Source organism: Thermobia domestica, chromosome 13 (assembly GCF_964235325.1).
Source record: "Thermobia domestica chromosome 13, izTheDome1.hap1.1, whole genome shotgun sequence".
Taxonomy (NCBI): domain Eukaryota; kingdom Metazoa; phylum Arthropoda; class Insecta; order Zygentoma; family Lepismatidae; genus Thermobia; species Thermobia domestica.
The window spans coordinates 37,334,880-37,406,968 of NC_137466.1; the positions used below are offsets into that span (position 1 = coordinate 37,334,880).

At 36.5% G+C, this 72,089-nt stretch overlaps 3 protein-coding genes across 3 annotated transcripts; all 3 read right to left on the reverse strand.

Annotated features, from left to right (window-relative positions):
• Positions 1 to 24,268: 24,268 nt before the first annotated feature.
• Positions 24,269 to 24,799, reverse strand: LOC145667556 (uncharacterized). The gene has a single exon (XM_081735028.1). The coding sequence runs from the start codon at positions 24,797 to 24,799 to the stop codon at positions 24,269 to 24,271; it is 531 nt and encodes a 176-aa protein (XP_081591154.1).
• An 807-nt stretch (positions 24,800 to 25,606) lies between these two features.
• LOC145667557 (uncharacterized) lies at positions 25,607 to 27,346 on the reverse strand. The gene has a single exon (XM_081735029.1). It carries the CDS (start codon positions 27,344 to 27,346, stop codon positions 25,607 to 25,609), a length of 1,740 nt encoding a protein of 579 aa, XP_081591155.1.
• A 198-nt stretch (positions 27,347 to 27,544) lies between these two features.
• LOC145667558 (uncharacterized) lies at positions 27,545 to 28,588 on the reverse strand. Its single transcript, XM_081735030.1, has one exon. The coding sequence runs from the start codon at positions 28,586 to 28,588 to the stop codon at positions 27,545 to 27,547; it is 1,044 nt and encodes a 347-aa protein (XP_081591156.1).
• Positions 28,589 to 72,089: the final 43,501 nt, after the last annotated feature.

Here is a 72,089-nt window from a genome sequence, read left to right on the forward strand (position 1 = left end):
TCGCACTCTATCTATCTATTCGTCCTCTTGGCGAGGAATAAAGTTATAAACTCACAGCTACATCAAACCAAGGTCGATATACAACTAATAATTATTTTAAAATAAAATATGTATCACAAAATCGTTCATCCAATATGGACGAATAGCCGGTTACAAGTTAACATGTTTTTCAACTATTAATAGGTATAAGAGGGAGAAAAGTGGCGCCAAACATAGTGAAACATTTTGTAACATAGTAAAGATTGTAACAAACTAAAAATGTACTGAAGTAAAAATTGTTTAAACGGATACAATGAATAGAAAAGGAGAGCAAAGCTCCTAGATACTTAGCAGAATGGTCGCCATCTTAACTCCCCCGATATCGCACTCAACATCATCAAAATATATCAATTATTTCAATTGAATTTTTTGTTCTTTCTTTATTTTTCTCCTTGAAATACCTTATGATACAGATTAAATAATTCATTACCTACATTATTTACCATTAAATATAATCGTAAAAGTTTCAAAATTAACTGACAACATTCAACAAATAAATAATAATAATATAATAAGAACAAATTCACAAGTAATACGTTTCGAACAGATAACGAATGGCAGCGCATTGCAATACCTTGAACCTTAAATATTTCGTAATATTAGTAATCATTCTACCGTGCTGCTTTACTTTTCTTATAATCTCCTAAAAATTAGAGGTGGGTGACATGAAAATATCTTTCTTGGTCTGGGCCACCAGAAGTATTTAATGAAATATTATAATTCTTTTACGTTTTGCGTATAAATACACCTTCCGAATGTATGGCTTAAAAATTACAGTGCATAAAACACAAACCAATATGTGCTAGGTGTCCAATAAAAGACACGAATGCAATCTAACCGAGTCAGGGCAGGGCTAAACTGGTGAGCTCGCACGATAGCACAGTGGTGCGTCCAAGGCGAGCAGGCGCGTCAGTGATGGTGGATATGCACGTAAGCAAATGTAGTGAAAAGAAGTGGCTGTTGGCAATGATATGAGTTTCAATAGCACTTGTCATGGTTTCATACTAGTAATACTCCACTTACAAACATAAAATACACCTTCTGTACACAGAAATACACTGCCGGTGGGAAATAGCATCTAATGAAGTCATATTTCACATGCAATCATTTATTTTATTAACCGTAAAGCACTTGTAACGATTTTACACTAGTAAAACCCTACACTTGTAAACCTAAAATACAGCTGTATTACTTTGTATATAGGTCTGGCGTATGTAGAAAATTGTTCCTTATAAATATGTATTTTCATGCAAAGTATTCAAATTTATCTGTAAATCTTCCAAAATGTGGTGCACCAAAACTACACCAGCACCCATCCTATCTCTTCTTTTGCGTACTCTTCAGCTTCTTTCGTTTTCTTCCGTCATTTTCAACAGTTTCCTTTCATATTTTATTCACTCATCTAGTTTTCTACATTCACCTCTAGGAAAGAATTTAACGAAATGAAGGATACACTGAAAGAAGGGGCTAATCAGTATTTTATATTTTTGTCAGGAGAAGCAATTTAAAATGTTGATGACCCCTTCTACCCTTGTATGGTTGTTTTTCTTGTGTAACTTTCTCTGCAATGAGTTACTCCCCCCCCCACATTATTCGTAGTGCATTTAGAAGTAGAAACTAGCACAAACAAGTGATGTCTATGTCGGCTTTTTCGCAAAAATTGCAATGAGCCTACCCTTTTCTTCGTGAATCCTTCAAATGTTTTTTCATGAAGAGTAAGTCTTGAAATTCGATCACAGAACTTTTGGAATGAAATTAATGAAAAGACTTTTCGCCCGTCTCCTTCCCGAGATTAGAGAACCTTCTGACAATTGATAAATAGCATGCGCCACTGCATTTCGCAACAAACTATATTTATTTTTTTTTATATAAAATACAATTTATTATTAATAGTGTATCTGTTAGAATACTGAGATCACAATTATTTCATTTGACACAAATTGCAATCACGTTCATTCTCATATAAAATAGAATGCTATTCCCTGTCCCATGTTGACCTGATAAGCTTTTGTTCATAATATGTTAAAATATTATTTACTTTTGGTTTTAAAATCACCTTTGTAGTGTGTGTGTGAAAGACGTATATATACTTTTCAGTCGGATATTAAAACTTCCAATTGTGTTCATAATTTTTTATTTCACGCTATTTAATTAATTGTGTGCACAAAGTTCAAAAAGAATACGTTTAATAAAGGAAACAACAAAAGCAATGGAGAGACATTATGCGTGGTTCGTATTCATGATTTAAATTCTGTTTCAAATTAAATTTTTCAGATAATAAAAGTCTATTGTGATTACATATGCGGCGTGGAAAGGTTTGGAAAGCCATATTTTATTCCATACACACAACACACACAAAAAAACTGAAGCATGCATGTACTTGTTTAAAATTCTATTATAGGAGGACAATGTTACATGTTGGTTCCGTTCGTTTTTCAAACTGTTCGTTCATAAAAAATCTTTAGCAAAGAGATAGACTAAGAGGTAATTCAATTATACAGACTTAGGCAGCGATGTTGTTGGAAAGTACAACCTGATGTTACTCATTGCTGCAAAGAAGTGATTAATGGTATTTTACCAAAGAGGACTGCCATGACATTATTGCGCTCGAACTTCACTCTGATGAATATGCTGTGTTTGTGACTTCTAATACTGACCATTTTTGAAAAAGTGTTAAGTAAGCTCGAACCTACGGTACCATTTAAACATAGCGACGGTAGTACCTCTTTTGCCCAACTTGTCAACGCAATGGAAAATATTACCAGGGTAAGAGTCTTTAATTTACCTATTCAGCTAGATAATAACGTTATTGTGCAAATTCTGACTGAATATGGAACAGTGAAAAATATAACCAATGAGACATGGTCTCAAAATTTTCCCCTTGCAGTGTCCAATGGATACGAACTGTGAACATTGTCCTTAAAAAACCTATTCCTTCACGTTTACTCTTTAACGGCTTTCGTGGCTTCATATCATATCAAGGCCAGCCTGTAATGTGTTTTTTCTGTCAATCATTAACTCACCGACTTACGAGGAAACGGTCTTAAGTGTAAACAACCGATTTGGCTGGGGTCGGGATATGTGTTAGGGGAGAGCAAAATAGGAGACACGTATTTTGGTGTTTGGGCCCATACGCAAACATTTCCGAAATACGGGGCCCCAAAGTGGCCCTACATGCTATAACTAGGAAGCGAATGACGTAACTTGTACACAACCGATTTGGCTGGGGTCCGGATACGTGTTACGGAAGACCAAAGTAGGAGACACGTGTTTTGGCGTTTGGGCCCATACGCAGAAATTTCCGAAATAGGGACCCCAAAGTGGCACTACATGCTATAACTAGGAAGCGAATGACGTTTACTTGTACACAACCGATTTGGCTGGGGTCCGGATATGTGTTACGGAAGACCAAAGTAGGAGACACGTATTTTGGCGTTTGGGCCCATACGCAGAAATTTCCGAAATAGGGACCCCAAAGTGGCACTACATGCTATAACTAGGAAGCGAATGACGTTTACTTGTACACAACCGATTTGGCTGGGGTCCGGATATACGTCACTGAAGACCAAAGTAGGAGATACGTATTTTGGCGTTTGGGCCCATACGCAGAAATTTCCGAAATACGGGACCCCAAAGTGGCCCTACATGCCATAACTAAGAAGCGAATGACGTTACTTGTACACAACCGATTTAGCTGGGGTCCGGATATATGTTACAGGAGTCCAAAGTAGGAGACTAGTATTTTGGCGCTTGGGCCCATACGCAGGAATTTCCGAAATACGGGGTCCCAAAGTGGCCCTACATGCTATAACTAGGAAGCGAATGATGTTACTTGTACACAACCGATTTGGCTAGGGTCCGGATATGGCTATTATAAGTCCAAGTCGAAGACATGTAGTTTTTCTTCTGACCAAACCTGACAGGGCGGCAAACTTTACTTCCGCCACTGTGCCCGATTTCCTGACAACACACGCCGTACCGATTAAATATTAATGTTCACTCTCTTGCACAAAAGTGTACCGCCCGGTTTCCACACATCCTAGCCATAGAAATACAAGCGAAAAACGCAAACATTCTGGGGCCCCGTATTTCGGAAATTTCTGCGTATGGGCCCAAACGCCAAAATACGTGTCTCCGACTTTGGTCTCCCGTAACACATATCCGGACCCCAGCCAAATCGGTTGTGTACAAGTTACGTCATTCGCTTCCTGGTTATAGTATGTAGGGCCACTTTGGGGTCCCTATTTCGGAATTTTCTGCGTATGGGCCCAAACGCCAAAATACGTGTCTCCTACTTTGGTCTCCCGTAACACATATCCGGACCCCAGTCAAATCGGTTGTTTACACTTAAGACCGTTTCCTCGTTAGTGACTGTGATAAGAAAAGAAGACAAGAACTGAGTGGCCCTCATACGCCTCAAACGTCTAACATTCGATTTACCGAGTTTTCCCCCCACTCCGCCCCACATCTAGCACACCGCCACTGCCTTTACAAATGTCATTCCTCGGCACTATTCCAAAAAAAACCTTGTGAACAACATGTGCAATTACAACCAAACAGTTCAGAATCAGCAACTGACACCTCTACTACGATTGCTTCTCATACAGATGGCAACTCTGATTCCACATCTGGCCTTATCAACAATGCAGCTGAAGAAACACATACACCTAGTGTTAATGTTAATGACCTTGCAAGTGTTGATAATATTGATACTCCGTCTGGTCCCCCTGGTAAACAGCCTGTTGGTACTGAGGGCTCCCTCCAAGCTATGAAACAAAAAAACTGCTATGGAATTCATTGCACCTACTTCAAATACAGACGGTAGTGACCTTGACCTAGAAAGTGAAACAACAGACATTCCTGATGCAACAAGGGAATTACGTTCACGAAAGAAACGTGGCTCGCGTGGTTCTTATTCACAACCTGTGAATGTCATAACAACTCGAAAGAAGAAAAGGCGTGGTGCTTCCATAACTGAATGTTTACGTCACGACGATACTGCATCAGGTGTGCTCACTGACCTTCAAGATTTGTAAACACTTTTTTCGCTTTTTTGTTGTCAGTGTGACTATATTGACGTTCTCTTCTTCTGTTTATAGTAATACGTTGATACGTTCCAATCTACATTTGCTTTTTGTTTTCTTACTTATAACACTGAACATTACACGTATTGTTTCCCTCAATGTAAACCGTATGCAAAATAGTGTTAAAAAAGAATTGTTTAAAAGATTTGTTTATGATTATGACGCAGATTTTATATGTCTTCAGGAAATAATCTACGATGAACACTGTTCCATCTCTGGTTATAAGAGTCATGTTAATATTGGTGTACATAGTTTTGGAACTGCTATATTAGTGAAAGAAGGAATACAAATTGATTCCCTTAAAATGTTGATAGATGGCAGAGGGATAGCGTTGTATTGGCAAAATACTGTAATTGTCAATTATATGGGAATTCGGGACATCAAGGGAAGACGGGTAGAGCGACCTTATATTCTGAAGATTTGTTGTATTTGCTTTCTGAACCCTTTAATAACATTATGCTCATGGGCGATTTTAATTGTGTACTTCGAGCTAATGTGATTGTGTCGGGACACCATCCTATAGTCCTGCACTACAACTTTTTGTTTCTCAATATAGGCTGGTTGACACTGCTATCTACTGTAAAAAGGATCATATCTTTACTTACGTGCGGAGTAATTCGGCGTCCGGCATTGACCGTTGCATTTGTAATCCAGACTTGGTTAAATTGATTGTTAAATATGATGTCTGTTTAGCCCCGTTTTCTGATCATTTGGATCTAGTTCTTGAATTTAATATTGGTTCGCCGTACTGTGTCTGGGGAAGATCCTACTGGAAAATGTCCCCCCTTGGTCTAAATGATCCTTATTTTCTTAACCAGTTTCATCGGCACTGGTCAACTGGCTTCACCACCGCCACAGGTATACCACAAGCCTCAAATGGTGGGAGCAATATGTGAAACCCAAAATCAAATGGCTATATATATCGATCACTTTCGAGATAGGAATGCCAATAGTAACCATATGATGCAATTTTATATGAAATGTTTACAATCTGCTAGTGGTTTATCGACTACTTCCCCAATATTGTACCGAGATATGCAGTATTATAAAGGTAAATTTTACATTTGCAGCGAGAGTGTACTGAAAAATTTCTTTACTATTGTAAAGATAACACTGTGGTAGAAAACGAGCGTATGACGTTATACCATCTAATTCATACAAAGAAACGTAAAAATGGAACTTTAATTTGAAAATTAACCTCTAATGCTCAGCAAGTACTAACTAATCCGAGTGAAATTAGGGCTCATATTCATAATACATACCAAGAGTTGTATAATGCATCACAGAACAAGACTCCTGTTTGGCAATTTACGCCTCTGCCAGGTTATACAGTGGCATCTGATTATAACGACATGTTAATGCAACCATATACCAAAAATGAGATCCATGATGTAATACTCAGTTTTCAGCGTTATAAAACTCCTGGCATTGATGGATTAGTAGCAGAATTATATCAAAAGGTGTTTCCTATTATAGCAGATGAGTTTACTACTATTGTCAATGAAATATTGCATCATAGTGTAATTAGTGAATCCTTTGCTACAGGTGTCCTACTTGTCTTAAGCATTATAGAGCGTTAACTATGTTAAATGTTGACTATAAAATAGTAGCAAAATGCTTTTTCAATAGGTTAAAAACAGTGCTCTCAAGCATTCTACACCCGATGCAAGCAGGATTTCTAGAAGGTAATAAACTTCTTGATGTATTGATGGATCTTCGCGATGCAGTGGCATATTTTCATTACAACAAATGCAAAGGTGGCCTTCTATCTCTAGATTTAAGGACAGCATTTGATTTGGTTAACCATGGGTATTTATATCAAGTAATGGAAAAATTTGGATTTCATCCTGCTGTAATTAATCAAGTGAAAATTTTGTATATGTTTGCGAGATCTAAAATTCAGGTGAATGGTTATTTAACACCGTTTGTAACAATCAATAGATCTATTAGACAAGGGTGTCCGCTTTCTATGTCTCTTTTTAATATTTACATTTCACCATTGATTTGTGAATTACATGCTATGCAAATAGGTATTTCCTTTTCTGATCTCCACCTTACAGTACGTTCCTATGCTGATGATCTTTCTGTTTTAGTACGAGATGAAGCTCAACTTAATCAAGTTATTCATGTCATACAAAATATTGGACAATCTAGTGAAGCATGCATAAATTTTCAGAAAACAAAATTACTTGCATTTTGAAAGAAAACGTAAAAAAATAAAAAATATATAGTAAACAAAGAGATAAATAAATGCAAAGTAATGGAGAGGAGTCGCTAAAAGTAATTCTCTTTAACGAGGACGATTACGAAAGATCACCTACTGATTGAAATCCAGATTATTTTCCAATAGAGTAAATTCCAATAAACTTTCTTGTTATGGTTAATTATTCCATATCGGACTCCCGAAGAAAACTCATCTCAACAACTTATTGACCGTGCCAATAGCGACTACTCTCAATCATGACTCCGTTTTCTTTCATTTAGAAATAGAAAAGAAAGAGAAGAAAGTAGAAGGGTAAAAGGAGGTAGGGAAAGAAGAAAGAAAAGAAATAGGGTATTTTAATAAGAAACAGATTACTGGATAATTCCGGAAATATAGTAAAAGGTCGGGAGAGTCGTTGAAAGACGAATCATTCTAAATGTTATTAACGACTAATCAATTTTGGAATGCTTCGGAATAGACACATGTTCCCTCATACCACCCAGACCTAGCTCCAGGCACCACGATCGTGGGGTTGCCCAGACCTAGACCTGGAAACGAGAAAAGTGAAATCATTCTTTGTACTGTTATTCCAACCGGTGATTGATAACCATCCAGCATCTGAACTCTGTTCTCTAGGATCGACCACACATATGAATTAGCCAAGAGGAAAAAAAAACCAAACTTATTAACTCAATATAAATTTATGTATCGTATCAATAAGAATTTCAACTTCCTGGAAGAAAGATGTATTTAGGATTATCCTAATATTTTTGTTTCACTCCTAGAGCCGATTTAAACCATTAGTAGCGGTCCTTCATGACCTATGTTATTTACCTTAACACATCTATTAAAACATGACACATATATTACAGATATTAGTATGACAAATGATATCACTAAAATTACTTAAATTAAATCTATCATGCATTCACGCGCTCACTCACTCAGAACAGTGTATATATGTTTAAAGGAAAATCAACTAGCTACAAGGGTACAAATAGTTTATTACATTCATAGTGAAAAGAAAAGAGAAAACAAATAATTATGAAGAAAATATTAAAAGTACAAGTTCTTGGTTATATATTAATAGAGTACATAGTGTTATATTTTAGTAAATTTTTATATATTCAATCATATTGGCAAATGGAAAGGAAAGAAAAAAAATAATAATTACATGTATCATATTTTAGGCATGCTAAAGCAAAATTATGATTTGCGACATACGCAAAGAAGACACTTATTTCACTTAAAAAAAATTGGACAAAGAGGAAAGAAAGAAAAAAAAACTTTTAGGTGTACTAGAACTTATGAGTCTCTACCTCACGTCGAGACATTAAAATATTAATAATTTTGAGCGTTCCAATCACAAATCACGCACTAGTCGTAGTGTCCAAAACATTTCGCTCCATTTAACTTAGTTTGTGTTTATGTATATATATATATATCTCTATATATATATAACTAGTGGTTTACAAAAACCATTCATCGACTATATTTGGTTTGTAACTCTTAACAGTTTATATCTGCAATCGCACACTGCTACGTCTATACCCATCTAGGGATTTCGAAAAAATCACTTTCGCCAGAGGATGTTTCTCCTCTTAGACAGTCCATTTCCAAACTTATTAATTGGATAGTTTTAAGTTATTTATTCAACACTGGGACACGTCATGAGACCTTTCCTTTAGATCACTTTCATATATATGTATACATGGTTCGGATTTAAAAAAAAAACGATCTTCCACAGGTGTACGGAGTATGATGGTTCAAATTGAGGATAGAAAAAAAAAACTGGTCAAGTCATAGGATACATATGCAGGTGAGAAGGATTCAAGGTGCACTTTCCACAATGGTTTTAGGTTAGTAGATCAGGGATAATATTCGTTATGATGTGGGTTACGTTTAGACCTGCCGTTACTTTTCAATACATGCCATTACATAATTACAGAGGTTATCGTTTACATTTATTCAAAAGAAAAGGAAAATTACTTGAGTGCACGGCGGTATTCTTGACAAAATCTACATTCTTATATGCGTCGGAAAACTTACTGGTAAACTATAGCAACCAATACACGTTTAGGGGGACAGACACGAGCGCTCTTACATACATTCATATTATACATTTAATATCATACTTTTACTTTAAAATCATATTCACATACTAAATACATACACATATCGACGTATTCATTTCTCTCTCTCTCTCTCTATATATATATTTATAATAAATGCGCACACATTTGAATTAATCACCCCAACAATAATTTTTGAAAAGGTTGCAACATTGTCCAAGAAAACAAATGACTTCCAACATTACATTTGGAAAAGAATTGAATTTTTATCTGATACCGCGCGTCTATAAATTTTTAACTTTTATATAATCAATTCGTGCTTAAATAATGAAAAAAAAACTTTGTGAGGCAGGCACGTGACACAGAGCATTTCTAAAGATATAACTAGATAAACCAAAATACAATTTCTGGGCCCAGATCAACTACAAGGTAATCGAAAACCAAAACAGAAAGGAAAGTGACCAACGGATTAAAAAAACTTAAGAGGGACGACGGTGAAAGAACGTAATCGAAGTGTCGTCAACTACGAAGTCTTTGTTCATTTCGGCGATAGGTCAAAATGTGATGGAGGACCCAATCACTATCTACTTTATCCATGAATCGTGTCTTGCAACGTCTCAGCTGGTAATTTCAGATCAGAGTTGTACGTTAAATAAATCGTAAGCAACAAGTTCAAAATCGGGGGGGGGAAGGTTGAGAATTTGAAAAAAAAATCTCGAAGTAATGAAGACAGAGAGAGAGATAGAGAAGAAGGAAGACGAAGAATAGGGGCGCCAAAGACTTAAGTGAGAAATAACTAACGCTACAAAGATAGAAGTCGAATTTCGCTCTCAACAAAATCCATAGCCAAAATATTCTTAACATGCCAAAAGGGTGGTCTACTCAAATACGTAGACTCAAGGGGCGCCCTGCTGCCAAGGATGCAAGTTCTGTGTCCATCAGATCCCAATCCCACAAGAGTTTGGTTGTAAGATTGAAATCCGAGCCCCGTATCCGGCCCAAACCAGCAGGATAAAAGGAGAGGGGGAAGGGACCAGGTAACTGCGTCCCCAATTTTGAAATCTCTAAGTAAGAAAAAAATATTCGACCCTATAGAAGAACTAAGAAGGTTCTAGGACAGTAATGAAACTAGAGTAAAAGTAATAGCTAAGATATCCCTAATTAATGATTTGCCAAAATAAAAAAAAATTAAATAAACTGGATTTTGGATCGGTGATTTCTATTGCCAAACTTCACCGATAGCTCCCCTTCGCAGAATGCGCTAAATTCTGAGGCATCGATTAATTTCCATCACTATCTAGTTTGGAAACTAAGAAAAGAAAACGAAAATATTCGAGGGGGAAGAGGTCGATGCCCGGGTACGGTATATATATATATATATATATATATATATATATATATATATATATATATATATATATATATACAATTGTTTTGATTCTGTCACCCTGTCAGAGCTGTCGCCTCCATGAACATTGTAAGCTAGCTCGAGTAGGTAACGTGAAGAAAAGAAAAAAAATCTCACAGAGCAGGATATTCTATTTTTAAAACCGACCAGAAAATATAATTCACTACAGCCCTGTTGTATAACTACTACTGTCTTTTCATAATTTATTATTCAATATGTATAGTCAGCGATTATATAATGCTACCCATTCTATCAGATGGTATTACTATGGTTGATTATTACTATAACCCATTAAACTACAAAGTATTACCATAGTCCGACTATATATTGCCCTCCAGTCCGCGTGATATTATGGTGCAGGGGTCAGAACCCGAGATGTTTGTAGCTACACGTATCTATTCAATATATATATATCAACACGCGGCGAAGTATTCACTGGGCTACTATATATATTTAACTATATGGGTGTCCTATCTTCTATATTCATTTACTACAATATTCATATACTTTATATTCATATTCACATTAATATTCATATAATATTCATATCATCATTCTTTTCATTCACTACGACGCTATATTTTACAAACACCCTGTCTCCTCTATCTACGCCCAGCCCATATACACATTTCATCATAACACTTTAAAATCTATAATCACTACAAACATTTCCCATTCCGATCACCGCACGACAACCTCACTCGAACTCAAGACTCTTTCACCACACACACAATACTATGTAATACCTGGTAGCTTTATTAAGAACGAAGAAAAAAAATCCTACGTATGTTCACTGAAAATAGAATTATCTGCGATAATATTTAATGTTTATGAAATTCTGCAGCAACAATGAAATTCTGCAGCCACAAAGAAAGAAATGAACATTTAATATAATTTCAAAGCGAAGAACTAGCATCATATCGCCCGACTTCTGTTAAAAAATTACGTATTGTTTATTTACTTAAATATTTCGATTTCTAGACTAAGCAGAATGTTGAAATTTTCAGGATATATTAATTTTGGGTCACTTGACCTAACTGTACATCCATATGGGCTGTGAATTATACCTTCTAGGTTTTATTTCGAAAAGAAAGGTCAATTTCACGGAAACTAAATCACTAAGAACATTGACATGCGAATGGCAGTTAGTACTGACTTTTGACACTAGGGGCTAGCGACGATATAATCAACCCTTGAACAACTGAATGTGACCTTGTACACGGAATTATTGTACTATATTACGTTCACTTTTAAATATTATGTATGAGTTCACTTAATGACGGAATAATAAAAATTTATCGCATAGTAAATACTACACTGTCCATATTTAATTATCTCACACACTCTTTCATCACTTAACTACCACTACCACTGATACTACATTACAAATATACACATACTACTTAAACTACAAGACATATCATGCCAATACACACCAATCATCACTATCATTAATACATGTTATACTAATAAATATATACAGAAAACATTCATATTTTACCATTTTAAATCGGCTCGAAAGGAAAGGGGAAGAAAGGAACAGGGCCATCTGGCCCTTGTATTTACTAAATCACATTCTTGAGTGTTTAATCAATGCCCCCGAGGGGACATATCAAAGTGTTAGCTAACAATAGGACCCCTGCCCTGAAGGGGCAGGAACCCGGAACAAACTACATGTTCAACTCATCCCGCTGGAAGCCGTACTCCCAATTTGGGAGTCAGATAGGAGCCCTTACTGTAAATTTACACGTGCATTGTGATTACTATTCTAACTATAACGAAATTAAATACCGCCATGTATGTTAAAAAAAATCACTCGCTACCTACATAAACAAATCTATATATGGACAGGTCTTGTAACCCTCAATTAGCTGGAAAATTGGGAGGTGAAAATATGATGGGAAACACTGATGTTCAGAACCGGTTTTAGAAAAGAAAACAGAAATCACACTACTTCTGAATCCTGTCCATAGCGATCGGTGGATGAAAACATGGCGTCACTATATTGCACTTACTATTTCAGCTTTTTTAGTCCAGTTTTACTATGAAATTTAATAGTTCATGGCTCCTCGAGACTTCCAGTGATTGTACATGTTAATAAAATCCCAAATATTACCTTGTTTGCAGCTTTTCTAGCTCCTTTTCGACTTTTTGAGCTAGACGATCAGAATCTAGTGTCTTCAGTAACACTTCCCGGCATGGAATGGAATAATTGCGCCCTAATATCATAGCGTGGGTTTATCATCCAATCAGAACAAAGCATTTTTGGCGGTGGGGCTTTAAAACGAATAAAATTTGGTAAAATCTGGATTAAACTAGTTTTTAGAGGGACCTGGGTATCTAAAAGAGAGGTGAAGGGTGGTCCTGAAAATTCTGTCGAATTTTAGATTGGTTATTTGATCTAGAAAGTTCCGTCCAATAGTGGATCTATATTTTCGGATAGCACTGACACCGTAAGAATTGTAATAATCCATTTACACATCCATATACAAGACTTATAACTAATTTAAAATATAAATAAAGATATTGATTCCCAAAACTATAATTCCCAATGAATTTTTTACAGTTTTTCCATGTTAATTTGAAATAGAATAATGAACAATATTACGAATTATATGAACAGCCAGAATTTTTTTTTGTTAAACGTCAGGTACAGTCGGTGCATAAAATTTCGGGCACCCTCCTATTAAAAACATAATCTCATTAGACTGTAATGGCATATTACAATTTGGTACTTGGGATTTTCAGATGAATACTTTTCCTGTTCTCCATGTTGATAGAACAAAGATTTTAGGTGTATATTTTTATTGGACGATACAACAAATGATTTTAGAAAATTGGGCTCTAGCCCTCCAGAAGGTGAAAGGTTTATGTCTATCGTGGAAATTTCGTGGCTACTGTTTTGAACAAAGAATTTGGATTGTTAATACATATATTACATCTCACCTTTGGTATTTAAGTCCTGTTTTACCGTTGCCAAGTCGAATTGCCCGCTCTATGCAAGCTGCAGTTTATTGGTTTGTTTGGAGAGGTAACATTTTAAAACACCCATGTATGTTCATACTCAATCTAAAAATGCTGGAGGTCTCAACATGGTGGATATATATTGCAAAAGCACTGTTTTATTTTTAATTAATTGGATGTACAAGTTACAATTAAGTACACCCATTTTTGCTAAAATCTGGGGTCTCTATTGGGTACAGGGCACGGCGGTCACCCCTCCTGTTAATATGCCGATTCATTCAAACACTGTAAAATATTTATACGATGTACTCTTGAATTCTAGTTACATGGTTCTAGACTTAGATACTCCCAAACGTAAGAATATTAAAATCTTGTACAGTTCGTATCAGTGTAAACAAAATGTTACTATTAAACGAAAAGACAACTTTCCTAACTATAATTGGGATATGATCTGGAAAAATATCAATAACACAGTCCTAAATGTCAATCAGTGCTCTGTGTGGTACCGAATTGTACATGACGTCATACCAACTAATATAAAGTTACAAAAAATTAAGCTGATGTCTATCGGAACATGTTCGCATTGTAGTAGAAACGATACTTTACAACATCGGCTTTCAATTTGTGATTTGGTGCTCGACTTATGGTTGAGGTTCGCACGTATCATGTGTATTCTAGTTCGTTGTGGGATCCAGGGTATTTCCCCGCTAATGATTTTATTTCCTGCTTTTTCATATTATCCTCATTACAAACAAAATAGTGTAATCTGGTTGTGTGGTGTAACTCTGGAATATTTGATTCAAAGTCAAACGTCAACCCTTGCAGACTACTACTTTCACCTGTTGAAAGAACGATGGAAGATAACTGAAAATATCAAACGAAACAGTTCTCGAATTATTTAGCTGTTGTTGATGAAAAATTAACAATGATGTATTCATAGTTTTTGCATTACTAATGTTTTTTTTTAATGTTTCTGCTGTTTGTGATTTGATTCCTTGTTATTTGTTCATAATACAGTATATGTTATCCTTTTTGGAAAAAAAATGTTATGTATTCCAATGTACAATACTTGACTGCATGTAAATAAAAAATGTGAAAAAAGTGGTAGAGCGTTCACCTCCGGTACTTGGGGTTCCTGGTTCGATCCCAGCTTGCGCCGTGTGGACTTTGTGGTGGACAAACACCGTGCTCGTGGGTTTTCTCGGGGTTCTCCCGTTTCCTCCCACTTTCTTCATTCCATCATTTCATTCATTTCTCATAATCACCGTCTCCTTTAGCCTAGGCGGCATAACCATGGGACGTAAAACTCCAAGATTTCATTTCATTTTTTTTTTTTTTTTTACATTTTCGGAGGTTTACAGGCGAGAGGGAATTTTTTTTAAACAAATGTTGTTTTAATAAGATGGTAAACACATTATTGCATAGCAGACAAGTCAATGGCAAAGTCAACTTTAATAACACTCAAATAACACCAAGTGGGGCGTTCAGAATTATGTTCATAATCCAAGGAAACAAATATTCTATATTTGGAGTTCCGTTCCTTTGGTTCTCATATGATGATACAGCAGTGGATGTAGTACTCCTCTCAGCAAAAATTTCTGGATGCGCGTCTGAAGCTATATATTCTGAAGCGAACATCCGTGAATCAACAACTGAAATTAAAATATAAAATAACTAATTATTTTATTTATATCACTTTACGTTACCGAAAGTGATTTACCCAATAGAGTGAAGAGTATGTTGTAAAAGTCGAAAATACATCGAATTGTGTAATCATGAAAATAATTGTTCCAATTACTTCGATTTAGTACCCGGCTTTTTGGTAGCGTATTTATTGCTCATGGGTACGCTTGGAATACGCTGACCATGTATTTAAATGTAGATGGCTAATCACAAACGCGAAAACAATAAAAACGCGGAGAAAACGTCAGCTCGAGCATATTTGGTGCGTTTCGAAACAATAGACCGCCTGCTGCTTAAAAGCTGTCTAAAGGAAGGACATATTGCCAGGCAAGGGGATTTTAGAAAGGAACAGCTGCTTGGAAGATGCTTTGTGCAAAGTATTGGAACTCTGCTAGTATAGACCTGTACCTGGCAAAAAGATCCGGAAACCCTGACTGGCTCAGAGTATGATTTATAACTCTGGCAAAAGTAAAATTACCGAGTAGCCACTTTGAACGCGTTCCCTGCGGGGGGTAAAGCATTCTCAAATAGCCATACGCTTAAAGATGTAAGTGCCATCTGCACAGACCATGAGTTGGTGGCCGGAGGCTACTGACGAGATCTGATGTTCTGAACTAAGCAGTGGAACTTATAGCCAAGGTTAGCAGAAGGAACAGGAAGACCATGCATCTGATACCTTTATCGTTTGTAACTTCTATTGGGTCTACTTCAGATGACTTTGAGTGATTCTACTCAAATTGTTCCTCAACTCCAGTAATATGTTAGGGTTTTCCCATGAAATAGCTGTTAACGTTTTCGTCTTCCATGTGTGTGACCTAGGTTCATTAACCATTATCTCATATTAAAAGATAAGCGAGAGGCCTATTCCTCATTTAGTTTTGTTCGTTAAGTTCCAATTAACTTGTAAGTAATTAAGGTAACCATGTCATTTTGTTAAAATAATTACTCCAAGAGCAACACGAAGAACAATGTGCTGGAGAATAATAGTAAATTACACATATATATCGCAGGTCTCGCATGATTCCCAAGGAAAGGAAAATCATGGCTTGAATGAGCTAAAAATCTTACCTTAGTTCATATATTATAAATTCGTTATTTGAAAAAATCTGTTTCGAGTAATCATGAAAAGAATGGAGAGTGAAAAGACACCCAGTAGCCTACTTTCTGATGGAGGCACAGTGGCTCAGTGATAGAGCGTTCACCTCTGGTCCATGAGGTCCCTGGTTTGATCCCAGCTTGCGTGAATTGAGCTTTGTGGTGGACAAACACCGTGTTGTTGAGTTTTCCCGGGGGTCTCCCACTTCCTTCCATTTTATTTATCCCACTCATCATCACAATCTCCTTTAGCCTATACGGCATAACTGTCGAACGTAAAAGATTTCATTTTATTTTTCAATTCCGTACAAACATTGCCACGGCATTTCATAGTGATAAACGTTTTTCTTTTTACGAAAATTTATCTCAATTAAGTGCTCGTTGCGCTTGGAAGCTCAACGAAATTATGAACCACCCTTGAACCTAAATAAATACGATTTCACACATTTACGTCTATATAGGAATATAGTTGCCCGCAGCGTGGAGCAAAAGGAGACAATTGCTCTCCCCTGGATTTACGAAAGAGGTTCGCTCCTTCGAAACTGTTAAAACACATTAGACTTCAGTATTCACCTATTACAATATTCAACATGTTTACCGTAGTTAACAAAGTTGTGAACTGTCACTGACAATTTCTTTTCATGAAGTACTAGCAGAATACCCGTTCTCCGAAAGGGGACAATACATTTCAGTTTGCACATAAAGGACAGTGGACGCTGAGTTTGAATTTAAACGGCATCAGAAGCATCAATGTTTGTCTCAGCAACCCCGAAAACTATGGATTCTACACTAATATTAGTCATTTTTGATTATTTTTATATATCTCCCACCCGAATTGCCGGGCAGAATTTTGATTTAATCAGCATTCAAAGTGCCATGCTCTTGTCAGCGATCTCGGAAACTATAGATTCGACACTGATATCGGTTGTTTTCGATCATTTTTAAATATCTTTTCCTCCCCCTCCCCTAAGTTGCACCGTCAAAGTGATATGACAAAAATCATTCCCGGTCCGAACCTCATCTATGTTGAAAATTTGATCAAGATCAGTTGAGTGGTTCAAGAGTTATTAAGTTTTATTTATTCCTTTGTACCTCCCTCTCCTCCCCCTCCCCTAAGTTCCACCGTCAAAATGAATAGATGAAAACACTCCCATGCCCGAACTTCATCTACGTTGAAACTTTAATCGAGATTGGTCAGGTGGTTCAAGAGATTAAGAGTCACAAATATAGTGACTTTCAATTTTATAATATAGATCACTGTATATACATTAAGGTGTGATGTTTCCTTTGTGTATCTCCCCCCTCCCCCTGTAATAAATAATATGGTCGTTTCTACACAGAAACTAGCAATAACAGTGTTTCATGTAATTGAAATGTCATAGTAAAATAAGATGAAATAAGTCGTCGTATATGCATATAGAACAATCCTATAGATTTCGCATGAAGAACAACATACCTTTACTTGTTTCTGTTCACTTAACCTGAGGTGAAAATATATGACGTAGCTAGGTTTAATTAAACAAAGAGAAGATTTAGTTCTTAAAAAAGACTGAACTAGTGCAGGAAAAAATCGCTTATTTAGTTAATTTTCTCTTATTGCAATTTTCCACAAGCACTGTTTTGTAACTTCAAGATGTTAAACAAACAAGTTCCCTCTCTGTCTATTCATCCACAATGCTCTGGTTAACCTCCGAGTGAGGATTACTGGAAAAAGCAATGGCGATTAACGCTTGAAATAAAAACTGTACTATTTCTCTGTGTGGTCGACTAGTATTTGATGGAAATCTGCTAGCGAAGCGGATCACGCAGTAGCTAGAAATACTAAAGCTAATGAATCCTTTCTTTAAATTTTATACACATAAAATTTGGTTACGTGTTTTTCGTTGTGAGTTCTTGTACTGTACATGCTAGGAGAGAAAAGATCTGGTTTCACAATACAAGAGCATGGGATATTTCTCAACATTGAACGGGAAAAATAAAAATTTTATCTCCGAAACATTTTATCAAAAGAGAATCCTTAGAACACATTTTATTTCCTTTATTGACTAATTATTTTTACTACTAAAATGGCTAATCTCATACCTAATCCTCAATCTAGTGGAAGGAGCCGTTTGTTCGCAGTATTCCAACTGATAAAGACACTCTGAACACTCCTGGAACTAAGCGATTGCTATAATGTCCGCCAATTTTGATTTTTTTTAAAGTTTAATTTTATTAAACAACAATTTAATTGATTGTTTTTAACTTAATTACAAAGTTTATAGAAAAATTAAGAATATTTCAGCAAATTTCAAAACCACCTGTGAAGAATTTGGGATAAAAATATTTATTAACCCTCGAAACGCTAGTGGGGGACCTTAGACAATTAGTATTTAGAGGATTTATGGTAAGGTTAAAATGACGAAATAACATTTTACGTTAGTGGAGCATCTTCCACCCTTCACATATAGGCTACCGAAATTTTCATTTGTAATATGAAAACCGCTGATATACCTGAGTCATTTATAATATTACATCATTGTATAGTGTCCTCACCTTCTGTGATATTCCGGTAAAGAAATTCTGTCATTTGTAAGAAAACTTCGTTAGAATGTTGTTTTGTTTCGATGCATTTGTTTCGTGCGACGATTTCGGGTCACAGTACATACATTTGTCGTTGGCTTACCTAGATTCCAACTGCTGTGGACGGCAGACTCCTTCTTTGCGTGCTGCTCGTTAATTGGGACAATTGACGAAGTGGTCACCAGGCGGCAGCACGGAGGACCAGTGCGGTTTTCTCGCAGTGCAGCAACGACTCTCTCTTATTCTTATGATTCCAGTGCTGAAAAATAGGCAGATCTCTAGTAACCGGCGTCAGCCAGAGGATCATATGGACACGAAGTGAGTTCAAGGATAACCAAGACAGGCGGAAACCAAGATGGCCTACCACCAAGAATTTTGGACACGAGTATTATATATCCTTTCTTTTTTTATTTAACCTCTAATCTGAGCCCTCAGCTCATTATATTTGTAACCTTTATTTCAAAAGTTTTTGTTCATATAAACTTTGTCTTACCAAAATACTTGTTTCTTTTGCCCTAATGATTTTTGCGAGTGTGTCTGACAATACCTATTGGCGCAATTACCTATGCTTACTGCTGAGGCAAGTGCATCCCTGTATTTATTAGAATACGACGGTCACATTGCATCAAACCGGTTTAGACAGGAACTAATAGGAAGCTTATGCAAGCAGCTTTCCAATGTTGTCATAATATGGTAATATTTTTTAAAATAATTGGCTGTTTTTGTAAAAGCTCGATTGCTTCATAGGTGCATCTTGAGTAACAATAGATATAATTATGATAAAGTAACGGAATGTGTCCTTAGTATTGCGACAGAAGGCAAACCAAGATGGCAAGAAATATAATTAAAACAAATGATGATTTATATCAAAGAGGAGAGCTTTATGTGGAAACGACGCGACTAATGGAGGGTCGTGCTCAGTGGCGTATTATGGGGGCTATCAGGCTCAAGCCCCCGAACCGGAATAAATTTGTTAGTTTTTAGCATTCCACGTTCAACAATAATCTTTCTAAGAATTTCATTTACTTTCCATTTTCTTATGCTCTTAGTTCAGAAATAATACTGTATTTGTCAAATTTCATTCCATGTAAGAACTGCGTTCTTTCTTTCTTTTTTCGTCCATTCTACTCTTCTGTTTCTTTTTCTTCTTCTTCTTCTTCTTCTTGTTTTTTAGTTTCCACTTTCTTTCGTTTCTCCTATCAAACTTTCGACCTTTGTTAGTTGTGATTCAAGTCGGTCGTCGTCAGTAACACCAAAACTAAGAGGAGCTGATATGCGAAACTGGTGTTCCTCACCAACTTGCATGGGTATCAACATAACGGGACTTTATTTATTATAGCAAAGGAATATTTACATTGTTTAGTTATAAAGAAAGGTAAATGTTTGAATTAAATAAAATCAAAAAGGGGGAACAAGTAGCCCGGGAAATTAGATAGGCCAAGAGGATGCTTTCTTTTTCTTCTATAAAAAGAATAAAAGGTTAAATTCACTGCTAAATTTTTGTGTGTGCCATATTACATAAGATTCATCAGTCTTCAATTCTTGTCATTAAAACAGTATATTTCAGCTTCAACTTGTCTCAACATTTTCTTTCAGGTAAAAACGTACACGGATAAAACTGAATATTTCCATCTTCTTTCTAAAATGAAATCAGTTAAGTTGAAAAGAAATTACAAATATTCAACGTGTGTTTGCAAGAGCGTCATTTCAGATTTTCCTGGGAGGATAAGGGCCTCCACCGACATACAAATTTCAAGTTTTTTCCTAGTATATTAGTAGACAATGAATTAAAATATATTTAATTCTCAAGCTCAGGTAGGCAAATTGACCCCCTGTTTTCCCGTGTTGTGCATAGCCCCCCCGAAGCAAAATTATAAATACATCACTAACCATGCTATAGAAATCCTCATAATTTGCATCAATTGACATGAATCATCATCACTGTACTTATAACGATGATGATGATTACATTTGGCTTTTGTGCACAATAGAATTCCTAGAGATTCATCTATTATCTTTTCTTTAGTAAATCTACAAGAAGATTTTATAAATTTAATTTGTTCAATGGTGAAATGCTTAGTACTTCGTTTTCTTTCACACATAGCACAATAGCACAAGAACTATGCATTCTTGCACCCTCGTAGTCTCTGAGTCAAATCGACCTTCCATTTTTGTCTTAGTTACAAAAAGTGCATTCGTACAGATTTTAGCCCTTACTACCTCAAGGCGACTATAAGGCTGGAGTCACTCTAAGGGCTGGAAGAACCACGCAATATTAACGAAGATGACGCCCGGCCCGAAAAGTTACTGATCTTATATTCTTATTACTGTTCACTTAACGTTTAAGAAATAGCCTGTAAACGGATTTAGAAAATAATCTTTCTTTAGAAGTATGAATAATTTCAGTTTACTGTGAATAACTTTTCATTTATTGTTGGATAAAAACAATTTGTAACAATTTTAAATAAATATTTGAGGGGGCCAAGCCAAGATTTGGGTATCCCGGTGCCCCCCTTAGCTACGTCTCTGATTACTTCCACTCTGTCGATGACACACTTTGAGTTGGAACTTTTGTCGAAATATTGGCATAATTTCTTGCCCATTTGTACATTCAGTTCCTTTGAATAAGTATAAGGAGGCGAATCTTTCACTGGTAGTAATTGTCGGATATCACCAAAGAGAAACCACAGAGCCCTCCATAGCTGATGTTTTCGTTACATTTGCCTTGGAGGCAACTTAAATACGTAACATGTAGTAGTTTACATCCTGCTATTGAAAATACGTCTAGTATCAAGAACTTTTTCGGTAACAAATATTCCTGGAAACTTTTCAAACTCGACCCTGAAGAGATTTGAACATGTTTAGAGGTGAAAGTCGGAACACTGGATGTATAGTACTGCCGCCAATGTTTACAGCAACACATCCAGTTGGAGCTGCGAGAATATATGTATTTTCAGCAAAGGCTGCACTAATTTATGAAACAATCTCAGAAATTAGTGTACTTTTTCCTGATCCTGCTCTACCTTGGACACGAAACATTTCGAATTGATGATGTTCCACATTTGCTGAGCATGTCTATCTGTTGCTTCAAATTATCCAGTACCGCATTTTGTTCTTTGCTTAATTGAAAAGAACTTTTGCCTGGTGAACTTTGTTTAGAAACAGTGGTATTTTCTCCTCAAACGTTTTTGATGAAGTCCATTAATTGCTTGTCTGTGAATTCGTGATATGAATCCCAGTAAACGCTCCAGTCAAATACCAGATCTTCAAATCTTTTTCCTAACATCAAGACATCTGTTTGAGGAACTGTTGGAATTGATGATGCAACAACGAAAGGATCTTTATATTCGTCTTCTTTAGATACGTCTGGTTGGAAGTCATCGGGTATGTCGATAGTGTCTGGAATGATACGTTTTTCCTTTTCATGCAACGTGTTCTTGTGGTAAGACAACTCACAATATTTCTCACCATCCAAAGCATGTCAGCACCTTTCAAGGAATATACAACAGGCACCGTTGCATTTCATTTTCTCTTGATCTGAGCTGGGCGATAATTATGGAATAACTAACAAGTCTATAAGTATAGTAGAGTTATCTTCTTTCCTTACTGAAACCTTAGAAACTGTTATTTTCATTTCGCTGCACCAACGAAATAAGATCATGTCCTCATATCACTTCCTATCCGCATACTTGTGGACGACTGCGTTCCCTAATAGTTTCCTCGAATTGGCCGACCTTTATCTGGTACCAAAATCCAATCTAAGTCCGATATTGGTAACATTATATCAATGAAAGCTCTTGATTTGATGTCTAGCGGTAATACCATCAACAGATGACAAACTTCTTGAGCACTGTAGTCACGCTTATTCTCTTTGATCAAGATTTTCTGTATACCTTTTCTTTGTTGACTCATCTTCCCTCCTCTGTTTTCTTTTTTCAGAATGTATGCCATCATCGACTTCAGTGGTAATGATCGCCACTCACTTTGAGCTGTATATGTCCCTATGTATTGCTTATCCAGACTTAAGGTCCGTTACATAGTCAAGCGGAGCTCCGCGCACCACCGTCCGCCCTCCGCGCTACGCATGTGTGCTTACACAGTCATCCGTAGCTACGCGCTACGCGTCACGTGATTATATACAGGATTCTTCTCAGTCAGTGTTGCGAGTCAACATGAAAAGATCGAAACGACAATAGTGGCATCTTAATATTGTGAGAAGTGAAAACGAAGAACACAGAAAAATGAATGTCTCAAGATTTCTCTCTTAGTTTCTCAAAGAAGACTGAAGGAAGCTTTTGTGTCTGTGTATATAGATTTGCGAGAAGACGAGAAGAAGTACTTCAATAATTTCCGTACGTCAATTCAGTCGTTCGATTGACCTAATTGAAAAAAAATCCATCAAAATTATAAAAATGTAGTTTAAATAGGATCCATATGCACGCTCTTAAAATACAGCACTTTTCTTTGAAAAATGTCATGATACTGTTTTTTAACAAATGAAAATAACGAATGTTTGTACATTTAGCTAGAACTTCACATCCAATCACTTTTCATCCAATCAACTATTTAATAATAGAGATAAATTATTTCCCTCAATTTATCTTTTTTTATTGTCCATACCTTCATTTTTACAAAAAAAATCTTTTACATATCTTGTTCCATGCCTGTTCACGAATGTTACGCTTTTTGTATTCCTCACAAGAGGGATTCCATTAACATGGTGTTAATTTAACCTCCGTGATAATTGAAACTGTATTTAATGATTACAACTTCAGTTTGCACACAAAAATAATACACGAGAATAAACATATTCACAAGGTCTTTAGTTGTAAATGATTGTGATACGATGGCTTATTGTTTGTGCTATATTGTATGATCTTCGACCATGATATATGGTCCACCAAAACTGCATGTTCTTGCTGCCTCCACAGTCGCACACTGTTCACACAACAATAGAAAAGCGTTAAGCAACTTGAACACTGTTGCCAGCTAAAGGCACACACACACTGTTAAATACACAAATAATCCCAAACATACTCCCCCCTGTTGGTCAGCTAAGGTCTGACCAAATAAAACAAAATGATACATATAAAAAACGAAACAAACACAAAACTTGAAGCAATGTTACAACTGTACTTAATTTTAGATTACCAAAATCTCAATTCCAATCGTTGTTATATGGTAATGCAACTAGTTTCTTGATGGAACGTTTATATGTTCTAGTTGTAGTACGAACCGTCACTACACGAACTAAGAAATCCTTTCCTGGGAATACCTTTTCAATGATGCCCAATTTCCACTGCAATGCAGGAACGTTGTCTTCAATCAGCAAACCTACATCTCCGACCTTGAGATTGTGTTGCGGTGAAGTTGTCTTAGAGCGTTGTTGAAGACCATGTAAATAATCTCGGGACCATCTCTTCCAAATGTGTTGTTTTAGTTGTTGTATCTTCTGCCAACGAGATAAGCGGTTGTGTGGTAGATCGGTGAGGTTAGGCTCTGGTAAAGCTGTAAGTGCTTCTCCAATTAAAAAATGTCCAGGGGTGAGAACATTGATGTCGTTAGGCTCACTTGATAGCACTGTAAGTGGTCGAGAGTTGAGACAGGCCTCAATCTGTGTGAGTAATGTTGCAAACTCTCCATATGTTAACACTGCACCTTTTGTAATACGAATTAGATGGTATTTCATTGATTTTATACCGGCTTCCCATAGTCCTCCAAAATGCGGTGAATTTGGTGGTATGAAGTGCTACTGAATTCCTTCGGTCGATGTAAAATCATGAACTTGAGAACTAAAAGGATCTGATGAAAACAGCTGATACAATTCTTTCAATTTGTTGTTGGCTCCAACGAAATTTGTGCCATTGTCGCTGTATATATTGAGACATCTTCCTCGTCTGGCTATGAATCTGCGTAAAGCTGCTATGAATGACTGCGCACTAAGATCTGTTACCAATTCCAGATGTATTGCCTTGGTGGATAAACAAACAAATAACGCAACGTATGCCTTACGTACAGATCTATTTCTAACTGCTCCTGATTTTATGTAAATCGCTCCAGCGTAGTCCACACCTACGTTTAGGAATGGTCTGGCTTGCTGCACACGAGCTGCTGGCAACTGTCCCATAAGTTGTTTTGAACCACTGGCCTTTAACTTGAAACACGTGAAGCAATGATGGATCACTTGTTTTACTACCTGTTTTCACCTGATAATCCAATATTTCTGGCGTAGTGATGATATTAATAATTGGGGTCCAGCATGAAGTAATCTTAAGTGTTCTGCTTCAACTATAAGTTTTGTTAAGTGTTGATTTGAAGGCACAACTATTTGATGTTTGGCGTCAAACGGAAGTTGACTATTCTCCAATCTTCCTCCAACTTGGATCATGCCTTCACTATCTAAAAATGGATGTAAATTGTTCAATTTACTTCTTGGCGGAACAATGTTTCCATCACGAAGATGCTGTAATTCGCTGTGAAATCCAATTTCTTGTGTTCATTTGATGCAAACATGGAGCGCTGTGTGGAGTTCTTGTACTGAAAGACCTTCTGTTAATTTGTTTTGCTTGTGTCTGATGTTATGAACAAAACGTCTACAATATGCTATTGTCTTAACTAACCTTGACAATTTTAAGAATCTTGTTATGGTTTCATTGTACCAATTGTCTAAAATGACTGTCAATGTTATGGTTCCCTTACTCTCTGGAACTTGATCTGGTTGCAATGAATCCTTACTTGTCACTGACCAATTAGATTCTAAACTAGAAAGCCATTGTGGATCGTGCCACCATAATGAATTGTCCTTTATAGAAACTGCATTTATTCCTCTTGAAATCAAATCTCCAGGGTTGTCTGAAGAAGATACATGTTTCCAACAGTTAACGTCAGTTAAGTCTTGAATTTGAGCTACTCTGTTGGCCACGAAAGGTTTCCATTTGTTGCACGGAGAAGCTAGCCATGCCAACACGATTTGGGAGTCGGTCCATAAATGGACGCTATTTATGTTCAATTTCAAAATTGGTAAAATCTTGTGAACTAATTTTGCCAAAACAACGGCTTCGCATAACTCCAGACGTGGGAGAGTAATTTTCTTGACTGAGGCCACACGTGATTTAGCACATAATAACTTAACTGATATTTCTCCTTGTTGATTGATCAATCGCATATAAGTACAAGCTCCATATGCTCTTTGAGAAGCATCTGAAAAACCATGGATCTGAATCTCCGCTATGTTTCCTTGAACGAGTACATATCTGTCGAATTTAATCTGATTGATTAATGGAAGCTGCTTGTATAATTGAGTCCATTTCTTTGCTAATTCCATTGGTATATTGTCGTCCCATTGAACCTTTTGCCGCCACAATTCTTGCAAAAATATTTTGTATGAATTGACAACTGGTGAAATTACTCCTAATGGATCGAATATAGTGGCAATGATTGAAGCAATCTGGCGTTTAGTAATGCACTCTCGAACCTTCATTGTTGACGTCTTGCTTTCAACGAGAAATATATCCTTGTCTTGATGCCAGGACAATCCTAATGCCTTGACGCCTTGGCCTTCGTGGAACTGGATTGGACGCTGCACTTCTCGAAGCTCTGGCGAGATGGATTCCAATAACCTTGGATCATTAGAACTCCATTTCCAAAGTGTAAAACCTCCCTTTCTCAGTAACTCTATCAATTGCTTCTGGACCTCTAGAGCATGCTGTATGTTGCTCATGCCACTACAAACATCGGCAATATAGAAATCTCGACGTAATATTTCTGCTGCTACAGGGAAATTATGCTCTTCTTCGTCTGCTAATTGCTGTAGGCATCTTGTGGCCACGAATGAAGCACATACCGTACCATACGTTAGTGTTTTCAACTCAAAAAACTGAATCGGTTCATTTCTAGATCTTCTCCACAATATACGTTGTAATGGCGTGTCTTCTGGATGAACATTGACCATGCGATACATCTTAGCGATATCTGCAGTGAATACTACCGAATGAGTTCTAAAGCGCAAAATGATAGAAAACAAATCTTGCTGTATTGTAGGACCAACTAAGAGAATGTCGTTAAGGCTTTTTCCGCTGTCAGATTTTGCTGAAGCATCAAACACCACACGGAGCTTCGTTGTAGAACTTGTGGGCTTAAAAACTGCATGATGTGGCAAATAGTATGCAACGCTGACGTCCTCCTTTTTACGCTCATCTATCCTTACCATGTGACCAAGATCTTCATATTCTTGCATGAATTCCGTATATTTAGCTTTAAAGTCCGAGTGTTGATCGAATCTTCTTTCCAATTGCTTTAATCTAACCAATGCCTGCTGATAAGAATCGCCTAAAACTGTACGGTCTTCAAGCAAAGGCAATCGTACAATGAAACGCCCTGTATGATCTCTTGTTGTATTCTGAACGAAATGTCGCTCACATGCAAGCTCTTCGCTTCAATTAGGTGTAACAGTAATTTCTTCTAGTTCCCAGAATTTTTGTAGTTGTTGCTGTAGATTTATGTTTGTCTTCACAAAACATGTTGTTAATGGAATATGGGGGTCACGTTCTTGAGGAATGCGTCCTGTCACGACCCATCCCAATTCTGTCTCCTGAAGCACTGGAAAATCACCTGGCCGTGTTTTGTGTCCTGACTTCATAATTATGTAGAATACTTCCGCACCTAAAAGAATATCTATGTCTCTAGGCGTATTAAAAGTAGGATCTGCTAGAACAGTGTCCTTTGGAATGTTCCAATCGTCATAATTAATTTTTTCTTCCGGTAGTTTACTTGTAATGTGAGGGAGAACTGAACATCTTATATTCAATAAAAATGTGTTAACACATGAATGGACACAAATATCTACAGAGTACTTTGTATTAGATATTGCTTGATTTATACCTTGAATTGGAGTATATTGTCTATACCGTTTGATGTTCAATTGTTGCACCAAATTCTCTGTTACGAAATTGGTCTGACTAGCACTGTCTAGAAGCGCGGGACAAGGAACCAAATTTCCCTTGTTATCCGTTACTTTTACTATTGCAGTAGATAACAACACTCTTGCGTTAGGTCTAGCCCTTAGTGCACAATATGACACTTGCCCTAAATTTTCACTGGAATCTGAGTTGTTACTACGCTCTTGCACCGCACCACTGCTTACACTTGGAAACCGCACTGATTTGTCCTTTGTTACGTCTACATGCAATAATGTATTGTGCTTTTTGGAACACTTTTTACAACCTCTCGATTTACAACTCTTCAAAAGATGATTACTTTTCAAACAATTTATGCATAATTTATTTTTAAGAATGCACTCTAATTTTTGGCTGTGTGCCGCATTCACAAAAGACGAACAAGAATATAAGGGATGCTGACTATTACAAAATTCGCAAGCATTTGAAAATGTTGGTAAATAAGTCTTTGATGACTGAATACTTTTTGTTTGCTTGTTTCGTACGCTACTACCCTGCTTCACACCATCAATACTAGTTCTCATGTTCTCAAGCACCTGACAACGTTTCTCGAGAAACGAAAAGAATTCTGATAAAGCAGGAAAATTAGAATTCGTATTTTTAACCTCCCATGACTTTCTAATAGTTGCATCTAATTTTGATACAAAGTGTTGGGTCAAAATTAGGTCTGTGAGGTTTACGTTTGTCTCAAGTGCTTGTAGCGCATTTATATTGCTAGTAGCTGTATTTATAAAAGCGCGAAGTTCACTTACATTTTCTTTATACACTGGCTTGATTTGTAGTATTTCATGAATGTAACAAGAAGCAATTAGCTTTTTATTTGAATACCTGTCAACGAGTAATTGCCACGCTACTGAATATTTTTTTCGGTAATTGGTAAATTTTCAATTAGGTTTAACGCTTCGCCCTTAAGAGAAGTTCGGAGGTACTGAAACTTCTGTACTGTGGAAATGTCTTTATTCTCGTGAATAAGAGATATAAAAGTGTTCTTATATGATAACCAATGCTTACAGTTCCCGTCAAATGCAGGCAACTCTATGACCGGTAATTTAACTTGTGCGCTACTGCTAGTGTTATTATTAACAGCTGTTTCTTTATTTCCATATTTTAAAACAAGTGCTTGCATTTGAGCCTCTAAAGAAAAATACATATTTTCAATTTCTGCACGAATGTTTTCTGCTTCCGCTTCGGGTTCGATTTGATCAATTTCAATAGTATCTTGCACCTCCTGCAACTTTGACCAGACGTTATTTAGATGTTTTAAGCGTGCACGTATTTCTTCTATATTGCCTTCATTTGGATCAAAGGCCTGAACAAAAGTGTTTATTTTGGCTAACTGGCCTCTGTATGCAGATTTTTGCCTTAAAACACGCTGGTGTGATTCACTCATGATTAAATGCTACGCAGAAATATGAAGAATAAAAAACTACTGACCTGATAATGATGTTTTTTTCTTTTTTTTACCTATGAAATATACTCCCAAAGCCTGGTCCTGGTACAACAGCTGTCCGCCTACACAAAAAACGTGATTATTGTTCAACGTACGTGATAGCACCACATATAGGCCGACACAAACACACTTCTCTTCACAACAGCACAGAACAATTCTCAGAAATCTTTGCACTCATCCGGCCCGGAGGACCAAATGTACAATGTGAATGTATATATTTTGTTTTTATGCTAAAGTACGACGACAATGCTAAAAACAATGTTCAGTGGACTGTAAGGCTTGATTCGTACACCACATGAATGCAACCAAAATATAAATTCACTGTATTTAATGATTACAACTTCAGTTTGCACACAAAAATAATACACGAGAATAAACATATTCACAAGGTCTTTAGTTGTAAATGATTGTGATACGATGGCTTATTGTTTGTGCTATATTGTATGATCTTCGACCATGATATATATGGTCCACCAAAACTGCATGTTCTTGCTGCCTCCACACTCACACACTGTTCACACAACAATAGAAAAGCGTTAAGCAACTTGAACACTGTTGCCAGCTAAAGGCACACACACACTGTTAAATACACAAATAATCCCAAACAGAAACTGAAACTGAAATTTGTTGAAAGACGAAAAATTACAATAATTACGTACTGTTAACAATCGTACATTAGAGGCACCACATGTACAGTTCTAATTAAGCAAAGGCATTAATTGGAAGTTCCAATTAAACAAAGACATTATAGCTAAATTAAAAATAACACTAAAAATATGAAAATAGTATTATAGAACTGTATAAAATATTATTTAGCAACTCACTATCAAAAATAAGAAAAGAAATCTGGATTAATTTTCATTTTGCTTTTGCTGCCATGCACGTTTCTTTTTAAATTTTAAAGAGAAGTGACTGCTAACCGCGCGGAGTTCCGCTTGACTATGTAAGCACCCATTTGCTCAATGGTCCTATCCGCCTCGCGGAGGCCTTCGCGTGATTATGTATGCACCCATAAGAACCAATAGAACAATTTTGCCACGCGGGACTCCGCGCTACGCGTGTGTGCTTACACAGTCATCCGTAGCTACGCGCTACGCGTCACGTGATTTTATACAGGATTCTTCTCAGTCAGTGTAGCGAGTCAACATGAAAAGATCAAAACGGCAATAGTGGCATCTTAATATTTCTGTAAGAAGAGAAAACGAAGAACACATAAAAATAAATGTCTCAAGACTTCTCTCTTAGTTTCTCAAAGAAGTCTGAAGGGAGCTTTATGTCTGTGTATATAGATTTGCAAGAAGACGAGAAGAAGTATTACAATAATTTCCGTACGTCAATTCAGTCGTTCGATGACCTAATTGAAAAAAATCCATCAAAATTATAAAAATGTAGTTTAAATAGGATCCATATGCACGCTCTTAAAATACAGCACTTTCCTTTAAAAAATGTCATGATACTGTTTTCTAACAAATGAAAATAACGAATGTTTGTACATTTAGTTAGAACTTCACATCCAATCAACCATTTAATAATAGAGATAAATTATTTGCCTCAATTTAACTTTTTTCATTGTCCATACCTTCATTTAAAAAAATATCTTTTACATATCTCGTTCCATGCCTGTTCACGAATGTTACGTTTTTTGTATTCCTCACTCAAGCTGAAATCCTTGTTTGGTGTTTCTTTAATGGATGGTTCAGGGTCGTCGTCATTTCAGATTTGGTTGGGGTGGGGGGCAGGGGCAAGACCCGTACCGACATAAGAGTTTCACGTTTTTTAATAATATATCAGTAGACAAGCGATTAAAGATGTGTAACGCTCCTTTCTATGATGTTACTTCTTGTAAGATACTCTGGGTCGCCACTACATATATAAACGTGAAAATTTCTTATCAGAAGGTTCCAAATTCGGTGAGGAGGCGACAATGGTAACGATTAAGATCTTTAATCACATCGCACGGGGCCGAACAAACGTGACTCACTCAATATAAAATGTATTATGTGGAACGAGTAATTAATTTCTTAAATTATACAAATGACTAATAAGACAGATTTTACTGTAACCGCTTTTATGGAACTTGAGTATTCAAATCCGAGTACATAGAAATCAATTGTCGGAATTAACAAAGTTCTACATAATACACGATTCATAATGTTAATAAGTAAAGTTAATATAGCTGGAATTCACTCAGTGTTCATTTCTTACTGTAATCCGTATAGTAAGTTTCTTCCATATACTGTACTTTTACTTGATTATGATAGTTACTCATGACTTTATTTAGTGTTTGACGCACTTAGTCTTCAGAATATTTCTTGGCCCCAGTCGTTCAGCAAAATTTATTTGAGAAAGTAGTAAACACCAGTATATCATATATATAGAAATTATTTCCACTTATGTTACATTATGCTGGATTAGGTATATGCTCTGCTACAGCAAACATCAACGGATTAACTTCTTTTGGCGAAGGCCATTATATTTCCTTACGAAATTATTTCATCATAACATAATTATTATTTCATTTAATCATCAATATATTATTATCATTATTATTATATTGACTAAAATAAACCTGTCAACAATATTTCATCCTTTTCTGTTGCAAATAAGCAATACATAGTACCATAATTGCGCAATGAAATCAAGCTTATTTATTAGAACATACACAACTTAAACAACTTATGTAGAATGTTGTTCGGATTGAGTATAGCCCGCTCCCCCAGTGATTTTTAACGAATCATAGTGATTCTAACGATTCATACTAGTTCATAATGAATCGGAATCGTATGTTATAAAGATTTAAGATGTAAATCTTGTGGTAAGGAAGTTTTAGTTGCTATAAGTAGTAGTAGTAGTAGTAGTAGCGGTAGTAGTAGTAGCAGTAGCAGAAGTAGTTAGTAGCAATAGTAGTAGTAGTAGTAGGAACGGGTTAGAAGCCCCGCAGGGGTTGGTTGGGTTCTGTTCTCGATATAAGCAGTAGTAGTAACTCTTCCAGTTCCGGTGACAAAGAACTGGGGGGAGCGGGCTATACACAAGCCTGTTGTTCTAATTGGGGTATGTTTAGTGCAAGGGGTCCAGAAGCACGTAAAAAACACAAAATTTACAGGAGAAATGAGTGATGGAAGTACTTAGACGTAACATAACGTAATGAAATCTAACCTAACATACCATAAACTAACCTAAGCTAACCTGAACTAATCTAAACTAACATAATATTAATAGAAATAAGCGAAATTCTATCATTTTTTGGAAAATTATGCGGGACTCCTACACTAATATAACATAAACTAAACTAACCTAACGTAACCTAAACTAGCCTAACCTAACTTAAACTAAGCGTCCCTACCCTAAACTAACCAAATGTAAACAGAAATTACCAAAATTGTAACATTTTTTTAGAGAAAAGAGCTGGACCCCTTCTGCTAAACATAGGCCTTCTAATTAATATTATTACTAATAAAGTTTACTTCACATACTGTGCCAATGAAGTATCATAGATCTTGATGACTACGACTAGTAAGCAGGTACAGTATAATGGAAGATTGGTATAATTCCAATTAGGTTAAGTTTCTGCCAAACTGGTTATGGAATACAGGAATTTTGAAATATTTTAATCATTAATTCATGAAATTAGATATATTTTCTCTTATTTCGCGGCATAATGATGTCGAAGAAGGGCCTAAGCCCCAGAAAGAACTTTCTAGCTAAACATCGAGGTTATGTTTGTGCCTTCCATTACAAAGTTTGATTTTCAATGAGTTATGACAATTTAATAAAATAACAGCTGTGTGCATTTGCTAATTACTACCAGATTGTAGTCAATTGAATTTAATTACCTTTATCATATGTTTTAAATCCAAGATTTGCTTTTAACTAACTTTTTTCGAATAAACTCAACTTGTTTTCAAAATTCTGAGTTTTTAAAATCCATATCAAATCGCTTTCACTTTTCTTTTACTAATTTAAATGTTCTTCTTCTTCTTGTAATAAAGAAAGTCATTTCGCTCTTTGATACTTAGCAATGAATATTCAGATTTTCCGGTACAGATATAGAACAAAGTAACATTTAACAATTAAATATAAAGCTCAAGCTTTACCGAAATTAAACTAAATGTTATTACATTGTTTTTTTTTGTTTTTGTTTGTTTTTTTTAGCAAGAATAAGCAAATCTCTATTTTCGCAAACAATAAGTAATGAAGAAATAAACAAAATACCAATAATACTGTTATGACCAGTTGTGGGGCATAACAGATGTGTTCCTAAAAATCAGGGGACAAGTACCCTAAACCCCCTATATGACGCCCCTGGCATGGTTGCCTATTTGTGACCTGCTCTCAAACGAGGCGCCTTTGTTGCACGAAAAAGGTGTCTCTCTTTTTTAGCGATGGCTCTCGACCAAACCTAAGAGCAAATTAAAGCCACGCTCAAAAGTGACGGGGGAATTATTGGACTGAGGGAAAGTCCGGAAACATTACGGAGATTTCTTTTACCATTCTCAGAATTATGTCAATATATTGAACACATGGAATTCACTTTTAAGTGCATGATACCAAACATCATGAAACATCTAAAACATTTACTGAAATTTTCAGAAACGTGTTCATTCCTTAATAATGGCTTTCGAGTATGCTGCCAATCCTTTTCTGGATACAACAGGACAGCTTTACCGGATCAATAACAAAATAATACCACAATCTGAAGCAGCTGGCACTATCGAAATGATGGAAAAAGGACAATCGCAACTCACAAGATTTGTTGAAGAGAGGCTGAAGAACAAAAGAAAGTTACTGATCCGTTGAAATGCAAGAGGTTTTCCATATTCAAGAACCAAGAGAAGAGACGTACACGTCTTGCTGAAAAGTGTACCAGCCTTACAAATGACTGCGTGTTGTTTAGTCGTCTCTACATTGCATGCCAATATAGATCAGGCGATCAGGGAAGAATTCTTTCAAGAACCTGAAGTAGATGTGAAGATGTTTGATGGAGCAGCTATTATTTATATGATTCCTCGAGAAGCAGCCAAATCTTTCGAAGAATATATCGTAAACACCTTGCAACAGTGAAACGAATCGATGTGGTATGGGACGAATATTTTCTCAACTCTATAACAGAAATGACATGAGAACCAAGGGGAACTGGTTGGAAATATCGCGTCTCACCTAATGCTCCAATTCCCAAGAACTTTGTTTAGTTCCTGCCATCAAATGACAATAAGCGACATCATTTTCGTTTAATCATCGTAAAGTTGATGAAGATCGGACAAACGAACAAAGAAGTTTATACCACTAAAAGGGAGTTTGCACTGACTACGGCTACCAGATCGAACATTAATGCTTTAAGCCCCTACAACCACGAGGAAGCGGACACACGGGTGGTGCTTCATTTTGGCGACGATTTTTACAAATTTTGTGTCGTCGGAGATACATTCGAATGTCAAATACAAAATCAAACGCTGGAAATATTGATCTATTCCTATAGATAGGCAACCATGCCTGGCAAAGCCACCCGCCAAGAATTTCAGCTTGGATCCCCTTCTGAAATTGTTGACTAGAGCCCAAAGAATATCTTTGTGAAGTGTGACCTTTTAGTCATAAAATGCAGAGTTGAACCCCTTAACCGCCGGACTATAAGGGGGTAAGTACGCAGAACTAATAGCCCATAAGCAGCCACAGTACAGACCAAACTCTGGATAGCCTATAATAAGTAAAACTACTAGGACTTATTGTTGACGTGATATCCATATTTGCTCAAAACGGTTGGATTGAATTGTCGGTTGTGTTGATTAAGCAAAGTCTCGTTCCTTCTAGAAAGAAATTTGATTATTGTTCTCTTACACTGTGTTTCTTTCACAAATTTTGGTTCACATGAAAGTTCTTTAGGGAAACCAAATCTACATTTCTTTATGTGGCTCGAAATACATTGTCTGTCGCATTTTGTTGCCTTTGGAAACGATTCAGAATGTCGACATATTCTCTGTCTTCGTTCACAACTTCTGTTTTCGGAATTCGACTCTGCTGTTCAGGGTTATAAGGCGTGAATGTGAGGACTTCCTCTAAATTGCCGCTCGAAGTGGAGCCAATAAATCCATCACTTTGAGATAAGGGATCAATATTGTTTCTAGAAATGCTTAGAATCGCTTGACAAAATACAAGTTTACATCTGCTCGGTTATCGCACAAAAGTTTTATCCGTTGTTGATCTGTTAATGGTTTAGAAACTTTTTACCTTACAAGATGAAATCGAACAAGTCATTCCATTGATATTTTATAAAATAAAATATAATAAATAAATAAATAAATAAATAAAATTGATTGTGTATAGTGTGATGATGTTCATTTTCCTTAAAACTATGGACTGTGAAAATGCATTACTGATTGGTGGCCGCGACACCTATTGGGCTCCATGGAGGTATGCTACCAACAATCACTAATCCATTCACCAGACCAGTCTCCCCGGAAATTGGAACTCAAATTCAGCCCAAAGAAGATGGTTCCAGAGTATCTTCCATCACAACTCGAAACTCGGCATCCAGGCCTGCAGTCTGCTATCCCCAACCCGTCGTGAGAAAGGTTGCGAACCACAAACCATCGACACAGGATGCCAACCTCCCAGTTGAGCTCGTAATGATGACTAGTGAAACTGAAATTTGTGTCTGTAATGGTCCTACCAAAAAAAAAAAAAAAAATCATCTTGTAACAAATTTTGCGCAACGGAAAATGAAGTAAAAAAACAAAAACCCAAATTAAAAAAAAAAATCCTTTACAGTATTCGGTCGTATGTTACCTCGGTCGCACCAAGGAAAATCTTTTCATACTTGAAACTTGTGTAACCTCACTTTCCACTGAAAGTTAAAATACCTCTGATACTGCTCATGTATTTTGTACTTTGACTATTTCTTTAGGTTTTACTATACGTGTGTGTATATATATTTTTATGACCAAATACACTTTTTATTTCCAATTCTACTTAAAAGGAAAATTGTCAGATTACGACTTCTACATTTTTTTGAAGAAACCTTTTATGAGTTTATACAAATATGACAACCAAATACTGAACAATATTGATTTAAAGCAAATAATAATAATAATAATAATAATAATAATAATAATAAAAGATTTTTTCATATTGATGTGTCTACAAGTTATAATATTTGATTTCAGCTTTAACAGAATATCTGGTAACATGTATTTAATGTTTCCATTCCTCTAATACAACCAAACTCTTTAACTTGAATGACGTCCACAAGCTATCGAAAAGAAATTTTGTTGCCAGAAGATACCATGGTGCACCCACAAAGTTTACCTGCACCCAATTTTGAAAGTAAATATAGATCATAATTGGGAATCTTAAATATTTTTATTCGGATTTTCTGTTGACAAGTCAAAACATGTTTAACTTTTATGTACGTTAGGAGCAGGATCTTTGTTACATCAGAATAAACTGTCGTTTCTGGTGAAGTATTTTTCTATTGAATTACATTGTCGAAGTGTTAGTAAATAATATTGGGCATAGGTTATATTCCGACAATCAAAATTAAATTGTTTTAAAACCCCTTCCCTCGACTCATTCGCGTAAGACCCGTCGTTCACATGATATATTGATGTGATCGCAGATTCTAGGGAAACAGAAGTTACGTTTTAGAGTTGCATGATAATATCAGACACGATCACTAAACACATATTTGCTATCACTTGATCTTGTAACATCACACAGAGGTTGTACATAGGAGGAGATGCAGCGCCGTAGCAGCTAAGTCCGTTATGGCCCTGGAATTGCTAAAAAAAAAAAAAAAAAAAAATAGATAAATCTCTTCTAAAGTCATTGCTTAATGTACATTTGAAACTCATTGCGTCCAGTAAAAATTTTTGAAGAAAATAGATGTTGCGTGCGCTGAAGACGAGTCTTCGAGAGAATAGTTGAACTTAGGTAACTGGGGGGGAGATGGGAAATGTCAAATGGATTTCGGACAGATCTCTGGTGATGAGAGTGATGCATAACAGGACATATATAGATCATGAAGATGTAGCGCCCCAGAGGGCCCAATCCCTGGCAGGCTAAAGCTAAGTTTGATTGCTCAGTACCGGATCACTGAGATGATAAGTATATGGTAGGGGTCGCCACCTGTGATCAACTTATAACACAGGAGAAAAGCAAAGCAAGCAGTGAGAAGTCTGCCCCCAGAATCCCCATCATAGGGCCCCAGGAGCAAACTTCAAACTTTCAAATGGCAACAGAGACCGAGTGGTACCTCTTTCTATAGATCATGGAATGTGCAACCACACCTACAGGAAACATTTGCTATATGAAGCATGGTTTTCAAAATGGCCGCTACAAATATATGTTGTGTCTTAACATGGCATCGAACATTGTGATCTCAAATTGCTGCGAAGCGAAAAGAGATGTTGCAAATCCAATTGCACAGAAATGCACTCATGTAGAGGGCCAAGAAAACTTTGTAAGAAGCAAGTCCCCCAGGGTCCCCATCATAAGGCTCGAGGGGTCAACCGCAACATTTCAAATGGGAACAGGGGGCGGATGATATTTCTCTGGATAGATGCAAGACCGCCTATAAGAAATATTTGCTATATGAAGCACGGGTTTGAAAATGGCCGCCAAAAATGCACGTTGTTCTTGTCACCGAGCAGATATTTTTGGCGGCCATTTTGAAATACCTTGTAGTAAATATTTCTGATATGCGTTGTTGCATATTCCAAGATTTATCGAAAGAAATATAACTCGACTGATGGTGCTATTTGAAATTTTGAAGTTGGCACCTGGGACCCTATGATGGGGGACTTGGGGGTACTTGCGTCTCACAGAGGTTTGTCGCTCGCTGACATGGGTACATTCCTGCACAACTGGATGTGTCACAATTTTTTCGCTTTGAAACTATTTCAGTCACAGAGTTAGGTGGGACACTCTGGATATATCATATAGGCGGTGATAGTACTGCAGACAGCAGCACACAGCAGATCAAGCCATTGATTATGTTTGCTTTCTATAGGTGTGGATATGAGATAGAAAGACCACCAAAGGTTCCGGCACTTCTAGAGTACTGTTTCGAGACATTCACAGGCGATCATTTACCATGTGTGACGGATTGGCAGTATTCCGCTGTGCTCACTGCAAATGTATCTTCTGTTTGGACCATTGTCTCATCGAACAATTGCACGTACAATATTGACGAGCATGTACAAATGATGCGAAGGCATCTGGAAGGCCTGTAGCTGGAATTTTCTTTTTGTGAAGCGGGTGGCCTAACTATATTAGAATTGTGTGGATTTTCATGGCCAGTTGCCAACTTTGGAACTCGTTTTTCTTTTCGACTCTAGGTAGGTCGGTTTCCTGCATAGTTGGTGCTTTCTTGTTTTGTTCATTCTAATATGCACAGCTCGTGATCAAATGTGGCGTATTAAGGCCAACTTCGTCTTTTCCGTATTTTTTGAACTTTTGTTTTTTCTATTTTCTTTTGTTAGATTGTACCACTGATTATACACGTCATATCTTATGTTCTACATTACAGGTTGACACTGAATATTGCACTCTTTGCAAAACATTGCAGTTGACAACACTGCTAACCCCACTGGTGGCCTTCATTTATTCCCTATTGTGGCAAGTCTCTTTCTATTCATCACTTGTCAGCATTGTATTTTGCCGTGCCCTCCTTTTTTTTTTCGGAATTTGCACTTTTCCCCCCTTGTCCAACTTTGCTGTTTCCCGAACTTCCACCCCTTATATTTCTTGAACCTATTGCTATGGGCAGCTAATTTTTTGGGAATGAACATCTCTGTTACAGCTCTTTCAATTGGCATAGGCCACATCTTTCCCTGCAACTATCATTTTCGGAAGGTTCCCTTGTGAGTGAACCAGGTACCATTAGTTCTGTTAGATAACATAGCTTCTGGTCGCTGACTACAATCTTGGCGGGCTCCAGGCGACCAATCAGGAGTCTGCCCTGTTAATTTAAAGCTGAATTACATTGAGCATAAGGCTCGGAGACAGTTTGTGAAGTTACACCCCTACTTTCATGATTATTTATAAAGTTAGGACAATGACTACAATTACAACAAGAGGAAATAGGTTCAGACTGTTCACAAGAATTCCCTGATTGATTATTAGTGTTTCTGGTAAAGCCATTATTAATACTACGATTTCTGACGTTGACCCTTCTGACATTGCGATTATTTTGTCTAGCTTGAAAACCATTATTACCTTGTCTATTACTGAAATTATTACTACTATTGTTACTATTACGATTACCAAAACCAAATCTTCTACGGTTATTACGCCTAAAATTGACATTATTGTTACTGCTGTTATTATTGTTACTACCAGGAGGATTATTGCCTAAGTAATCCTTTACATTGGCGTATCCCACTTGAGCCCATTTCTCTTTAGTAGGTACTTTATTTTCAGAACTAGAACTAGCACCAGAACTACCTTGTTCATTATTGTTTTCATTAATCATAGTAGTAGCAAGGTTAACATCAAAATGCACATTGCGTTTCTTACTCTTACTAGGAGTGTCATTATCATTACCTGCTTTACGCTTAAAAGTAAATGATTCTAAAGACATTAGAGGACTGTTTAGCAACTTAGTCTTATCAGGTACTTCTAGTCTCATTAGGCGCTCAGCGAGTTCAGAGACAGAAGTGATTTCTACTTGACTTCAAGTAAATTGGTATTCTGGAGGTAATGTATCAATTAGATAATCCACTAACTCTATTTGTGACATATTATTCTTAAGCATTCTTAGACCTTTAGAAAGTTTCCAAACAAACTCCGAAGCTTTTCCATGAATGTTGGGGTTATACTTGGTGGACAGCAAATATCTCCACTGAGCCCTACAGACCTTTGGATTTAGATACTGCGACAAGAAAAGACGTTTAAAGTCATGATATGAATGAATTTGATCCGAGACCTGCGAAATCCAACAGGCAGCAGAATCTTTCATAGCTCTCATAGCAACCAACACTTGATATTCGGGATCAAGATTCAACAACTTGAAGTTCTGTTCTAATTGTTGTAAGAAATCAAGTGGGGAAATCTCCAACACATTACCGGTAAACTCAGGAAAATGACTTAAGTCTGACAAACGTAAAGATTTTAAACCATGACCATTGTTATTATTGCCATTAATACTAGACAGTGGACAACCATTGGACAGGAAAGAGGGAACATATGGCTCCACGTTGGAAGTTCTTGGGTAGACAGAGTCACCTCGACCGACACTGACTGACGAAACACAAGGCAAATCATTCCTATCTTTAGCATGCTGCGAAAGAAAAGGGTTGAATAAATTATTTCGCCCATGACTAGGAAAACCATCAGTTTTCCGACCATCCAAACCTTCATCATGACCAGGTTGGGAATGAGTACAATGACTATGCGGCATACCATGAAAAGAAGCAGTGGAAACACAACTAGCGTTGTTAAAGAAATGCTGTACTTGGGACAGATTGACTTTGGCAGGATGAAGACAAGAGGTAGTGGTTACTGAAGTAGTTCCAATCAACGGACTAGAAACAACCACTGGAATTTCAGACTGACTACTGCCCTCACAAGTACTAGGATTAACAAGACCTAAGAATCTTTCAAAATCTGTGAAGTGTCTACGCTCCACATTAACAACATCAGAATTGAGCTGGTTACTTTGCTCTTCCACTTCTTCGTCATAATCTTGATCAAAAAGGCTGTCAACCTTCTCCTTCAAGGCTTCAAGTTCGTCCCGTAGTCCTAGACAGGAGTTGCTGGTCTGATGAATTTCTTTCACTTGGGTAGACAACGCTTCCAATTGACGCTTGCACATACTATTGTCTCTCAAGCAATTAAACAGGGTTTCTTCCTGAGAGGCTAAATTCTCATTTACCACTTCCAACTGATGATTCAATTCCGCCGTATTGTTTTCCAATTGGTTACTCAAGGCTGCTATACGAGCATCCTGCTCTTTAATGTGACGATCCACAGTGTCCTTCAATCCTGACATCTCCTTTCCCAACTGCGAAGTCTCTTTGGCTACATCCAACCTCAACTGCGCGGTTTCTTCTGTGACTTTTGACTTCAGCTGCACGGCTTCTTCAGTCACAACTACCTTAATGGAATCTATTTGGGCGGTGAGCTGCGCTAGGAGCTCCGAAAAATTAGAAGCAACACCAACTTCACTACTACTACTTCCACTTTGACTCTTCTCTATCAAAGATCCAGTGTTTACATCATCTATTTCAATAGTATTATCTGCTACTCCTGGGAATTGTACCAAACATGAATTACAATCCCACGAAACATTGGGCTTGCCTTTCTCGGCAAAAGCTTCCTCACTTAAACCTGAACACTGTTTACAGTACCAAGTGTTACAAGAAGTACACTCTAATAAAGTGCCTGAATGGCCACACTGACGAGCTTTCCTCTTAGACTTGTTCATTCTGGCACTAACAGTTTAACACATGCACTAAAACTAAAGAATACACTGAAAGAATAGTTTATCTGACGTTAAACGCTCAATTGACTTTTACTTCACTGACATGTGATGCGGGTCCCCAACCCAATTCGACATTGTCAACAAAGAGCGCTGCACCTCACCTACGATAAAAGTTGATTTAAAACAGTAAGGCTTTTTTTTTTTTATGAAGGATTCAGAGATGACGGTATCCATCTTCGGAAGCTAAGAAATATACAAAATGTACAAGATACTGATAAACAAGATTGCAATACGATACCGGCAAGATCCTATATAGAGAAATAAAAATAGAAATCACTAAAACACAAGAAAAATCAAAAGGTACCAGCTGATATCCTGGCGATCAGGTCGCCAAAAACAAACAAACCACTGTAGCGCCCCAGAGGGCCCAATCCCTGGCAGGCTACAGCTAAGTTTGATTGCTCAGTACCGGAGCACTGAGATGATAAGTATATGGTAGGGGTCGCCACCTGTGATCAACTTATAACACAGGAGAAAAGCAAAGCAAGATGCTAACACAGGAATAAACTGCGCTAAAGTAATACGATAATAACAAAACAGGGAAAAGAAAAAAAAACTTTAGTACAACGGCAAACGAATCCAACATGTGCGAGACTGCCCCCTGCACACTCTACGAGTGCACAGAAAACAGCCCTTCCCTTGTGCTGTGATTTCCTTACCTATGCGTATCTCATGAGAATGCAGAAGCTGAAAGAAGAGACAGTAGTGTTGATCTCACAAATATAACACTTATGATAGGGTGTTGCAACATTTATTTAACTGAAAGAATTTTCACAATTTAAGAGTAGTCGATCTTGCTATATATAACAACAAAATTATACTGAGATTACGATTGCGACTAATTTCTGAGAACCCTCTGCAATGTTATACTTAGTAACTCATTCAGGTACATAACTGAATAAACTTACACCCACAATATAACTACACCTTAGTTGAAAATAATGATACGTGATTAAACACACACATCAAAATATTGGAAAAAAAAATATATATATATATATAATAAAATGGCATAATGAGTAATTTATTATGACCTTAACAGATAATAGGATAAATGGCTCGAGCAAAATATAGACTTACTTACCACGACTAGTCGGGTTTACACCAATTATGTAATACTTAAAAATGTAACATGACATACTTATGAGTAACTACCATAGCAATAATGAACCCCAAAGAAACATCATGCTAGATAGAGTTTCATTACTTCGCATATAAACATAAAACAAATGACTTGTCCTAACTGAATGAGGACATAAAAGTGGGCTAAGGATGGACAAATTAGACAAATGTAGTTGTGAAACATTATAAATAGACCGGACAACGAGTTGCTAAAAGCCAAGCCTCGATCAAGATGCTAGGTACAAATGAACGTCATAATTATGTAGACATAATGATCTGATTAACAAAAACCCATGTAATCGTCATGTAGTGGCACACTCGGGCAGAAATTAAAAGGGAAAGACCATAAAGTGATCAATATGAACTGACAAAAGTTAATGCCATGGTGACCTTAACGTAGCAAACCAAAAGGACAACATTCCTGATCAACCTGTGCTAGATGGCCAGGTGCCTCTTAAATACAGAAAACGTATTCATGTTTCAGACAGTGATAAACTCAATGAATAGCGGTTAACCAAACATTCATGTAGCTAGTGGTATTCCTATGACGTACTTCAGCATTGATAAGTGCTAATAGACATTTGTAGAAAATACATTCTTAAGACGTGCATCAGCAAATCCACATAAGGGTGCTATGTAAACACGATTCCATGAATCAGCAATAGTAAAGATAATTCTGTACAAAGCAGAATTATGGTTAGCCTGCTACGAAGGCGGGCACTCATAACACAGGGTACTTACCCCTTTGACAGGTATTAAACAAGCAGAAATTATTATACCTTTCACAAATGCACTTTCACTATTAACGGAACACATTCCCATAGGAAAATAAATGATATACACACTAACTGCTGCTCAAAGCACACACGATGCACAGAAACTTGGACAAAATAAATGATCACTGTTGTGGAGAGGTTCCTTTAAGTTATATGGCCTAGAAGATTAGACACAAGAAGATCTCTTCATTTTTACACAACCCGGTCTGGGCAGGTGGGAGCTGGTGTGCACCCAATCCATGACGTTCACTGGACAGTTTGAAAAACGATGATAATATGCTTATTTATGATTATAAACTGAAGGCTAACTGATAGGTAGTAATATTATAACATCATAACGATAATATAGGAACTGAACACTTTGTGGAGATCACAGATAGTGGATTAATGAGAACATATATGTATAGATATCAACTCTTATTGATTAACACTTCATGTGTGAGCCTATGCACAAAGTTCCACTCTAACCACTTGGAGCGATGCTAGGTTCTTAACTTCTTGAATAGCCACCCAAAAATAATGGATCACATAGATTACAAGGTTACGTGCGATCAAGTGGCTAAACAGCACGAGCAAGATTAGTATGAACAAATGATAACCCTGTAGCCATACTTGCCACTCAAATAACTCACAATGATAACAATGTTCTGGATTCCACTCCCAGAGTGTTATATTATTACAGGCGAAGTTACTATAAACTCTTGATGCTTCCATATTACATAAAGGCACGGATATCACTGAATAGTACAGATGAAGAGAGTGCTTACTTTCGCTTCGCTTCACGGACATTGCGAATGAGTTGGGGACCCCGCTGCTAAGAATTTAGTTGGACATTAAGTACATTAGTTCAAGCTGCAAATTAAAAATACAGGTCACTAAAAACATGCTGACCAAGCCGCTTTGAGAATGGTTCACACTAGATATCAGAATATGATGATATAACAGGATGCAGTCCAACCTAAAAACGTGCACCTACACAACGATGGCTCACGTGGTAGCTAGGGCTAATGAGAATTACCCAACTCCATTCAGAATTTTATACTATGCAAATTAGTGGCACTTATGAAAAACATGTGAAGCAGTTCACTAGAGTATGAAGTAGAGCAAACACACTTTTAAATATGACGATGGCCAATGTAAATAGAGATTTGACATAGTTTTTGCTAACACACAAAAGTTAATGTTACCATTGCGTCTTCTTGTTCAGCTTCGAGTACTCAGAATCCCTTGCGCGAACCCGCGAACATGATGTTTCGGCAGGGTTGCCAAATACAAAAGGATTACAAGAGGTAAGTAGTAACTTGTACTGATGATACAATTGTAGAATCGTTTATATAGGGGCATTAGAAAGATTGTCGGGCAATATCATGAGTGTTTTCACTAAGGATTGAATCAGTTTATTATTATTATTATTATTATTATTATTATTATTATTATTATTATTATTATTATTATTATTATTATTATTATTATTCATTGGTGGGCTTGCCTTTTGTATTTTGATAAGCTTAAGAAGTCAAATTGAGAAGAAAAAAATCACAGGCGAAGTCGATATGTCAATATCCAGAAGCACTCTCGTTAGATACATCATCAAATGCCTTGAAGTTATTCTTGTCTTTTTTTTAAAAGGTATCCACATAGAAATGAAGAGTATATATGCATGGGGTTTGGTAGCTTTAGAGAGGGATACCATTTATCTGTGAAAATTCAGTCAATAATTGGATGAGAGTCCAAGAGATCATATCTAAAATTTGTGCGACAGAAAAAGATCCATAACCAAGTGCTCTGTGGAGTTTATCATATAAGATCTGCCTTTAGTAAATTGTTCGAAAACAAAAACTAAATGATCCAATATCACGCTGACACCAACATAAAGGTATAGTCGATTTATGTGTTTGATATAATTTATAAGGCGTTAAGGCGGTGTTAAAGAGAAGGCGGTATAATAGAATTACTCTGTATCGAGATCAATTATGTATCAAGCCATGGTTTGGGTTGAGAGATAGACATGATTTGCCAATAGTGTCGCCCTGGTCCGAGCCTATTTTCGGATTTCCAAGCATGTAACATCTGGACTTGATTTTGTTTGATGATAGGAACAAAGTTTAGGTGACTAACTTTTAAAAAAGCTGGTTGACCATCAGCACATGATCGCATGACCATTGACCATCAGCACATGACAGAGAAAATATGAATGGAATTCACATCGGTTTAACAGATGTTTTACCTTTGGACACTGTTGTTCAGTTCATACCAAGGAAGAAGCCGAAAGAGAATACAATGTTGAAAACTGAAAAACTTCTTCTTCGATAATTTGCTTAGATTGAATAAGATTCTGGCGGTACATCAAACAAAATTGTAGAAGCTGAGTTAATCAGAGAAATAGAGAGAAATACTCAAGAAACCGAGTCATCAGAAGAAGATATTCCTTCAGTGGTAATTCAGAGGAAAAGATCATCAGTTGAAACGATCAACACTGGAAAGGTCAAAGAAAGTACTCAAGTTGTTTATACAGTTCGTCGTAAATCTCAGTCAATACCGAAAGATTACACTGAAACTCCAGGTATAACTGTACGAAAATCGATCGAGACACAAAGTAAACGGGTTAAGAAAGTTACAGAAGAAAGTGAAAGAAGAGTAACTTACTTTTTCTTCTCTGAACCACAAAGTGAAAAAGTAAAAGAATGTATGATGCAATCACCAACACAGTCACTGACAATGACTCTTGAAGAAAATAGTTCCTTCAAGTTCACAGGGAATCAAAGTTTGAATAGTATATTTCAATGAAGCTGAAAAAGTATGACGTAACTTCTCCTCCTTTTTAGATAATTAGAGGAAATTTCTGAAAAGGAAATTGATTTTAGTTGAATTAAGTTCAGAAGTAAGACAACAGGCAAGAAAAAGGAAGTACTTTTTTTCTTCCAGAGATACAGAGTACAGTTGTAGAAACATACAATTGGGAGGAAAAGATCGCGGAAGATTCTGTTTTGTTCTCTGACACAAAAGAACTTGATATCTTGGGGATGATTATATTCCATATTCACGGAAAAGTTATTTTAATGTCCAGAGAAATAGTTATATCAAGAAGGAGTTATTTGGTTTTGGAAAGAACAGGAGATCCATATGATAGAGTGGAAGATAAATTATCTGATAGATCACGAAGGCAGAGGCGATGGAGGCGAATGACCTTCAACCGACGCCGGGAGGTAGTTTTTTCTTCTCTTTTCTCTTCGAGGATCAGTTTGGAAACACGTTCGAGAGAAGTTAATTGAACTCAGGAAGTGAAAATGAGGACAATGGAAGTGAAACAATACGAATTTAAATGATGTGACTATCTTTTATTGTTACGTGTTTCATTTTTGAAAATGTGTTTTTTTTAACACTACGCTCATACCTCTTGCTATGTTTTTAATGAGGTTTGAATCTATCATACGGACCTCGCCACCCTCGTTCAACGAGCGCCTAATACAGCTTAATATTGTGATCTCAATATGGTCCCTCATCCCAAAGCTTGTGATTGCTTTCACAGGACAGTTTTGGGGAGAGGGAGAGTTGTGTGAAACACAATGTTTTGGCATTCGGGATATGAGTGGTATGTGGTTCGGATCTTGGAACCTTAGGTGAACGGATAGTTTAGTATAATGCTCGCAATACTCAGTTTGATGTTTTATAACTGTTTGTATTAGGCATTCTTATTATGTAAGCGTCTATTTGTCATCTCGTTGATTTGAAGGGACGCATCTAACTCTCTCTTTCTCTGTCTGTATCGTTTTCGTCTCAAAGGATGATGATCGGCAAAAGTGTATAGAAATTTCTGACATGATGGTCTCTGCAATAGGCATATTTCTGAAGAATTTTGCCTATTCTTAAGACTCACATTCGCCATCTGATACATACCCCTGATTAGATATACTGATTAGCTTTCTCGTTTTCATTGTTTCACTTCTCTAATAAATATCACTGGAATTTTTACCTCGTTTTCACTTAACGTATTACATGGGTAATATACTCTCTTTTATCACCTCTCATGTGCTGTATGCATTATTACCAAAAATAAAAATTATTCCCTGGAGTGGATTCGAACTGACGTCCTTTGGATTTGTAATCTAGGGTCTTAACCACTACCCCGGCAAGCATTTAGTTGTTGGTATATTTATTCGCATTTGTATTTTATGTTCCCACTTCGACAACTTTTAGTCTTTTTTCTCCGTTTACCTGCTGTTTCTGGATTTCTCTTTCGGTGTTGTCCTTTATTTATACGATGTACTATTCGTATTCACAATTTATGCTCTTTCCAATGTCTTATGAGATTAAGCGATTATGAAACAATACGAATCAATGGCTGCTCTAATTCGAATTTGTTTGTTGAATTCCTGGATTCAAAATGACATGGCATTTTATGAGCATCTAGCAAATATTTTTCCACGTTAATTGATGTTTTCGGGCAGAAAATCATATTTTAGCGTGTGAATCAAAGCAGATGCGTTCGTTATTCTTCTCAGCGTTGTCAAGACTATTAAACCTGGGATTTTTGTCGTACGATTATTTTGAGAAACTCGAACTAAAGATAGAGTTACAAATCTAAGACACCACAATAACGTTCTCATAAATGAAATTTCAAATTTGAAAGCAGAATTTCAAACTAGTTAAACACAATTTTAGTAATGCAATCGGCTCTTCATGAATTAAAGGAAGAAATGTTTGAACAATTGTAATCAGTTTTCCTCAGATGCATGGTTATTAACCAAAGATGTGAAGCATTCAAAAAAGAAACACTACGTACATGTAGAGACGTCCTATCTAACAAATTACCTTTTCCAATTCTAAATTCCATTCATGTCAAAGAACTTATTTCAAAATAGTCAAGTGCAGTGTGTTTAAAAAAGATTTAGGCTTATTATGCGTTTACACAAAACAGTTATTTTAGACTCATTTTAGCGTACAATCTCAACATTCTTATTTGTTCCTATTTGTTTTATTAGATATTCCTCTAATTATCCCATAAAACATAGATTGTCTATGTCAAGGGATATATATTCACAAAATAGGCTAGTATTGTTTCTTTCAAGCTTCCATAAAACGTATATTTACATTTCTCTTCATTTCATGGTGTTCTACTCCCTTCTGTTTCCCATTTAGACGAAGGCCGAAGGATCTAGATTACAAGGATGTTATAAAATAGAGGATCTGCCCATACGTATCTTCATCCTATGAACTCAGTGAAGCCAAGAAACAATCGAGCATCGTCTGAACCGGTACGTCTGATTGGTTACTCTCATTTCCGCCATGATTGTTGGCTCGAAACATTGCGATCTTAGTGGCGCGGAGCGGGCAGAGTAGGCGTGGCGAAACTGTGACGTATGGCTTCACGATTTTGTGGTATGGGCAGATCCTGTATTTTATAATATCCTTGCTAGATTACAGGTTCGTAACTAAGACAGTGTGCCCTCGGAAGAAAGTGCCTAATTGGATGTAGCTAATAAATTTGATGAATATCGTGGACATAGTTACACGTGAATGAATCCCACATCCAATGTATCTTCGTACAGCTAAAGTTACCTGTAGGATTCCGGAGAACGTTGGTTTATACATATTTTTTTCTTTTAAACTTCCTGGCAACACATACCTTTCACAAAATATAGAAAGTAGAAGTATAAATAATTGTAGTTTATATCTTTAGGTGGTTATTTTGTGGTTTAAAAATACACAAAATTATTTTTTAAAAATTATTTAGTAGTTTTTGTTTTAAGACAATACACTATGTATTACACACTTTCTTCTTTTTCAAACTTAATTACACAAATGTGCATGCTAAAATTTCTTTATCAGTATACTGCATTCTGATTATATGTAATTATTTATATTTTAAACTTATTCTATTTTTCACACAAAGAAATTAATTATTACGAATATTAAACTATTAATATTGCAAATGGTGTCGAAAAGTGCATAAACGTTGATGGCTGTAATTGCTTCTTTCAATCGGTGATTGCCGTTTATAAGTATGGGCAGCTGAAATGAATATTTTATTTTTAGTTATAATATAGAATTTTAAAATGAAACTGTAAATTATGACAATAGTTTATTGGTTTCTTTGTTTGCAAATTATAAAATTAGGCTTCTATATACATACATAATATTATTTTGCAATTCACATAACGTAAATATATAGAAAAGTTTAATGTTTGAGATGCTTACGTGAACATTCCGTGGTATTTATAAAAGCTACATGATATTCAAAAAGAGAATAATGACAATAACACTATTAAACTACTTTTAAAATCAGTTAAACTGTTGATAGCAACTCCGCTTTCCTCGGAACGTCCTTTGCCTTCAAGGTCTCCAAAACCATGCTACTTTCCTCTAGGACATTGCATTTGACCTGCTGTGCTCTCTGCTGAGAATTTAAAAACAGAATTGGTTCTCTTCAAGTTCAATTAAATTCTTTAACGCTTTGACTCCCAGGGGATTTGTGGCGCAAATGTATTCTAGATCTCCAACTTTCTTTCCAAAATTTAATGCTGTTAGTGTACTAGACGCCGCACGGTGGGACAGAACCGTGCGTACCGTCTCAAAAATAAATTTTGGGAATATTCGATATTGAATATTTTGCTAATGCACATATCTAACTGAATGTCTAATACATATTATAGAGAATGTAAAATAGATTATTGCACATTTTTTGCTAACAAAACTGGACTTGCAAATTGACGCTCAAAATAATGTCGATTATGTAGAACAGAATTCCACCAGTTTACATGGCCATATTTTCATTATGTCAATGCAAATCTGTAAGTGTGATATATAGTTAGAATGGTCATTAAGTACTTGATGTAAAAGGTATTTAACTGGAAAATTATGTAAAAACTGGAGAGGTACACAATTTTGTTGTACATTATCCAATATCCTATCCATATTAGAAACTTTAAATAGACTTTTGACAGTTAGCGATGTCTGCCTATGTCGTAACATTGATAGCATCACATAAAGCAGCTCACATGAAAGTTATCGCAAAAAAATTTTGTGCCCGAATCTGCCTCCCTTAAAATGATACCAAAAATGCCTGATGGGGGAAAATGAAAAATTTATCAAAATTTATTTTAAGATTTGATTCATGAGATTTTTGGAAAATACATGATTTTTGACATTTTATTGTTAAATAATATTGTCTATTATATTAGTAACTAAACTAAAGTTTAGGTAACGTGGAAATACTGGTTAATGTACAGTCTTACTTTTATTTCTTACAGGCTTCACCATCCTCGGTAAAATCAATATTTGCGACGTATCTAAACAACAAAATGAGTGAATTTGTTGTGCCTCGACGATTATTATGCGCATTCTTCATTGACCATGGGACAAAATCAAACGATATTCAAAAATATTTAGAAGATCATCACCATTTGACGTCTGCAAAAAGTGAATTAGTTGTGAAACGTATTCAAAAATCGCTTATATCAGCTTTTAATGATCGCTGGACCAAATCGAACCGAGCCAAAGTACGTTTCTTTAATAAAAATTCAACGTGGTTGGACGGTGAATTTAAGGTACAATTCGAGGAAGTACCAATGGATATCACACCTACAACATCTGGAGAACGTGGAAGACCACCAAAGTGTTATAAAGATCTATCAGAGAAATCGAAAAAGGGAAGAATATGCAGTTCATACAAGAATATGGACTCGAGTATATACATAACGCATACGTCCAAGGATTGCGGTCTGAAGGAGAATTCAACGAAGCTTCTGTTGTTGCAATGATGCGGAATTGTGATAGAAATAAATAATAAAAAAAAAAGATCATAAAGGAAAAATTGTTGCATGAAACTCACAATGCAACATGTTTGTCGGCGGATGAAGCTTTAAGTCTTTTTGCTGATTTAGATCTTTCGAAATCACAATACGGATTACTTCGAGCAAGTCTGATTAATAAAAACCTCTTTATATTGCCATCATATAATATACTGACAAACGCAAAAAAAAAAAAAAAAAAAAAAAAAAAAAAAAGAATGTGTTATCCTCCATCCTCCAGCATTGAAATAACCGATACAGGCACTAAAGTAAATCTACAAGATTTGCTGGATCACACGAGTGCCCGTATCTTAAACATTGAAAATGTTTACAACCCAATAAGAAGAAATCTTAAATTGTTTACCAAATGGGGATGTGATGGTTCATCGGGACAAAGAGAATACAAACAAGTTTTAACAGATGAAAGCGACTTAGTCTCAGATGCGAACTTTTTTGTAGCATCTTTGGTACCAATAAAGCTGACTGATACTGAAAAAACGAGGTTCTTTGGCAAAATCTGGCTTGCTCTTCTATTCGATATTGCCGACCAATTCTGATGGAATTTGTAAAAGAAACGCCCGAGAAAACCCGTTCGGTGGTTGGTGATATTCGTGGTCAAATTAATAATTTGGAAACGTCTAAGATACACAAGGAGGACCAGATAATTGAAATAAGTCACGAGCTGTTCTTAACTATGGTGGATGGCAAAGTTACACAAGTTCTGGAGCTGTGTGTACGGTATGTAGGGCTAAACCAAGCGAGATGAATAATTTGGAGAAGATTGAATCAAAGCCAGATCATATGAATACTTACGAGTACGGTTTGTCTACGTTGCATGCGTGGATTAGGTGCATGGAGTTAATTTTACATATTTCATATAATCTTTCGTTTCAAAAATGAGCTGCGAGAACTCCGGAAGATAAAACAAGTAAAGCAGACAAGAAGAAACTTTTTCAAGCCTCTTTCGAAGCCGAATGGGCTTGCACGTTGATAAACCCCGGCAAGGAGGTGGAAACAGCAATTACGGCAATAGAGCTCGACGTTTTTTGAGAACTACTATTGTTCTTCAGAAATTACAGGAGTGGATGCGGATCTTATTAAAAGGTTCTATGTTATTCTTCAGACTTTGGCATCCGGTATTGCTGTGAATCCAAAAAAATCTGGTGACTATACTCGCGTACTGCACAATTGTACGTAAAGAAATATATGTTGTATAACATGCCTTCTTTAGTACATAAGATCTTAATACATGGGGAAAGTATAATCAGACATTTTGCTGTTCTGCCTATTGGTATTCTATCTGAGGATACCCAAGAATCGCGTAATAAAGATTACAAAAATATCAGATTATATCACGCTAGAAAGTGCACTAGGTCCGCAACGAATGAAGACGTATTTCATGGTCTTCTATTTACATCAGATCCATACATATCCAGTCTCAGAAAACCATCAGTCACTCTTGCCAAGGAACTGTTAGATGAAGCCAAGAACCTCTTAGATATTTAAATTGAAGTATGTACATACTCGTACATTTATTTTTGTCTCTTTTATGTCGTGGATTAATAGATGTTTGTCATTTATTATAGGTTATTGTCATATGTTATATTAACAACAATACGAAATAATAGTATAATATCATAAAACTGTATACTTATCATTCAATACATTTAGTAAACTATGTTCTTGTATGCAAAAGTGTCATTTTTATTTTTGAGTTATTTGTTTTATATATTATAAATAACAAAGTAACAACGAATAAACCATTATTTGCTAGTATATACATTAGAGATACTACATGCCAAATTGCAGCTATTTACTTCAATCAACAACAAAGTTACAGATTTTTGCGACGGTACGCACGGTTTTGTCCCATTGTGCGCCGTCAGAAATTATAAAAGAAAAATTTCTTCTAGTTCTCTACCAGTGGGTAACGTACCCATAATAGCGGCTACGTTCCCTCGTTGAATGGCCATGCTAATGCGTTGAATTAGAAAAGATTTGGCTTGAGTGTCTCCTGATTTAATGGATATACGTTTGCCGATTTCGTTAATAAATTTAGCACCCTCTTGATCCCAGGAACCACTAGACTTAATTGCTATTGCAACAAACCAATACTTGTCTAGGAGATTAATATATTTATTTCTCTTTTCTTTTGCTCTTCGTGCAGTGACAAGTCCTGATTTTGTTGATGAAAATTGAATATTCGAGGGAGCATAAGTGTCTGAGCAAGTGAAATCCCAAATCAACGCCTTTCCTTGCTTCCATGGCACTAATGTCATACCATCCAGCCTTTTTCCGTCTGAACGGTTGCAACCAATTGATTCTCTCACAGCTGGCATCCCTGCGGATGTTAAGGCTCTCAAAATTGTCATTCACATTCCAATGGCGTGAATGTCTGCCGGCACTACTTTTGCATGAAAGACCGTGTAAACCTCTTTTATCCACGAGAGCGCTGCAACTTGGACAATGGTGTGGCTCGCATATATTTGCTCCTAGACGAAGAGCGACGGATACTCGGAAGCTTTCGTTCTCTAGGTGTAGTCCGAGAGAAGGTTATGGTAGAGCTTGAAGCCATGCACCGTTTTCAGCAAGAAGCCTGGCCTTATCTTCGATGTTATTAGAAGTCTGCAATAATTAAGCTAAATGGTAATTCACGATGGGCTCATCCCAGACGGACTGTTTATTTCGACTTTCAGGAGCCGGGGGTCTGACCAGGGACTGGTAACCATAGGGCCCAGCCTGCTAAACTGAAATGAGGGCCCACTGTATAAAAATGTAAAAAATGTACTTGGCATTCTTCATATGTATTACATATAAAAGTCCATCTTCAAACCCATAAATAGTATCCCATATATTCATACAAAAGCAAAACATTAATTACAAAAAATCTGAAGTAGGAACATTTTAATAGTAACTCATACAGTGTGTAATTGGCATTATCATTTTTTATTGTAAACACACACAATACCGGAATTGGTGCTTTCAGTTATTTATATACTGCTATTGTTTTTTTATGTAATGAATTTTAACCATTTATTTAAACAAATGAGTGTCATGTTTTAGAAACCCCAAAATATATACATATGCAATAAGTAAAAACTAATCTCAAGTCAACTTTGAAACACTAAATAATTAGAGCACTGACAGAAATAATGTAAGTTTCTTTCCTCATAAATCAGTTCTTATATCAAATTGGTTGAAATTTTCTACTGAATTGCATACTGTAACCTAATATAATATAATATTGATATGAATGCCAGAAATGTATCCTAATATTAATATCTTCATTATGCCCCAGTCAGGGGCGGATCCAGCGGGGGGCGATCGGGGCAATCGCCCCCCCCCCCCAAGTAGAGTAAACTTTCTTATTTTATATATATAAATAAAACCCATCCCAAAGTTTGGAGCCCTTAAAAGTAACAGTATGACAACCCACCGCCTCTGCCCCAGAAGTCGGTCCTGGATCCGCCCCTGGCCCTAGTTACACTCACAATTTCAAATATCTACCTAATTCTTTGGAGCTAGATACAAGATTGTCAATCACTTTGTCGTAATCAAACGTATATGATCTTTCTATGTATAAAAGAATAAAGTCTTCCAACAAATCTTGTCCAAGCGATGAACGCAACCGATTTTTGATCACTTTCATAATCGAGAAAATTCTTTTACATGATACTTGAGTACACGACAGAGTTAGAAAATACTTATACGCTTTATACAACGATGGATATAATGGACCATAAAGATTTTAATTCGTGCAACCACACTACTTAACGAAGATCCGTATTTTGTCATAGCTGATCTGGGGCTCCCCTCCCCCTTAATACGTAAAAAATAACACCTACTTCAGTCGGGAGTCTGCTCGCGAATGTGCCGCAATCTCTCTCTGTACCTGTCTTTTTGGCGAGAAGAAAATGTAACCCACATACACAAACTCGTCTAAATATTGCTGTATAATCTCGAGGAAGTACGCCCCGCTCTTAGCAGACAATTCTCCCCCCCCCCCAAAGCGTGTCAGGTGAGACAACAGACATGGCGTCAGTGTTGGAAACTTGAAAAAGCTGTAACTTTGTGGCCTCAATGCAACACAAAGAATGCGATTGGAGGTAAATTTGCGATAGATTTCGAAACGCAAGATATTCCTTGACATAAGTAAGTCATAATATCATATCTTCATGTCGCAGAAAGATTAGATATCCTCTATCGTCTAGTGTAGTCCGCCCATTCCTCGGCTGGCCCCAACTTCTCTTTTCATATGAATACCTACTTTGCACATCACAAATAATTTTTACATTTTACTACACTTTTGTTTTAAATTAACTTTAAATAACTAAAGGGAAGTTAACACACACATACACACTGATTTGACTGACAGCATAAGTGTTCACCACTTTTAGAAGTTACACCAACGCTTACTGAGCCCAGTGCCGGCAACTAGTGCTCTCAAACGGGTCAAGTCAGGCTTCATCGGGTCAGGGCTCGAGTCGAACCTCCTTGGGTAACAGGTCGGGTCAGGGCAACTCTAGCCACGGGTCGGCTCGGGTCAACTTTCTTATGCGTCGTTTCGGCTAAAACCTATTCGGGTCATGAGTCGGGTCGGGTCGACGTTCAACTCGACCCGACCCTCTCGACACGAGAAGGATTTAACCGAAACGGCGCATAAGAAAGTTGACCCGAGCCGACCCGTGGCTACAGCAGCCCTGACCCTAGCGCAGGTGACCTGATCCGACCGTGTCTCAAGCAGGCTTGACTCGACCCCTGACCCATGAAAGCCTGATCTGACCCGTTTGAAAGCACTACGCGGCAGCAAACAGTTCAGTTAATTTTGTGTTTGCCTGTTAAAGTTGTGTAATTTCAAGTAAAAATAGCCATAAAAGATAAGCTACAATTGACTGAAATCATCCAAAGACGTGGTGTATACATTATAATTTATAAACACCTTAGACAGAAAAACAAAAAAATACTTGGCAACTGTCCTGCAGTACTCGAATGAGTCACATCACGCTCATTTGTTTCTTGGGGCTTCACAGATTCAAATAGTCTACGTTGTTTTGGGTCAGATGCAGCTTTTTGTAAATCACATCTTCGTTTGTGTTCTCGCTTTTTAGCACCACTTTTATATTTTTCTTTACAGTAATCTTACAATCACTCCTACCATCCATACTGACACAACCCCATCTGTCTTCCACGACAAACGACACGTAACTGGTGTTCCAATAATGGAATTGCTGCTATCGGATTTGCTCTTCGATGTAATATACAAATAAAACACGAGTCGAGGGGAGCTTCATACTAATTGTTTGAGGTTTGTATAAAACAATCGTTGATAGTGGCGACTAATTTCTTTTCGCTTTACCGTACTTAAAAAAAAAAGCCTGATCCGATTTTTTTCTTCGAAGCTTGGTCTGAGGACAATGCAGTTCAAAAGCGTTCCTGCTCCACCTTCACTTTCCACAATAACAATATCTACGAAACTATTGTTTCTTTAAAACATCGCCACTCACCGGCTTGTAAAAGGACAGGAGTAGGCAATGGTATCCAAATCCAATAACAGCCTGAAATCTACTGTTTCTTATATTTAAAAAATTAGTAGTTAACATGCTCGTTTTTAACAACTGCTGTATCACAAACCCCGCAATGTTTTAGGGCCTGATTGTCTCATAGACGGAACCTTTTCAAGTCGATAAACGTGAAGAAGAATAAGGTCTGTTCATGAAAGTTTAACTTTACGTCTTTTTTATGCAAAACACAAGTTTGCGGGAGTTACCCTGCCATATTTTTGATGCTGGTAGGTTTAATTGAGCACATCTTTTTAAAATTGGTGGAGGGGGCCCACCTCTTTGCAGGGTAGCAGGGTGGGCCAGTCCGCCCCTGGGTCTGACCCAACTAAATTTGACCATTTAGCTATACAGTCCAGTACATCGGGGTTGGTGACTTCTTCATCCTCTCTCTGAAGGAGGGTTCCGATCAGTCTTCTTGAACTATAGAAAGAGGCTAGAAAAGACGGGATAGCCAAGTCTGTGGCGCGACGGATTCCTAGACCTCCGTTTTTGACTGGTAATGATGCTTGTAGAAATGCTTTGTCACTAAGAGTATAATTTAGAACATTCTCCAATCCTGTTTTAAGAAAGTTGTCGAATTTCTCCACTAGATTATCGTCTCTCCAGGATGGGGAACACCGTAGAAAATACAACAATCTTGGGATCGGGAAAGATGCTCTAACGAGATAAAATACTGAATGTGCAGAAAGTTTGGAAAGGCGCAAAAGTATATGATCTAAAGATGAAATCTTTTCCAGTAATATCTTGCTCCTTATGTCTGGTGTAAGAGCACGCTCCAAGCAGTTCGGCGTTAGAAGATGTTAATAACTTAATTCCAGGCGCCACCTCGTTGAATCTCTCATAAGGATTTTGAGTTTGCATTTGTTACTCCTAGAAAGCCGATTTCGCATTTCGAGTAACTGAAAGACAATCCGATCGATGTTGCTCTTCTATATTATGGTGATAGCTATAAAAGAAATTATTGTTGTAATGTCTGAAATAGAACGACTTATGAATAAACAATAACTGGTTTTAAACATTTTACAAAACAGGTGACAATATTATTAAAAGCAAATGATAACTCCTCTTAAAACTTCACGAAACTAATCTTTTTTTTTTTAAAGAAAGTCACGTGATCAAAGCGTGCTTGCGTAGTAAACAACAGTTTCTAAACATGATTATGTGTGTGAACCATCATCTCGTTGTACGTATGCTGTATATCAAAATTCCTCCATTCTTCGTCTGGCATGATCATTTTCTGCTTTTTCTTCCTCTCTAAGGGTATCATCAAATTTGATATCGTTATAGAATTTCAAGGAAGGAATATCATGCTAATCCATTCAAAAACGTAGTTGAAACAATCGTCTAATACCACCTGTTCTTATTTGGTTACGATGTAAGATACTGTCCTTAGAATGTACTGTGTTATGAGAAAACAATACATTTTTAACTTACATGAATCTAGCTGTAACTTGAGGACGAGAGTCACTTTGAAATTGGTTTTATTTACATACTACAGATGTCTAAATAACAAGAAGCCGTTTGTGTTTATAAATATAAAGATTTTCCTCCACCATTTTGGTTTGTTGGACTGGACAAGAGCCAGTTTGTAACTGTATGGCAACATTTGAACTTAATTTGCACCGCTTATCAGACTTTTTGGAACAATAAATCATATATAATCTGAAAGCTATCAATACCATTGATCCGATCCAATGGTGCCAATAGCTCAAAATCGAATTTCTTGGACAGATTCCGTTTGGAAATGGATGACTCATATTATATCATACACAAAATAAAAAAGACAACCATATTAATTTTATATATGAAACATAAGAAATAAATGACATTACTGTCGGATAAAAAGAAAAATTGGTCAGATTACTTTCTTCTCAATTAATCAGTGATGCCAACCTGTGGGAAAAATCCCATATCGTGGGAGTTTTTGACCTTATTTTCTTGGAAAGGGATAATAAGCAGCATATATGGGATTTTTCGAGAAGATAGAAATTTACAGCTTATTCATTTAGATATTGTAAAAAGTGACTAACACAAAGAAATTTAATTTTTAATATTATAGCGTACTTTTAATTAGTATAACGTATGAAATTCATACGTAAAATGGGATTTTTTGCCTCTCGACATGGGATTTCATACTGTTTCAGGTTGGCATCACTGTAATTAAGTAAAGATAGATGAGAAAGATACCTAGATAATAGATGTTTCTTTTGCTTTCACTCAAATGATGTATTAGATAAACATGAACTAAATTGTTTCGAATAAGTCAGTGAAGATAGAAATGCCTGAAGAAGATACATCTGTAAAATTTAAGAATTATCAATATACGATGAAATTGCCCAGTGGCGTATTTAGGGGGGTGGCTTCCGGGCTTAAGACCCCTCCGAAATCTTACTTAGTATAGTAAAGTAAATGAAATATCTTGGAGAATTTTCACATTTCCAGGCGAACCCCCCCCCCCCGAAAGTTAGCAAAGCTCTCCCGAAACAAAATCCTAAATACGCCACTGAAAATGCCATTTGTGATTTCTGTTGATTTTGAGTGTTTGTTACATAAAGGTATGGGTTGTGAAGAATGTTATCCACAGAACGAGTCATATACAAAGAAATATCAACAACGTAAACCGTCTGGATTTTCTCATTATATTGTAAAAAGCGATGGAACTAAAACAAATCTTGTTATATACAGAAATAAAGCTAAGAAGTTTACCAGCAAACTAAAGAAAGAATCCAAGCATAGATACACTGGTGCTATTCAGCCAGTTCGCTAGAACCGGTTGTTAAAATATTTTCGGTTCGCAAAACCATTTGATATACCGAAACATAACAATAAATTTTACCCAGTTATACCAAGGAACAGTAAATTTTAGTAATTAACTATCTTTGATTTTAGTAATTCTTACAGCAACAGGTTAAACATATGATCTCTCAGAACAACGTATAAGCGTTTATTTCTGAATTTCATATACTCAGATATCAAGAATGAGAACTGGGATCACATGAATGTAGTGCTGAGGCTTATTTATATTTGAAATGAGCACATAGCATTATCAACAATTACACTAGTTAACAAAGGTTTTGTTATATAAAAGGAAATACCTGTTCTTAAAGGAACTTTTTGCGCTGAATTCGAATATGCACTCGGTTTTTCTCCATCACGTACGATTTTCCCGTAACAGAGGGATTTTCGGGAAAATCCCTCAAAAATTTCCCTTTTCGTTTATTTTACACCCCAAGATCTTGTCCCCTTGCAATACTAACATAGAAATTATACCTAAGTATATTTTGGTTCATATTTAACAAACCCTCCAAGTTTCGTAATAATCGCTTTATTCTTTCTAGAGAAATAAATATGTTTGTATGTATACTGTGTGTACTGTTTATTGCACCTTATAGTAATGCTTTCAGATCTCTTAAGTTGAGGTAAAACGTTTTGCTTTATTACCACAAACACATATATAAAATATAATACAATATAATTTACAAGTATGACAATTTACAATAAACAATAATACAAATGTACCAAAAGGTCATGAAAAGACAATCAAAACTATCACAATATATGAAACTTCCATTGGGTTACAAAAACGTACACTACTTCCTTCTTTTGTAAGAAATGTTGCATTCTCTAACAAGACTCCAACAATAGTCCCCCATCATTGAAGGATCCTATCGTCCCTGGTACCTTTTCTCCATTGCCATTATATCTTGGTGGAATCTTTCCCCCTGTTCGTCGCTGAGAGCACCTAGGTTAGCAGGAAAGAAGCTGAGGTGGGAGTGCAAAAAGTGGATTTTTAAAGACATCCTACAACCCAACTCTTTGTATTTCTGTATCATGTCCTGTACGATTTCTGTGTAACTCTCAGCTTTGTTATTGCCCAGAAAGTTGCGCACAACACACTTAAATGCTGTCCAGGCAGCTAGCTCAGCACCGTTTAACTTGCTGTCAAAGTTATCATCAAACATTAATTTCCTAATTTGGGGACCAATAAACACTCCCGCTGAAATCTCAGCATCACTCAGGTTAGGGAACTTATTTCGCAAATACTTGAAACCTTCACCAGATGTGTCCATGGCTTTGACAAAGTTTTTCATAAGTCCTAACTTAATATGAAGTGGCGGTAGTAATATCTTATTAGGATCTACCAAAGGAGCGTATTTGACGTTGCATTCTCCAGGTACGTAATTCACTCTAGGTTCCCATTCCTTCACTTCATAATGTTTGTCATCAGCTCGGCTATCCCATAAACATAAAAAAACATTGGTACTTCGTGTAACCGCACTGCAGTCCTAATAAAATACCAACTACCTTGAGATCACAACATATTTGTCAACAATGGTCCTTGTAATTTATAAGATTTAGCAAAGTTGACATGGTGTCATAGGATTCCTTAATCTTCACTGAGTGCGCAAGTGGTATAGAAGGTTTTTTATTTCCATTATGTAAAAGGACAGCTTTAAGGCTGACCTTTGACGCGTCGATAAATAACCTCCATTCTTCTGGAATGTAAGGAATTCCTAGCTCCGCCATCAACCCATTTATATCCGTACATACGCACACATTATCTTGCATTGAGAAATAGCTTGAAAATTAAACATGCCTTTTCCTGTACACTGATATGTTGTTGACTACAGCAATACAAGTGTGTTGTTGACTATTGTAAATATTCATTTTTATGTCTGTGTTTGTAGTAATAAAGCAAATCGTTTTTACCCCAACTCATGAGATCTGAAAGCATTACTATCAGGTGCAATAAACAGTGCACACAGCATACATACAAATATATTTATTTCTCTAGAAAGAACAAAGCGATTTTTACGAAACTTTTAGGGTTTATTAAATATAAATCAAGGTATACTTAGGTATAATTTCTATGTTACTATATGTAAGGGGACACGAGCTAGGGGAATAAAATATCTGAAAAAGGGAAATTTTTGAGGGATTTTCCCGAAAATCCCTCTGTTACGGGAAAACTGTACGTGATGGAGAGAAACCGAGTGCATATTCGAATTCAGCGCAAAAAGTTCCTTTAAGATCAAGTGATTTTTCTCATGTAACAAACAAAAAGTTTAAATTTGTTAACTAGTGTTATCGATCCATTGCTGGATTAAAGTCTTTCCAATACTTCTTAACAACCATCTATCTTGGACAATTCGTTTCCAAGATATTCTTAGTACTACCTAATTTTGAAATATCACTACCTAATTTTGAAATACCATCATGATCATATAACAGGGGAATTTGTAGCTCTTCTGTATAATAATTGTAATATAAGAGTTAAAGTACCTAAGTTTGTACTGATCATTAAACATAATTTAACGGAATATAACTCACAATCGTTTATAAAAGATTTTGAATGTACCAAAGAAGAAAAAACAGATCTGACAGCTAATAACGAAAAACGATATATATCATTCAATGAACAAATGTTGGAACTATCGAATTAAAATTTCTAGATTCATTTAGATGTATGGCTTCTAGTTTAGGGAAATTGTCGTGAAATCTAACAACTTCTATCCTTATCAAGAACAATTTGAGCTCGTAATAAGAAGAATACAACATATGATATACAAGTTGAGAAAAGATAATTAAAACCTAAAGAAGTATTCTTCAACAAGCGTAATAACACAGGTACTGGTGAAAAACACTTTGTACCTAGCAAAACAGTTTGGAACAAATTAAATGATAAAAACCTTCAAGAAGATCGTGACTTGTGTTTAAAAACGGATAATTGTTATTAGCAGATGTGTTAGAGAAACATGTATAAAAGATTATGGGATTAATCCCGCTTGCTACACTGTGTTGTATATTTAATTATGTATGTTAAAAATGTTCTATTTTGATTTTGAAAAAATATCAGTCAGTGCCGGACTGGCCACGTTGGCTGCTTGGAAAATCGCCAAGGATCCGAGAGGCTGCAGGAATCCCGAGGCGAAAGACCTGTAGGTTTTGGTCGAATTTTCGCGATCGTAAATGCTTTCTTGAGTCTTTCTACCAAAAAGTTTGCGGAAGTCTATCCCCGTCTTTCCGAAAGAAGTCTCCTCGGGCCCCCCTTGCTCATATAAGTACGGCTCCGTGAGCCAGTAAAACTTCGTACTTAGCAAAGGCTCCCTCTAGTCCGTAATGTTAAGTTTATATATATATATATATATATATATATATATATATATATATATATATATATATATATATATATATATATATATATATATATATATATATATACTTTAAGGACCCGCGCCAAGGGCCCTCAACTTGGCCAGTCCGACACTGGTATCAGTTAAAAATTCAACTCATTTCCTAGTTAAGACATAGAAAGGAGTGAAAGTAATAAAAATATAGGAATTGAAATTAGGAAGAGACGAAAGTGAAAATGAAAATAAGAATATATAAACAACCTACTAATAAGTAAGCAATCATTCTTCGTAATACAAGCTCTGTTGGGCTTGTCACCAGTATCACTGTTAGAAGACTGACGGCTTGGAAGTGAGATGGTTACTCGAAGTCATGGTATTCTTACTTATTTGCTATGCTTATTGGCATGCTTTCTTACCTTTGTTGACTTGTTATGAGACCAATATAGACAAAAGTTCACAAATGTAAACACCTCCTGCAGACAGCCTTCACACCTTCATTTAGATTCATTTGTAATTAATTCATGTTACGTCTGACATCATTAAGTTTTGTTCCCTTTAATATTGACTTTAAGTGCTCTTGAAATATGAAAACTTCTACTACAAAATATTCTGTATGAGAAGCAACTCTCATCTTTTATTTATTTAACAATCACCAGATACAGCTCAGAGGCCATTTTATGCTTGATATCTAACAACAACAATAACAATGGAAAGGATTTGGGAAGGTATCGGCCAGGGCCTGTTTAGTAGATACCATCCCGTGATTTTCCTGGTAGGACTGAGGAAAACCCACTCAGGATAGTCCGCAGCGAGAATCGAACCTACTACCTCCCGAATGTGAAGCCAACGCTCTACCACTTGAGCTAGTTCACTCGGTCGCTTTATCATTTCACTATGAATTAAATATAGTCTTCAGTTACCAAACAGTCGCCGAACCATTATTTTAAGCTACAAAACAATACAATAGCACGTGGTTAGCTTGGATTGGATTTGAGTTTCACCTCGTTCAGTAGCGAGGCTATATGAGACGTACATCTACAGCTTAACGTAGGGACCGAATGATATCTGATAGCACATGAGCTACTACCAGGAAATGAACTCGGGTCTCCCACGCTAAAGCGTGTTCGCTAACCACTTAACCACGTGGGAACTCAGGAATTTAGCTTAGAATTTAGTATAGAATAAGAACTCTTAAGTGATTACAATATGGCTTTGATGATAAAGAAAGACATAAGAGGCGAAATTAGCCGATATTCAAACAGATATGTAAAGGCAAATAATGAACATACGGAAGATGATAAACAAAATACTTAAGATTCTTATTTTGTGTATTTAGATGCAATTCATATGGATGGGCAATGAGTTAATATCTGCCGTATAATGGATTTATATGGCAAGATGAGGAAGAAATAGAAACAATAGGCTTCACAAATATTCTTCTTAATTATGATAGCATCACAATTAAGAAGAATATTTGTGAAGCCAGTACTGGTTATAGATCTTGAATGTCCAAAAGAATTACATGACCATCATAAAAACTATCCATTAGCTCAATACATGTGTCCACCTGGCTCAAAACAATCTAAGCTATTAACAATTGTAGACTGACTATAAAATCCGTGCCAAAACGAAAATATTGAGTAAACAGCCGAGATGTTACTTCCAAACTGATGAAACATATAAGCGCGCACATTCTTCTGGGGATTATTTGAACTACTTCCACAGTGAATACTAAATGGCTAGTTTTCATTGAGTAGTGTTAGGCATAGAGGCCAATTTCATATTTGGCGCTTAGCACGGATTCTATATTCAATCTACAATTCTATATTATAAATAAAAATATATGATTCACTATCGAAACTTAGAACAACGTTTATCGCTTAGATTAAAGAAAATATATCAAGTAATAGAATTTAATGTCAAATCGGTTAAAGAATCATATCGACCTAAACACACAGATGAGAACAAAAGCAACAAATAACTTTGAGAAAGATTATAAGTTGATAAACAACTCAGTGTTTGGAAAGACAATGGAAAATATTAGCAAAAGACTTAACATTAAACTTTGGGTGATGAAAAGAAATATGAGAAGATTGTAACGAAACCAAACTATAAAAGCACAACACTGTATACGGAGAACTTAGTAACTGTACATATAAACAGAATTAAAGGATTAAAGTATGTGTTGTCGATATATTTCTATCTGTCAACATACCCTTCTTCGAAGTAATTAACTCTATGGCCTATGGAACCCGGAGGTTCAATGTCGCATTCACAAAAGCTCTGCATTGACTTATTTCCTTAGCCAACTAGATCCACTTTCTACTTAGGGCCGCGGTGGCTCAGTGATAGAGCGTTTACCCCTGGTGCTTGGGGTCCCGGGTTCGATCCCAGCCCCCGCCGAGTGAACTTTGTGGTGAACAAACACCCTGTGTGGGTTTTTTTCGGGGTTCTCCCGTTTCCTCCCACTTGCTTCATTCCACTATTTCATTCATCACTCATCATCACCGTCTCCTTTAACCTAACCGTGGGACGTAAAACTCAAATATTTCATTTTTATTTCCACTTTCTACTTAACTATGCCGTGATTTTGTCCCGTGATATTTCGGCCAGGCAAGATTGTGATCCACGAGGTTCTTGCAGAGATGTTTTGTTCCCAAATATATCACATAATATTAGCATAACAAAGCACAAAATAAGCTTCCAGCGCCTGTACAGTTATTGAAGATGCTCAAAGCAGTTGCCGTTAGGTGTCAGATACAAATTGGTTCCTTGAACAACGTCGATCAATGTGTCCGCAAGGCTTCTTGCACGTGCCGCTGTAAAGTATTCACAAAGGATCCCTTCGTAGCCGGTTTGTTACCCTTCAATATCTCCAAAAATTCAAACTTAGGTGTTAAATTTAGCAATACACAGATACTGTTACCAAATTGTGTATACATTCTTTGATGGATTCTGTGTATTACTCAGTTACTCTACCTACTTTTTATTAATTAATATTAATAATGTTAATTCGTTAACTACGAAACACCAGGAAATGAAAACACCCAAGGTTTTTTTTATTTACCTCCTTTTTCAGGGAGAGCTATTTCCCTCCACCCACCTCACCAGTCCCACCGACCAGTTCCCTCCCTCCCTATTCCCAACCAGCTTTCCACCCCAAGTACCCACCGGCTTTATAGGGTGGCTGAAAGAATAGATAGATAGGGGGAAAGCAGGCAGAGGAGAAGGCTGGCTTCGGGGCGGGTATAAGGGCACAGAGGGCATCAGGTCGGGATCAACATTTAGGATTCAGGCGTCAGGACAGATATCAAGAACCCCAGCGTCAGGTCAGACAGAAGCACAGACACCCAACCTGACAGACAGATAATATGTCGTGGTAAGGCTTCTTCTTCTTTCTTCTTCGTCGAAAGAACTGAAATAGAAATACTAACTGTTTGTGGATGCGTTCGTGAGAAAAGTCGCACCGGTAAAAATTAAGTTTTTTCCCTTGAAAGTAATAGAAGAAAACTTTGTTAACGTACTAATTGTTGTATACAACAATTAATACATTAGATAACTTTTATTCTTTCAGTTTCAAGCGATAAAACTAATTTCCTTCCTCACGAGCCATCTCTGTGTATAAGCAATGTTTGTGTGCGATCTGTAGACATAAAAGGTACTATATGTGATACTTATGAAGAAAAGCACATTGGAAGAATAAAGGATTAAGCTTTCAAGATTCACTCTCTCGTCATCAACATGTATCCAAGACCGAAGAAGAGGGAGAGTACTAGACAAAAGTGTCACTATCATCATATTGAATCCTGTGCTAGAAGGTTAATATGAAAGGACGTGAGGCGAGATCAAAGTCTTGGGTAGATATTAAGAGAAGAGAAAACATTAAAGATGAAGACACAACACTCAGAAAATCACTAGAGACGCTGGTAGATACGACGACTGTAATATAAAATACTGCAGAAAGAGGAAAGATTCGGGTGGAAGGAAACTGGAGACAGTGTGGTTGGTGATTAGGGTTATGATTATGATGATGATGATGATGATGATGATGATGATATTGGTGGGGAAGGAATTATGATTAATTAATTAAATTATTTATTTATTTAACTTTTTATTTATATTTCTTACCTAATATAACTTATCTATCTAAGTAATTTATTTCTTTATTTAATTTATTTATTTATATTTTTTATTAATTTGGTTCACTACACTGTCTCCATCCTTTTACTACCTCTTCATCCCGTTTTCTTTCTTCTTTCCACTATTTTAAATTACAGCTGTTGTATCTATTGGCTTCTTTCATATGATTTTGTGTGGGACGTGCCCCGTCCTTCAACCTTTTCTTATATCTCTATACCAGTCAAACTTTGACCTGATAGCACGTTCTCCCACAACATTCTAGCAGAATATGCAATATGGCCAATAGTGACACTTTTTTTTCTTGATTTCTTCAGTCTTATCTACATTCTGATGGAGAGACGTCCTGATTGAAGCTGCAGAAAAGGAAAAAAATAATATCGAACAAGTGTGAATTGAAAAGCGACTAAAAGAAATAGTATTGGACCAAATGTACATTGAAGAACCAATGATTGTTACAATAAAGAGAGAGAAATTATGAAGAAGTAGAAGCTGTTAGATACAGAGAAAGGAGGACGAAGACACATTCAACACATATTGAAGAAAGCAGGAGAATTATTTGAAGAAGAATCTGAAAGCAAAAGAATTTTCCGAAGAGCATCAGTCATTTGTGTAGAAGTCTGTAAATGCTACTATACTTACCCATCTCGATCGCAGCGCGTGGTCCCTCGCTGCATCTGTGTCTGTGGTGATGAGGAATGTAGGCGTTTGGATGTGTGTACGTGTATATGTTGTGTATATCCACCCGCCTGGCCAAGCACCCACACCCCCACCCTCCCTTCTTCCAAGGCCCCCTCAACCCATCCGTCAGCCCGTTTCCCCCTTACCGGACCGTCTGCCCAGCGGCCCAAACACCCGTCCTGTCCGCCAGTCTACTCCCCTGTCTGCCTATCCAATCACCACCAATCTTCTTAGAGATTGTAGGAAGATTGGTGGTAGACATACCCCATCCATCTATTGATCCAACCACCCCACTTAATCAAGCACCCACCCCTAAAACCCCAAGCTAATTCTTTTAAGGAGGGTTTTTGTTTATTTTTTTTCATTTTTTCTAACAGACATTACATTTTTATAAATGACATATTACAATAATTTACTGCTGCTTTGTTGTCTTCTTGTCTGATGAAATCCAATCCAGCAGAGAAAACAGTTACAGGCATTTCTGAATCTTCAACTCCTTTGTACCATTTCCAAATAATATACAGCGATCATCAACTTAGCTTCTTCAAGGGAACCAAACAGTTAGTGTAGTGGCATTGCGTTCTCAGGACACTCAGCTAACAGAATGTTTCAACCAGAGAACATAGGAGAGTCGTTGCATTAGTGGCTTATTCTCCTATCAACTCCCTTTTCCAATGTTCACAGCTCAGTTGGTTGGTCAAATTCATCAAGAGTACTGTCACCAGCGATTAAGATAGAATTACAAGATTTTTAGATGCTTTTTGCATATATTGATTCTTTTGCAATTTTATTTCCGCTCTCAGAAACAACAAATTAACCATCAAATTAACCAGAAACGAGAAGACCATTTTGTATAATATTTAGTATAGTTTTCTACTTAATATGTGGTCCTTGAAAATTCCAAATTACTTGCACATAACAACATCTGTGAATGGATTTCACTCAACAATTTGTTTATTTTACATCTTCACAACTTATTTTTCCAACGTCAAAATAATTGGTTCTGATGATATGAACAAGAACCAAATCAGATGACCATATCTTTAATAGATTTGAGGTTCGACAGAATTAGATAATGTCTGGTTTACTAAAACCAATTATCACTTAGTAATGGAGAACACACACTGCAGTTTTATTTTCTTCACAATAACAGAGTTTCTGTCTAGGAGCCTCCACGTAGATGACAATAGAAAATCAATCAGAAAGTGTGAATCACTTTTAAAGATCCTCTGAGGAAATTATTCTACATACCTTGTTGAAAATTAATTATAATTCCAGCCACTCTGGTTCTGGAAACTCAATTCTCTGTTCACACAATGCTGTGAGTGATTGACTTTGCTTCCTCTTCAGTCAGCAGTTGGTCGATATCATATCTTGATTGTTTCATTCCAACCTCAGTAAAAGAAAAAAAGTGATTTCCAGTGGTGGACAAAGGCTCCAGATCCTGTTGAAAAAGAGATATTTTTAAGAAACAAAGATTGTCAAGAACCCTTTATCGTTAACGGTTGTCATAGAAAACTACTAGTAACAGTAAATTTGCAACAACGTAACGTAATTATAGTTACTGGATGGAAATTTTGAGTTTATCATTGTGGAAACAAACATATAAAGTAGAAATGTTCGCAGCAGAGACGCTGACATAAGAAACGGTGGTAGAAATAGGGTTCCGTGGGCGTTGATGTCTGTAACAGGAGATTGACTGCCCAGTGATAAAAAGAACAATTCCAACGAACAAAGCGTTCGGAAGATATTGGGAAATCCCCTTCTGCATGCCTTCTGATATACCTATTGAAACCCAAATTAAAAATTAAGGGTATGAAAATTTCAGTGCGCTATGAATTGAATCATTTGAAAATGGACTCAATCCAAGATGGAGAAAAAATTGAAAATTTTTAGAAACAGAAGTTGTGATCGTGTGGAGTAAGCGCTCCCTATCTGGAATACTATTCGATAACGCTATTGCTTCAGGAGATGCAAAGAAAAATCTGTGGTATTTTGGTACTTCCCCTCAGACAATGATACAAGAATTATATATATATATATATATATATATATATATATATATATATATATATATATATATATATACAGTAAACTGCCTAATATAGAGTGAGTTATCAATCGTGGCTACCTCGCAAGTGAATGTTAATACCTTGAGGCCGGAGGAACCTGGGTTACTCGCTCCATCAGCAAAGTTATTTGAGTAGTATCCAACGAAAAAGAAAGTTTCATTTCGGTAGGAGAAGTAATTCCGGAGACTTCAAAACAGATTTATTTTTTCATCGTGGTATCTTCCTAATGGGTTCAAATACTTCGGTTTAAAAACATTTTTAATGAGGATTTCATATAGTGATAAAATACGGAGTTTCTTCTTCTCGAGATATCGAATATTCAAGGATGAAAACAAGTAAGCTTTGTTTCACACTTGTGAAATTACCGTTGACTTTCAAACTTCAATGTTCAATATTAAAACAGATCTATAATTTCTGGATGCAACAGACGGATAATGTAAAATGGAACCTGTTTATCTGACGCTGAATTTATACTAAAAACAGTTTCTTCTACTGCTATTGAAACTGAAGTTTTACTATTTCTTACTACTTCCGGTTTCAGCAGAAGAAAAGCTATCCTTCTACTGAATCCATAAACGCTCTGCTTCTATATTGTTTTTCGAACCATAGGAAATAATACTAAAACTGCAATCAACAACAGATTTCTACCATTTCTGGTTTCAAAAGAAATAGAAATAGAAATCAGGATAGGTAGTCAGAAATAGAAACTATTTTTGTGGTACTGAACCCCGATAAAACATCCGCTTCTCGCACAACTTCCGGTTTCAATAGATGCAAAGGTGGAGATGAATCCTATTCTTGGGCCAATGATATTAACTCCACATTGGAAAACTCTTTTCCCTTATATGTTAATGTTTTGTGCTATTGTGATCAGTGTTAGAACTGGAAATCGTAGATTTTTACTACTTCTGGTTGACATATCGGGACAAAAAACGAAATGAAGTTTTTTTCTTTCTTGGGGATCAACATATTTAAACCGCCACGACTTCCGGTACTAGTAGAGAGGTATGTAATAAGATGGATTCTTTCCTTAAGACTTCGAATTACAATTTTGTTATACGGTGGTAAAAGCTGAAGCCGGAAATGAATTATTTCTATCGCTAACGCCTTCACTTGAGGTTAATGGAAGACATGGAGGCTAACCTTGGGACCCTGAATCCACTATACAATATCTCTTACGGCTTTTGCTGTATGAAGATGAATATTGAACGGCTTTCAGCTTAAGGTTAGTGTAAAGGGGCAAGTTTTGCCGATAAATGTCGCTACAGTCTTCGTATCTCTCCCATGTATTATTTACCTTTCACGAAAATTTACAATTTCTCTTATAATTTTCAACCTAGAGACTTCAAATTTTTAGAGAAGGAACTTCATAACTATTAAAGGGAACAATCATTGCCGATTATTTATTTAGAATTTTCTTCACTGTTGAAACAGTTCCATTGTTAAAGGTTTGGGTATCCATTTCAACAATCAAGCCATTTCAACAATGAAGAAAATTCTAAGTAAAAAAATCGGCACGGATTGCTCTCTTTAATAGGTTATGGAGTTCCTTTTCTAAAAATTTGAAGTCTGTAGGTTGAAATTTGTAAGAGAAATTGTAAGTTTTCGTGAAAGGTAAAAAATACATGGTTGAGATACGAAGACTGTAGTGCCATCTATCGGCAAAACTTGTCCCTTTAAACCAAGCTTAAGTAGAGAGTTACAGCTGTAAGTAATATCTTTTCTTGAGACGCTGAATCGATTCCAGAAACCACACCTCGATAATTGTTATAGTTTTTGCTATTTAGATGTCAAAGCTGAAACCCGGAGACCAGTAAATTTCCATCA

Coding starts and splice junctions, on each gene's coding strand:
- LOC145667556 (XM_081735028.1), bottom strand. CDS start 24,799: ATGAAATACCATCTAATTCGTATTACAAAAGGTGCAGTGTTAACATAT.
- LOC145667557 (XM_081735029.1), bottom strand. CDS start 27,346: ATGCAAGAATATGAAGATCTTGGTCACATGGTAAGGATAGATGAGCGT.
- LOC145667558 (XM_081735030.1), bottom strand. CDS start 28,588: ATGAGAACTAGTATTGATGGTGTGAAGCAGGGTAGTAGCGTACGAAAC.